The sequence below is a fragment of the Schistocerca piceifrons genome, chromosome 5 (genome assembly GCF_021461385.2).
Source record: "Schistocerca piceifrons isolate TAMUIC-IGC-003096 chromosome 5, iqSchPice1.1, whole genome shotgun sequence".
Lineage (NCBI taxonomy): Eukaryota > Metazoa > Arthropoda > Insecta > Orthoptera > Acrididae > Schistocerca > Schistocerca piceifrons.
This window is the reverse complement of record NC_060142.1, coordinates 69,978,158-70,050,246: the sequence shown is the minus strand read 5'-3', so window position 1 is coordinate 70,050,246 and position 72,089 is coordinate 69,978,158.

Genomic DNA, 72,089 nt, shown 5'->3' with positions numbered 1-72,089 from the left:
CATTCACCAACAGCGGTAATATGCATTGTTGGGTAACGGAAAATCCACGATGGCTGCGACAAGTGGAACATCAGCGGCCTTGGCGGGTTAATGTATGGTGCGGCATTATGGGAGGAAGATTAATTGGCAGCTATTTTATCGTTGGCAATCTAAATGGTGCAATGTATGCTGATTTCCTACGTAATGTTCTACCGATGTTACTACAAGATGTTTCACTGCATGACGGAATGGCGATGTACTCCAACGTGATGGATGTCCGACAGATAGCTCGCGTGCGGTTGAAGCGGTATTTAATTACATTCTTCATGACAAGTGGATTGGTCGTCTAAGCACCATACCATTGCCAGCACGTTCATCGGATCTGACGTCCCCGGATTTCTTTCTGTGGGGAAAGTTGAAGGATATTTGCCATCGTGATCCACCGACAACGCCTGACAACATGCGTCAGCGCATTGTCAAAGCATGTGCGAACATTACGGAAGGCGAATTACCCGTGGTCGAGAGGAATGTCGCTACACGTATTTGATGGCTGGGTGTTGTGTAATGTCCTTAGGTTAATTAGGTTTAAGTAGTTCTAAGTTCTAGGGGACTGATGACCATAGATGTTAAGTCCCATAGTGCTCAAAGCCATTTGAACCATTTTTTTGTTACACGTATTGTCAAATGCATTGAGGTTGACTAACATCATTTTGAGCATTTATTGCATTAATGTGGTATTTACCGGTAATCACGCTGTAACAGCATGCGTTCTCAGAAATGATCACAAAGGTACATGTATCACATTGGAACAATCGAAATAAAATGCTGAAACGTACCTACGTTCTGTATTTTAATTTTAAAAACCTACCCGTCACCAGCTGTTCGTCTAAAATTGGAAGTCATACGTTTGTGACTATTACAGCGCCATCTATCTCAAAGCGAAAAACGTGGTCCAACTAAAACATTCGTATTTCTTTACGTACTACACGAATATGTAACAAAAAAAAAAAACCCAGTTGATATGCGTTTGATCTATGGCAGCGCCATCTGGCGGGCCAACCAAAACGCCATCTGGTATCCTCCTTCCAGCTAGACAAGTTTCGTTCTTTGTACTTTTTTCGTTTGACGCTTATTTCGTGAGATATTTGGCCCAGTCACGATCAATGGACCACCATATATATACCACTGGTCATTAAAATTGCTACACCACGAAGATGTGCTACAGACGCGGAATTTAACCGACAGGAAGAAGATGCTGTGATATGCAAATGATTTGCTTTTCAAAGCATTCGTACAAGGTTGGCGCCGGAGGTTCTGACATTAGGAAAGTTTTCAATCGATTTTTCATACACAAACAGCAGCTGACCGGCGTTGGCTGGTGAAACGTTGTCGTGATGCCTCGTGCAAGGAGGAAAAATGCGTACCATCACGTTTCCGACTTTGATAAAGGTCGGATTGTAGCCTATTGCGACTTCGGTTTATCGTATCGCAACCTTGCTGCTCGCTTTGGTCGAGACCCAATGACTGGTAGCAGAATATGCAATCGGTAGGTTCAGGAGGATAATACGGAACGCCGTGATGGGTCCCAACGGCCTCGTATCACTAGCAGTCGAGATGAAAGGCATCTTATCCGCATAGCTGTAACGGATCGTGCAGCCACGTCTCGATCACTGAGTCAACAAATGGGGACGTTTGCCAGACAACAACCATCTGCATGAACGATTCGACGACATTTTCTGCAGCATGGACTATCAGCTAGACCATGGCTGTGGTTACCCTTGACGCTGCATCACAGACAGGATCGCCTGCGATGGTGTACTCAACGACGAATCTGGGTGCACGAATAGCGAAACGTCATTTTTTCGGATGAATCCAGGTTCTATTTACAGCATTATGGTGGTCGCATCCGTGTTTGGCGACATCGCGGCAAACGCACATTGGAAGCGTGTATTCGTCATCGCCATACTGGCGTATCACGCGGCGTGATGGTATGGGGTGCCATTGGTTACACGTCTCTGTCACCTCTCACCTCTTATTCGCATTAACGGCACTTTAAACAGAGGTCGTTACATTCAAGATGTGCTACGACACGTGGCTCTACCATTCATTCGATCCCTGCGAAACCCTACATTTCAGCAGGATAACGCATGACCGCATGTTGCAGGTCCTGTACGGGCGTTTCTGGATACAGAAATGTTCGACTGCTGCCCTGGCCAGCACATTCTCCACATCTCTCACCAATTGAAAACGTCTGGTCAACGGTGGCCGACCAACTGGCTTGTCGCAGTACGCCAGTCACTACTCTTACTGAACTGTGGTATCGTGTTGAAGCTGCATGGGCAGCTGTACCTGAACACGCCATCCAAGCTCTGTTTATTTATTTATTTATTTATTTTTCCGTGGGACCAAATTAAGGAGAAGTCTCCATGGTCATGGAACTAGTCAATACATGAAATTATAACGCGATAGTAGAAACAGATAAAATGAAATATAAGAAACGTATTCAGGCGACAATTCCTAAGTTTAAATAAAGAAAATCAACAATGTAACACTGGAATTTGCTTAATTTTTTCATCTCTTCCAGGAGCTCCACGACAGAATAGAAGTGGAGCCATGAGGAAACTCTTCAGTTTTGACTCAAAAGTGCTTGGGCTACTGCTAAGATTTTTAAGTTCTTTTGGTAGCTTATGGAAAAGGGATGCATCAGAATAGTGCACTCCTTTCTGCACAAGAGTCAAGGAAGTGCATTCCACATGCATATTTGATTTCTGCCTATTATTAACTGAGTGAAAGCTGCTAACTCTTGGGAATAAGCTAATATTGCTAACAACAAACGACATTAAAGAAAATATATACTGTGAGGGCAATGTCAGAATTCCCAGACTATTGAATAGGGGTCGACAAGAGGTTCTCGAACTTACACCACATATAGCTCGAACAGCCCGTTTTTGAGCCATAAATACCCTTTTTAATCAGAAGAATTACCCCAAAAAATAGTACCATATGACATAAGCGTATGAAAATATGCGAAGTAGACTACTTTTCGTGTTGAACTATCACTTATTTCAGATACTGTTCTAATGGTAAATAAAGCAGCATTTAGTTTCTGATCCTGAACATGGGCTTTCCACAACAGCTTACTATCAATTCGAACGCCTAGGAACTTGAACTGTTCCGTCTCGCTTATAATATGCCCATTCTGTATGATCAAAATATCGGTTCTTCTTGAATTGTGAGTTAGAAACTGTAAAAACTGAGTCTTACTGTTATTTAGCATCAAATCTGTTTGACTCAATGCCCAGGCGTATCTGTACCGTCCAGTAGTCACGTTGACCATACCGCCGGAACAGTGGTTTCTTCCAGAAGAAAAGATTACCTATATGTTATTTGAGAGTATAGGCTATCTTCATTCCAGTGTTTATCCAAATCCGTGCAGCCGCTTCACCGAGTAGGAGTAACAAACATACAACTTCGATAAAGAAATGAAACAAGCAATCTCTAGTTTGGTGCAACGCAAATTTTGTAATATTTACACATGCAACAAAATCATGTGCCCGTCACTAACATATGCACTCGCATATCATAATCAGCCGTCGCTCTGAGTCTTCAAGTGTCTCAGAAGCTGTAATATACGCCTGAGTATCAGAGGCTAAAAGGCAACCGGCTTGTACGGAAGTATGGATTAAACACTTCGAGGACTTATAAATGTTGTATTCATTACGTCTAATCTTATAATGTGGTACATATTAAACAACACAGTTTAGAAGTGAAAGAGTAAACAGCATTTTCTAAGAGTGATTATTCCTCCACTTCTCGTGTTATACTCTTCAAATAAATAAATATCTTACATTCCATACTAATAAAAGGAGCTATATATTAATTCAGGGTCTAAGCCAATTCTATTCCAAATTTCTTCCATTTCAGTCCAGCCGTTTCAGCGTGACGGAGTAATAAACATACAAAGTTTCACATTCGTAATATAAAGGGTGTCCCAAAACAATGTATACAATCTTTGGAACTGAATACCTCTTTAATTTGAAGGAAAGAGAAACACAATTTTTGCGGGTAATAATTCAGAAGGCGGTGAAAAACATAACTTTTTTTCATTATTGAAGCAAAAATGGCGTAATTGTTGGCTCAACGGAAGTGGGTGCCAAAATGTTACTGGAAAACAGAGAATGTGAGTGAGGTACGACAACGTTGGACGTTTGAAATAGGAACACCACCTCCAACAGGGTGACAATTACAAGAATCCGAGATAAGATTGACATAGAGGGAACTTTTTTTTTTGTGTTTTGGTTTTAAGGGCGCAAAACTGCTATGGTCATTAGCGCCCGGTCCGTGACTTAGAAAACAGTAAAAAACCGAAATTGAAAACCAGCAGCAATGGGAACGAAAGTCATAAAATTGGAGAAACGAAAAGCAGAAGGAAGGCTTAAAAATCCACTACAGAAAGGGGTTGGTGGTCCCCAAAAAAAAAAAAACTTCAAATGACTGACGTCATTTCACTGGCACTAATAAACTGGAGAACGCGGTCGGCTGAGCGCATGTCATCGGCTAAAATCGACGATAGATCAAGCGATAGCTGTAGACGGGAGCGTAACGGATTAAAATAGGGGCATTCAATTAAAAGGTGTCTTACCGTCCACAGCTGAGAGCAGTGGGGACAGAGTGGGGGAGGATCGCCGCTTAAAAGATGTCGATGGCTAAAAAGACAGTGCCCTATCCGGAGTCTAGTTAAAATTACCTCCTCCCGACGACGCGTTCGGGAGGAAGAGGTCCAAGCGCAAGGAAGAGCTTTCACTTCCCGCAATTTATTATGGGGAAGTGTTGACCAATGCGCGTGCCATAAATGAACAACACGACGACATAAAACGCTCCGTAGATCGCCGAAAGGAATCGATGGAATAGCTGGCCGAAGAAGAGAGACTGCAGCCTTGGCTGCAATATCGGCCGCCTCATTTCCACAGATACCAACGTGTCCCGGGAGCCAGAGGAACGCCACCGAGACGCCCCCCAGGTGGAGCAAGCGCAGACAGTCCTGAATCCGGTGGACCAGAGGGTGCACAGGATAAAGAGCTTGGAGACTGAGGAGAGAGCTGAGAGAATCTGAGCAGATAACGTACTGTATCCGCTGATGGCGGCGGATGTAGTGAACAGCCTGGAGAACAGCGTAAAGCTCCGCAGTATAAACCGGACACTGGTCGGGAAGCCGAAAGTGATTTGGGGTGTCGCCAACAATATAGGCACTCCCTACACCTAACGATGTTTTCGAGCCGTCGGTGTAAATAAATGTGGCGTCCGTCATTTGTGCACATAGAGCAGCAAATGCCCGACGATAAACAAGTGTAGGGGTACCATCCTTGGGGAATCGGTCACGGAGAAGGCAGATCCGGGGGCGGAGCCAAGGCGGTGCTGTACCCCAAGTTGTCAAGAAGGTTTTAGGAAAGCGGAAGGAAAGAGAATGGAGCAGTTGACGGAAGCGGACTCCCGGGGGTAGTAGAGAGGAGGAGCGGCTTGCATACCCTACATCAAAGGAGGCGTCGAAAAAAAGGTCATGGGCTGGATTAGCAGGCATGGAAGACAGATGGCTAGCATAACGACTCAGAAGGACTGCTCGCCGATTGGACAGCGGAGGTTCAGCAGTCTCAGCATAAAGGCTTTCCACAAGGCTGGTGTAAAAAGCTCCAGACACTAAACGTAATCCACGGTGGTGGATAGAGTCGAGACGCCGAAGAATAGACGGCCGAGCAGAGGAGTAGACTATGCTTCCATAATCCAATTTCGAGCGCACTAAGGCGCGATAGAGGCGGAGAAGGACCACTCGGTCCGCTCCCCAGGAGGTACCATTCAGGACACGGAGGGTGTTAAGCGATCGCAGACAGCGAGCCGAAAGATAGGAAACGTGGGAGGACCAGCACAGTTTTCTGTCGAACATAAGACCCAAGAATTTAGCGATGTCTGAAAACGGAAGGTTGACAGGACCTAGATGTAAGGAGGGCGGAAGAAACTCCTTACGTCGCCAAAAATTAACACAAACGGTCTTACTGGGAGAGATACGGAAGCCGGTTTCGATGCTCCAAGAGTGGAGGCGATCGAGACATCCTTGAAGACGTCATTCAAGAAGACTGGTCCGTTGAGAGCTGTAGTAGATCGCAAAATCGTCCACAAAGAGGGAGCCCGAGACATCAGGAAGGAGACAATCCATAATTGGATTTATGGCGATGGCAAACAGTACAACACTCAGCACGGAGCCCTGGGGTACCCCGTTTTCTTGGGAGAAAGTACGGGAGAGAGTAGTGTTCACCCGCACCCTAAATGTGCGCTCTGCCATAAATTCGCGAAGAAAATGGGGCAGCCGGCCTCGAGAGCCCCAAGAGAACAGTGTGCGGAGGATGCCTGTCCTCCAACAGGTATCGTATGCTCTCTCCAGATCAAAAAATATTGCTACCGTTTGGCGTTTCCGGAGAAAATTGTTCATGATATAAGTGGAGAGAGTAACAAGATGGTCAACTGCAGAACGATGCTTTCGGAATCCGCATTGGGCAGGTGTTAGAAGACTGCGGGATTCCAGCCACCAAGCTAAACGGTAATTCACCATACGCTCCAAAACCTTACAGACACTACTTGTGAGAGAAATGGGGCGATAGTTAGAGGGGAGATGTTTGTCCTTTCCAGGTTTCGGAACGGGAACGACGATAGCTTCCCGCCATCGTCTGGGAAAAGTACTGTCGGTCCAAATTCGATTATAAAGGCGAAGGAGGTAACGCAGACTATGGGGTGATAAATGTAGCAACATTTGGACATGGATACCATCCGGTGCTGGGGCGGAGGAGCGAGAAGAAGAGAGGCCATGTTGGAGTTCCCGCATGGAGAAAACAGTATTGTAGCTTCCGTGATTTTGAGAGGAGAAAGCAAGATGTCGCACTTCCGCTGCACGTTTCTTCGGGAGAAACGCCGGCGGGTAATTTGAAGAGCTCGAAATATCAGCAAAGTGCTGACCCAATGAGTTAGAAATTGCGACGGGGTCCACTAAGGTATCACGCGCGACAGTGAGCCCAGGGACCGGGGAGAAATTAGGCGCGCCTGAGAACCGTCGAAGCCGACTCCAAACTTCCGAGGAGGGAGTGAAGGTGTTAAATGAGCTAGTAAAGAATTTCCAGCTTGCCTTCTTGCTATCGCGGATGACGCGACGGCATCGCGCACGGAGCTGCTTATAGCGGATACAGTTGGCCAAGGTAGGATGGTGACGGAAAATGCGAAGAGCACGTCGCCGCTCACATATTGCGTCACGGCATGCCTCGTTCCACCAAGGAACTGGGGGCCGCCGGGGCAATTCGGAGGTGCGTGGTATTGAACGTTCCGCAGCTGTAAGAATAACGTCGGTAATATGTGTGACCTCATCGTCGACGCTGGGAAAGCGACGGTCATCGAATGTCGCTAGAGACGAAAAAAGTGTCCAATCGGCTTGGGCAAACTTCCAGCGTCGCGAGCGCATATATGGCAGTTGAGGCTGCAGTCTAAGGACACATGGAAAGTGGTCAGTCGAGTGTGTATCATCAAGGGCGAACCATTCGAAGCGCCGAGCTAGCGGAACAGTACCGACCGCAAGGTCCAAATAATTTGTCGTGGAGGCAGACAAAAATGTGGGGACCCCAGTGTTGAGGCAAACCAGATCCGCTTGGTGGAAGACGTCTAGCAATAGTGAGCCACGTGGACAAGGATGTGGAGATCCCCAAAGCGGGTGGTGGGCATTGAAGTCCCCAACCAGCAAATAGGGGGTTGGAAGCTGACCAAGAAGATGAAGATCAGCTCGTGCCATTGGTGTGGACGATGTAATGTATACAGTACATAGAGAGAAGGTATATCCAGAAAGGGAAAGACGGACGGCGACAGCTTGGAAGGAACTGTTTAAGGGGATTGGGTGATAATGGAGAGTATCATGGAGAAGAATCATGAGTCCTCCATGGGCTGGAGTGCCTTCAACAGATGGGAGGTCATATCGGATGGACTGAAAATGAGGGAGAACAAAGCGGTCATGGGGACGCAGCTTTGTTTCCTGAAAACAGAAGATGACTGGCAAGTAGGATCGTAAGAGGATCGACAATTCATCCCGATTGGCTCGAATGCCGCGGATATTCCAGTGGACAATGGACATAGGGTTAACAGAAAATGGAGGAATGTGTCCAAGGGTGCTGTCAACTCAACGACTGCTCAGAGCTTGCGACCGACAGCATGGAATGGCATTCAGCCGAAGGCAGAAGATCCTGACCCATTGGTTGGTCAGGAGCAGCACCTGCCCCCAGCGATCGGCCGGTTGACCAGCCACCAGCAGTGCGCCTCGGCGACACAGAAGACGGCCGAGGGCGATTTCCGCCAGGTGGTGCTGTAGATGGGACACGCCTTGGCGGAGAAGGAGAGGAACTGGGTTTCTTTGTAGCCTTCTTGGAAGTATGATGTTTAGATGAAGGAGGGACCGATGGTTGTGAAGTTGCGGTACGTAAAAACTCTTCACGAGTATGCTCTTTTTTCGAAGACTTGGGGTCTGACTTTTAGGCTCGAGATTTAGCAGAACCCGACGAAGGGTGAGCCATAGAGTTGGCAGGCGAAAGTGGTGAGGTCGAACGGGCGATCTTTGCGCTGGCCGATCTGACGACCGTGGCACTAAAGGTGAGGTCGCAAGTCTGCGTGGCCGCCTCCTTTGTTGCCCGAGGAGAAGCTAGGACAGTGCTGTATTTTCCTGTTTGAGGCACGGTGGGCTGTCGACTGGCGAATAATTTTCGAGCAGCAAAGGTCGACACCTTTTCCTTCACTCTTATTTCCTTGATGAGCTTTTCAAAAACAGGGCAATCTCGAGAGGAAGCAGCGTGGTCACCCATACAGTTGATGCAGCGAGGGGATGGAGGTGGACAAGCACCCTCATGGGCATCCTTGCCACACGTAACACATTTGGCCGGATTGGAACAGGACTGGCTGGTGCGATTGAACCGCTGACATCGATAGCAACGCGTAGGGTTTGGGACGTAAGGGCGAACGGAAATTATCTCATAGCCTGCTTTGATTTTCGATGGGAGTTGAACTTTCTCAAATGTCAAGAAGACAGAGCGGGTTGGAATGATGTTCGTGTCAACCCTTTTCATAACTCTATGAACAGCCGTTACGCCCTGGTCAGACAGGTAGTGCTGAATTTCTTCGTCAGACAATCCATCGAGGGAGCGTGTATAAACGACTCCACGCGAGGAATTTAGAGTGCGGTGTGCTTCAACCCGGACAGGGAAGGTGTGGAGCAGTGAAGTATGCAGCAATTTTTTGTGCCTGGAGGGCACTGACTGTTTCTGACAACAAGGTGCCATTCTGTAATCTGGAACAAGACTTTACAGGACCTGCAGTTGCGTCGACACCTTTCTGAATAATGAAAAGGTTGACCGTGGAGAAGTCGTGACCTTCGTCAGACCGAGAAACAACATGGAACTGTGGCAACGATGGAAGAACTGTCTGCGGCTGAGACTCAGTGAACTTACGTTTGTGAGCAGACATAGTGGAAGGTGAGGAAACCATTGCGGAAGAATCCCCCATGATTACCGGCGTCTCCAATGGCGCGCTCCACCCTTGTGGGGGCCCTCTCTGAGGGCACTCCCGCCTTAGGTGATTGTCCACACCTCAGGTCACACCTCCCGACAAACGGACGGAGGGACCAATCGGCACTTTCGGAAGGTATCAGCTCGGGTAATCACCCCTCCCTGGGCCTGGCCATTACCGGGGGGTACGTACGTGTCCTACCTGTCTACCCGGGGCGGAGAATTACGCGTTACCCCGTCACCGGCTACGCATGGAAGTGCGTGGGTCGGCCTTCAGACACGCACAGGGAGGAAAAAAGAGAAAGGGAAAGGAAAGAAGAGGGGTCTCAAACGCCGCAGCGGAGAAAAGAGCAAAGAGAATAGGGAAGGAAAAGAGAAGGACAGAGGAAGGACGAAGACTTGCAAGTATAGAAAGCAAGGAATTTGGAACAGTTTCGAGCGTCCGTCTCCGGACGTAGGCACAAACCATACTCCCAGAGGGGGAGAAAGGGAAGGAAAGAGCCAGAGGTGAGGGAGGGGGGGCGAAGATGGGGGACGGGGAAGGATGCGGAAAGGGAAGGTATGCAGCCCGGAAAGGAAGGAGGGCCACATTAGCTCCGGGTCCTGTGCTTGCTACGCACGTGTCCACAAAAGAGTTGTGGACCCCCTGGGGGGACATTGAGGGAACGATGCAGGTTATGAAGAAGGGGTGTTGTGGAAAAAGGACAGGTTCAATAGACAATGAAAGTGTTAATGGAGTGATCCAGTAATACACACAATCCCCAAAGATATCTGTGAGGCAATGTTCTCGTGAGACGGATCTACAGAAGCAGTGTTCACAAAATCTTGCGGGCTCAGAAATTTAAACCCCACATTCCAAGACTCTTCCATACTCTTAAAGAGAGGTTGATCCCGATAGGTGAAGCGAATTTTGTGTTTCTTTAACAGATGTCAATAAGAGCAACGTTTCCAAGATCTAATTCTTAGGTCGTGTGAAGCGATCTTTGAACTAAACAAAACAAAGAACCGCCATAATTGCCTGTACTGAGCCAGAGAGAGTCCATACATAACCGAAGAAAGGCGTATCAGTCTGTAGGTGTTTGTCTTCTAGAGGGTTAAGCGGACCTTACTAAATGTAGCGTCATAATTCCTCATCTTAACAACCTTCCAAATGGTTCTAATGGCTCTGAGCACTATGGGACTTAACTTCTGAGGTCATCAGACCCCTATAACTTAGAACTACTTAAACCTAACTAACCTAAGGACATCACAGACATGCATGCCCGAGGCAGGATTCGAACCTGCGAGCGTAGCGGTCGCGCGGTTCCAGCCTGTAGCGCCTAGAACCACTCGGCCACTTCGGCCGGCAACAACTTTTCTAAAATGAAGATTATTACTTAAACAAGATGAGTGTTCACCTCACTTTCACTTTGATGTGAGGGCATTTCTTAATCGCGGATTTCCTGCCAAATAGATAAGACGAAGAGGGAGTTTGCACCTGATTTAACTCCTCTAGATTTCTATCGGTGGGATACTCTCAGTAACACACTTCACACTGAAAGACCACAAACACTGGATGATCTTAAAGAGCAAATTGCGCAAGATATCGATGCTATTCCATTAGGGACAATACAGTTGTCGTTTTCTTTGTAAGTCACTGCATTGCGTATTATGGTGAAAGAGGACATTTTGAATGTTTACCGCATTTAGTTTGACCTTAAGGTACCGTACGCCACAAAAATTGTACTGTATTTCTATCTCCATTAATTTAAGAGATATTCAGTTTAAAAGCAATGGTGTGGTGGCCAACTGGAATAATAATTCCAGTAAGTACGTCTGTGAGAAACTGTGCAGTTAAATGGAGAAAGTAAGTTTAATTTGCGTATAGGCTTTTCTTTCTTCCGCCAGTCGTTTCGCGGCTGCCGCCCAGTTACACAGATCCACAGAACAACTGGCCCGGCTTTCTTTGGCTTGGCTTGGCTTGTGCTTTAGCATAACGAGGTTATCGCAATTCTTGCGCAATTTCCAATGCTAATTTAATAGTCGCCGGTAAATTGATCCGCCCCGGGCGAAGAGATTCTCCCCGCAAAGTGGGGCTTCTTAAGCAGCAGAGACTGGGCCGCAACACGGCTCCACAGGACCGCACCGCGCCGTTCCCGTCCCAAGACTTCGTCTCCGTCCTAATTACCGCGGACGTGCGGTGTGCAGCAGTCGCACACACGCTGACAATTCACAGTGTTACACCATGAAGCACCAAGAGAACGTTCATCGCAATTGCGGAAATGTTCATCAAACAACGTATATTAAGTGACCAGACTGAAAAGTGCTCCCGTCATGGCAGAGTTAGGGACCTAAAAGAAGGGAACTAGCTTCACGACTTATCTGGCAGCTTCAAAGACACCTGAATCAAAACATCTTGACATATTCGTGCTTTTTAACTAGTGAGAATTAGTACCCGTGTTATGCTGTGTACTGTAACGCACCGTGCCAAGTAAAGTAACAGTATACATGACGCCATACCGTATAACACGAAAACGACATCATGCTATTTGACATGGCATTTGTCATGTTGTGCAGTCTGACACAACGTATCATCAGAGATCAAAGGTTAGGTTGCATAAATTGTAAGATACATGTTTGTCAACACCTCGCAGCTAAGAAAGCTCCCTGTGCTAGGATACAGAGTTAACGCGTAAAAAAGTGCGGTTGTGTCGACACCTTTGGATTTAAATGTCTGAAGCTGCCAGCTAAGTCAAAAAGCTGGTTCCTTTCTTTTACATCTCTAACTCCGAGCAGGGTTTATTCGCCTATGCTAAAAACATTTTTCATTCTTGTTCCCAGCTTTTACCCTGCTGTAGTATTGACGTTAGAGCGCCATAGCTTGGCAACCGATGAAGATTTGTGTTGACTCGGACGACGACTGATAAGGAAAAATATTTCTTTGTGTCTTTACAACTAAGTTGCTTACACTGCAGTAACGAATAAAGCTTTCACAAAACAGCAGAACAACCATTAATTAAATGTATTTGTGTACTTGTAACGTCTCCCTTCCCTTCTATCGACAGTGTTAGAAATATATGACCGCGTAAGCATGTTCCTAAACAACTGGAATAAAATTTTGATAAGGCTACCGTTCCGAAGATTCAATATAAAGTCGATAAATGAGGGGGAGGTTAGCAAAAAGATGCCTTCTAGAACAACGTATTCCGCCTACTAAGTTACCATACTTAGTTACTGTAAAATTTAGTATGGTTGTTCGAAAGGTTTGTGCTATCATTCACGTACTGTGCCAACAGGAAGGGCTACCACGTGGATCAGAACAGAATAATAAGAGTTACTGAAATAGTTATAGCTAAAAGAAATACGGTCGCCAGCCCAATTGGGCAAAATTTCTGTCAGTGTCAAGAATTACTCGAACACGCGCGGCAACAGACGGCTGCACGCACGTTAGCAAAAACAACTGAAACATTTACGTAATAAAGCGAGAAAGAAAATAGTTTGCACTCGAAATATCATTAACTAATAGAGCTTAAAATTTGAAAACATACAAGATAACACTTAGATTAATGGTTACTTACTCTTGTAAGTAACAATGGTACTACCTCACAATAACGCCTACTATTTTCATATGAATATTGGAAAATGGCAAAAAATAATTAATAGAAACTCTATTGACTTCTGAACAGGGAAGTAGAAATTGATAATTACTTTATCAAAAGGTAATTATTATACTTTAGCACGACGGCAAGTCAAAATGTGAACCAGAACTTTACTAACAACAAATTACAATAATCACTGATATTTGCACTCACTCATTAATTCTAGTTATTGCCTTTGTTCATAGTGCTAGGAATCATTTTAATTTGATTAGTTGATTTACTATTTGCAACAATTAGATCTTAAAATAGTAAAGGAGTTCTATTTGGGGAGCAAAGTAACTGATGATGCTCGAAGTGGAGATGATATAAAATGTAGACTGGCAATGGGAAGGAAAGCGTTTCTGAAGAAGAGAATTTTGTTAACATTGAGTATAGATTTAAATGTCAGGAAGTCGTTTCTGAAAGTATTTGTATGGAGTGTAGCCATGTATGGAAGTGAAACATGGACGATAAATAGTTTAGACAAAAAGAGAATAGAAGCTTTCGAAATGTGGTGCTACAGAGGAATGCTGAAGATTAGATGGGTAGATCACATAACTAATGAGGAGGTATTGAGTAGAATTGGGGAGAAGCGGAGCTTGTGGCACAACTTGACTAGAAGAAGGGATCGGTTGGTAGGACATGTTATGAAACATCGAGGGATCACCAATTTAGTATTGGAGGGCAGCGTGGAGGGTAAAAATCGTAGAGGGAGACCAAGAGATGAATACGCTAAGCAGACTCAGAAGGATGTAGGTTGCAGTAGGTACTGGGAGATGATGAAGCTTGCACAGGATAGAGTAGCATGGAGAGCCGCGTCAAACCAGTCACAGGACTGAAGACCACAACAACAACAGATCGCCTCAGATTAAAGTTCTAATTTAAAGTTAGTGAGACTGAAATTACTGAATGCCTTAAGTTCAAATCTTTAATCTAACTGAATCATTTAGTTCATAAGCAAAATTAACTGGCACCGCAATTTTCATTTTTCATAAACGGTACTCGGATTATTGTAACAATAGGACAGGACAGGAACCTACTTGGTCAATGATTTTAGGAGAATCACGGGTAAACAGTTTTGATTAAACTACGGTAATTATTCACTCGCGAAACACCACAAAGCTGAGTATCGCCGTTACAAAACTAGTTGACAATAAGCTGTGATGCAGCAGTCTTACTTCAGTCCATTCTCGCCGTGACGAAGTTGCTGACGACGATACTGCTGTTGGCTCCTTTCCATGATAATTAGCGAGCTCGGTAGATATTGGCAATGATATTGGCGTGGCGGGTTCTTGATGTTGCTGCAGCCAATATTTCCACCGCCCACGCTCAACACTTGCCACGTGCCGCTAAACAATCACTCCTCCATTACAGTGCACGCCATCCATGTGTCCGCACTTTACCAAGTCTCACACTAGAGTGCTCTCTCTCTGTGTCGCGCGCGTTCTGACGTAACATCCTCCCGCGTCCAGAGATGCCGCTACTCCAACGATATTCGTTGACAAAAACCTAACGTTTCCCTAAAATTCCCTCAGTGATTATTCAGCGATATTTACATAATATACATAAGTGATTATACAGCAAAGTAAACAAATTAATTCATACATCATGTACATATAAATTTATATAAAGATAAAAGCAAGTATATATACGCTAATAAATGGTCAAAGAGCAGATCGGCATGAAAGTGTTACATACTCTGGTTCAAAAATTTGGCTCGATTCGCAGAAGTTTGAAACACAGAAGAGGCGCGCGTACAAAGACTCACAAAAAAACGTTTTCCATTTCTTTGACTTTTATTGCACGTAAAACCCGAATCAAGCTAGATTTTAAAAATCGAGTTATCAGTTTTGTCGCAAGAATGCATTTTAAATTTGATTCACTTTAGACCGTTGAATTCGCGTACGGTCGAATTTTAGGTACTTTATTTAGCCAGACTTACAACAATCGTGTTTCGACAAGGAATAAAGATTACTGGAAAATTTTTTTGTTTTGACTTTATTAATTTACTTACCTTCGTACAAAGCTTGAACCGATTTGTGCAACTATAGAAGAGGCGCAGTTCAAAAACTTCCCAGAACAAAGTGTTTTTTGCATGTAGAACCCACTTAGACCAAGGTGCGATACACCAGTGGACCAAATTTCAAAGAATCAGTCTCTTTCCAGTCCGGAGTTATTTAAAGGTGACTTTTTTTTTTACAGGAAATTCGAACGAGTGTGACTGGTTTAGCATATAACATCCGAATAGTGCACATCTATATAGTACCACTAGGTAATCTTTAATGTGAGCCCAATTGAAATCTTTTGTAAAAGGAATTAATCTACTCACACGATTTGCATCGGCGCCAGCTCTGGATTGTCGTTCAAACTTTGCTTAATGTACTGTATCATTGCTGCAGAAAGACATATGTTCGAATGGCTATATAAATGACCACTGTTCCTATCTAAAACAAAAACTTTTTGCCACATGTTCCTAACTCAGATAGGCACCGAGTAACAATATATCCGCAAAGCGCAGCGTGGTTCTTCGCGTGGTCTCTTTATACGTATCATACTGCTCATAACTGTTAGAGCGCTTCCACACTGTAACGGTTATACGTTCGTTGCATTCGAATCTGATGTCCATGATTTACATCTTCACAAGATGTGACCCTCACTGATGCGAAAATGTCGTTTGATTTGTTGTAGCGTGGGAAAATGACTCTTGAGGAATTTCTTGCCAAGCCTGAATCACATGCTGTATGAGCTACTGGAGATCGCTGGAAGCTGTTATGAAAGTATATGTCATCCCACCACATCGCAGCAATACTCTACAGGTGACAAATATGGAGACCAGGGAGGTTGGCCGAGGATTCGTACATCCCTCAAGGTGTTGTTGCATTAACTGAAATGTGATTATTTGTATTTCCCAATTGTAATATGCCATTTCCTACGCTCGCCATGTAGGATATGACACCTTATGCCGGCAAAGAGTCATTCTCCCTTCAACAACTAGCACATCAGACTTTTGGTCATGTCCAGCAGCTCCCCACATTACGAATCTAGAAGTTGAAGAGACACGGATTCCGAAAATCGCTGCTTCCTGTGAACTCCTGACCTTTCAGCAGGTCTTCTATGGACAGTTTGGCTTCGATCTGACTGCCATAAACAGAAGCGAAACCCTCAGTTGAACATCACAGTTGTCGCTGAATGTTCCAGTTGTCTCTGGCCCTACACCATGCACGTCTCTGTTTTGTGTGGTATGGCTTCAGCGGCAAACACCTCATGGTACCTGAGGTCTTAGCTTCCAGCAATCTGGTCCCGACCGTTCGTGCTGACACTCTGCCTGTAACCCCTTTCCGGATGCGAACTGGGACATGCTTTAAGGTGGCCTCCAGTTGAAGACACAAACTAGCGTGGGTCCCACTCAGAAGAGATACTCCCACCATTCATCATCTGACAGAATTGCTTTTTTCTGCAGAGAAAAGACTTCCACATAAGGTTGAAATTTTAATCAACACATCGCACAGGCGTAGAAATACTGAAATATCAGTTTGGTAGAGTTTGATCAAGATATTATTGGTTTACCGTTTCCCATTACCCACAGAGCAAATGCGACGTTGGAAGATAGGTGGTAGTTCTCTGACTTCAGTCACCTTCTACGTTTAACTGTGACATGTATATGTGGTTCAAATGGCTCTGAGCACTATGGGACTTCACTTCTGAGGTCATCAGTCCCCAAGAACTTAGAACTACTTAAACCTAATTCACCTAAGGACATCACACACATCCACGCCCGAGGCAGGATTCGAACCTGTGACCGTAGCGGTCGCGCGCTTCTAGAGTGAAGCGCCTAGAACCGCTCGGCCTCCCAGGCCGGCTATATGTGGTGATTGAGGGAGGGGGGGGGGGGGGGACAGGGAAGAAGTAGTAGATGCTCCGTTGATGTACACTCATGCTCATAAATTAAGGATAATGCTGACTGATACATGGTGAAACAATGCTCTGGTGGGCGGCTTGCGGGTTTAAATCACCTCGGGGTATCGCCATGCGGTGCATTTAACCTACGGTCGTCGCACGGTGGCGCTGGCAGCAGTCCACATAAACAGAGGTGTGTTGGTGCATGTTAGAGTACGGTGCAGTGAATAGATGTGCAGACGTTTTCAGACGTGATAATGGTGACTGTGTGTTGAAAATGGCTCAAAGAACACATATTGATGACGTTATGAGGGATAGAATAATAGGGCGATTGGAGGACACTCAAACATAGCAGGTAGTAGCACGGGCCCTCTGTGTGCCACAAAGTGTGATCTTAACATTATGGCAACGATTCCAGCAGACAGGAAACATGTCCAGGCGCTACAGTACGGGACGTCCACAGTGTACAACACCACAAAAAGACCGATATCTCACCATTAGGGCCCGCAGACGGCCACTGAGTATTGCAGGTAGCCTTGTTCGGGACCTTACCACAGCCACTGGAACAGCTGTCTTTGTCTCCAGACATACAGTCTACAGACGACTGAACAGACATGGTTTATTCGCCCGAAGACCTGCAAGGTGCATTCCACTGACTCCTGGTCAGAGGAGAGCCCGTAGAGCCTGGTGTCAAGAACACAGTAGATGGTCATTGGAACAGTGGTCCCAGTTTATGTCACGAACGAGTCCAGGTTTAGTCTGAACAGTGATTCTCGCCGGGTTTTCACCTGGTGTGAAACAGGAACACTTATTGCCCTTGAAAGGGAGATGTATGGAGGTCGTGGTTTGATGGTGTGGGGTGGGATTATGATTGGTGTACATACACCCCTGCATTTCTTCGACAGAGGAACCGTAACAGTCCAGGTGTATCGAGACGTCATTTTGCACCAGTATGTCTGCCTTTTCAGGGGTGCAGTGGGTCCCACCTTCCTCCTAATGGATGATAACACACGGCTCCACCGAGCTGCCATCGTGGAGGAGTACCTTGAAACGGTTTTCTAAACTTTTCACTAATACCGTGGACTTACAGATCTGTGTCGTATGTATTCCCTATGTGCCTATCCTATTAGCACCAGTTTTGTGTAGTGCTACGTTGTGTGGCACCACTTCCTGCAGTTATCCTCAATTTATGAGCATGAGTGTAGCAGTCGATGCCAATGTTTGTAAAAGCTCTCGTTGTTAACATACATACAAAGTATGCAATACATATGATCACATATAAGAAACTGTTTCATTCAGTACATCTCGTAACTAAGAAAAGTTTTTCTTTTGAGCTATATTCAAGAGTAACAGTTATGTTTAACACATAGTAACAAAAGTTTCTCTTGTATAATTTATTTTAAAGTAAAGGAAGTAATAAAAACAAAGGGAGAACGAACCATCCAAATAACACTTTATATTTCTTTTATACTGTATGTGTATTAAATACGTAATATGTAATCAATATGTTCCACAAATTATCGAAAATTTATGAAAGATATTTTATATTGAATTTTATTATTCAGTATTTATTTATCAGTTCCCTGATAGCAACAGTGTAGTAACTTTAACTAAAAGCGTTTTATTCAAAGAAATACCAAGAAATTACGACACCAACAAAGCTTGTATTAGCTAAAATTTTTACACAGAGCGGCGGTCCGCCTGGGAGGTACACGCAAACACCTTCTTCCGACTGCCACTCTGCCTTTCTTACAGATAATCAGAAAAATCCTGGCAGCAGAGGTTGCCAGTGTGTTGACCTCTAACTTTCTTCCAAATAACCAGAAAAATCCTGGTAGAAGAGGCCGGCAGTGTTAGTGGTCTACCTATTGGGCTGTACATGTGAAAAGGTGTTCTTACATTGCTGGATCCAAGTAACAGCTTCCCAGTCGTGGCCACTCAAGAATTATATCGTCTGAGCCTAGTGTGGGTTACAACAAAAGGTGCGTAACACATATTTTCAGTCTGAGCGCAATGTTCAGATATGCTTCTGTAACTAACAACATATGAAACTGCGAGTTGTAGAATAGTTTCGTCACTGCGACCAAGCTAGCTATTTGTTTGTAGTCTTAGATACTACACAGTTTTCAAGGAATAAAATGTTCACCAATAATTCACGTAATCAATTTCAGGTCCAAATAATACCGTTCAACTAATAAAACTTGAAAGATCAGAGTGCGGTATTATCACTCAAGAAATTCACTTCTACCAGGTTCAAATCTATTAACCTTCAAAGCACAGATTCTAGAACAAAATTATTTATATATATATTGTTCCATAAAATACTAAAGGCTGTGTGCCATAGTCTCTGACAAAGGTTTAGCTCAGTATTAAACACAGTCAGCATTAAATAAATACCTTGGCCTGGCTCATGAGTCGTACAAGAGTACAGTACAAAGACAGTAGAACTGACAATACTTCTCAAGTTTTTCATTACAGAGAAATGTTGCTTAAGCTTTTTTTTTAATGTTGTGATTGTAGCCCTTCTTTCGTTGATCGCACATCTTGATGCCAGATGTCACAATGTTTCATACCTTGTATAATAGTTTATACGAACATTAGCATTCCCCTACTAGTAGTTCACTTGTTCGCTCCACAGTGGTCATAGATAAAATTGTTCCTCTGAAGATCGCACCAGGCGAACCGTCACAAAATTTATTTCTATTATTCTTGACTTAACTAAACTGAAATCTTTTCTCCACATTTGAAAGAACGAATTTCGTTAGCAAAAGTAATTAATTTAACAACTTACTGACAGTAAAAACTTTCTTGTTCTGGAACAAACTATTGTTAAAATGAATAAGATCTGAATAACCAATAATATATTCTTAAAATGGTTATCAAGAGGCAAAATGTATACTGTCGACAGGCTTAATGTGCTGATAAAAAAGCTGTTGAAACTGAAAACTTTCTGTAATGAGAAAATCGTCATGGGAAATGCGGGATATAAATACGGGTATTGCGCCAGTTCTGCGAGTCTGTGTTTAGCTTTTGACAGGTAAAGATGTTACGCCAATCACTTTCTGTTGAACATACTACCTGACAGGTACTATCACACGTGTCCGAAGATGTTTGTCGTTTTTTGTCATTTCTCGGCAGACGTTGTGCTACTTCCAACTGATGTTAATAAATGAGGAAAAAGGCGAAGAAATGTGTTTCAGTCATCACATAGCAAACCCAACTTTAGAAAATGAGAACGAAGCAAGACAGAAAGCTAAGTAATACGTATTACGATTGTAGTTCTTTCCTCTCATTGATAATTAAGTAGTGCAAGAATAGTATACTCGTATATGTAAAATGCATTTACTTTCTAGGATGTTTATTGTGGTGTCACCGCCAGACACCACACTTGCTAGGTGGTAGCCTTTAAATCGGCCGCGGTCCGTTAGTATACGTCGGACACTCGTGTCGCCTCTATCAGTGATTGCAGACCGAGCGCCGCCACACGCCAGGTCTGGAGAGACTTCCTAGCACTCGCCCCAGTTGTACAGCCGACTTTGCTAGCGATGGTTCACTGACAAATTACGCTTTCATTTGCCGAGACGATAGTTAGCATAGCCTTCAGCTACGTCATTTGCTACGATCTAGCAAGGCGCCATTATCATTTGCTATTTATCTTGTGATGCATGTACCGTCAGACCGATGTTCAATTATGGATTAAACTTAAGTATTCCAGAAGCTACGTACTTTTTTTTATTAGACTCAACTCCTTTAACTGTTCCAGACCTCACGCCAGCCTGCGTGAGCTTAAACGCGTGCCCTTCGGCCTCCCGTCCTAGTGGATTGGCTGTCTTGCCAGTCCACAACATTTATCTTTACTGCATGCTGACTGGCCTGGAGTATTATTACATACATCATATTATACGCACAGGAATGCTTTCCTTCGTTTTGAGCATGTTTAGGGCACACAGTTTCTACTACTTCTTTGCTTGAGCTTTTATCTTGCGCCCAGTATTTCCGCATTTATTCCCTGTGGTCTTCCTCCCTTTCTTCAATCCATATCTTGCATGTTTTTAACTTGGATTTTGTTGGAACAACTGTAAGTTTCAATTTGTTCTTGCTAACGTTACGTTCTCGAATGGCTTCATCCCGTACGATACGATCTTGAAGAGCCAGTTGCACCTCAGTAAACCAGGGCCCTTCGGCCATTTTGTCAAGAAATGTACGTGACAGTCGGCTTAGTCAGCATACTTGAACTTGATACATCCATGCGCACATAGCCGAAATAAACGAGTTTCCCCCATCAGCCAACCATCAGTCTGACTCGCCACTTCTATTCTGAATGTCATAGTAAGAACTTCAGTCTGAGTCCTCACTTTTATTCTGTTCACCTGACATATGCCTCACCCTTTCATGCAATTTGGGTTTTAGCCATTTTCAGCAGAATATTGTGTCGAGCGACATTTCTACAAGAACTCCATCGCTAAGCAGCCTTCCTCCATCGCTATCTACAGTTCTGGGGTTATTAGTTACAATCTTGCTGATTTTTCAAAAAATAGAAACTTTCTGACTTTGTAAATATGTAACTAAAACAAATAATTACGTTCAAACAATTGACGGGGTACTATGGTTTAGGAAATTGATACATAGATTAGCTGTGTACTGCTGTGGCGGCACGAACAGCAGGCATCAGTAGCTACCAGCACAAGATATAAGTTATATGATATAACATATAACTTATATAACACGTTGGCAGCAGAACCGCGGCCCGTACGCCGACAGATTTTAGGCAGTGGCAACGCGAACCGACGAGACGCACCGAGAGACCAAATGTTCAAATGTGTGTGAAATCTTATGGGACTTAACTGCTAAGGTCATCAGTCCCTAAGATTACACACTACTTAACCTAAATTATCCTAAGGACAAACACACACACACCCATGCCCGAGGGAGGACTCGAACCTCCGCCAGGACCAGCGGCACAGTCCATGACGCACCTAAAGACCAACAGAGAGCAGGCTGCACCAGCGGCCGAGTCAGCACACCGCCGAGACACTCGCGCAACTGTATCGGCGTGCGCAGGTCGAGCTACACTGCCGGATTGCATAAGAAAAGGTTAATATACCTGGAAAGATGACGTCGATTTTGATCCGATGCAGCAGGTGGCATCTTGCGGAAACAGATGTACTGATAATGGCTTCAAAGTAATCCGCTAACTGATAGCGCAGTGGCACTGCTATTTTTTTTTCCTTTATTGTAATTTTCATCACCTGATACAGGCGGGCTGGCAGCAGCTTAATACGCTGTTCTTCAGCCTTATGGGGTACAATAATATGATATAGGTGACATAGACAATACAAAAAATGGCGGGCAAAGAAAGTAGTTACAAAAAACAAAAAACAAGAAGCCGTTCACGTTGGACGATAAAAACACTAACACTTGGTGACACGGCGCACAAAACACGGAGAACGGCGACGGCACATGTGAACAGTTGAGTTGAAACTGCACAAAACACAAAACGAAGCACACACACTAAACACTGATGGCGACGATCTCCGGCGCGCGAATGTTCACTATGCGTGTGCGAGTCCGGGGACCTGCCAAGAGAGGAGGAGGAGGAAGGGGAGTGGGAGAGGGAGAGGGGAGAGCAGAGATGCCACGGGCAGGGGAGAAAAAGGGGAGGGAGGAAGTGGGAGGGGAAGCCCGGGGGGAAGAGGGGTGGAGGGAGGGGATGGGGGAAAAGGAAAGAGAGGGGACGGGAAGGGAAGAGAGGGAGGGAGGGTGCCTAAAGGAAAGGACACCGGAAGTGGGGGGTGGGGCAGGGTCAAAGTTGATAGGAGGGGTAGATGGAGGGGAGGAGGACATCATCAGGAAGGGGGAGCTGGCGGAAGCCACCTTGGGAGAGGAGAAAGAGGGTGGAGAGATGGAGACCAGGTGGGACATGGGAATACAGGCGCGGCAGCGGGCGGGGGTGGGAGAGGATCGGGGAGACTAGTGGGTGAGGAGGATCGAGCTTACAGGAGGTGTACAGGATCCATATCCTTTCAAGGAAAAGGAGGAGGTGAGGGAAGGGGATGAGATCGTACAGGATCCACGTAGGGGAGGGGAGACGGATGCGATAGGCGAGGCGGAGAGCATGGCGTTCAAGGATTTGGAGGGATTTGTAAAAGGAAGGGGGGGGCGGAGATCCAAGCCGGATGGGCATAACAAAGGATAGGGCAGATGAGGGATTTATAAGTGTGGAGGATGGTGGAGGGGTCCAGACCCCACGTGCGGCCGGAGAGGAGCTTGAGGAGGCTGAGTCGGGTGCGTGCCTTGGCTTGGATTGTCCGGAGGTGGGGAGTCCAGGAGAGGCGACGGTCGAGGGTGACGCCAAGGTACTTAAGGGTGGGAGTGAGGGCGATAGGACGGCCATAGATGGTGATGTAGAAATCAAGGAGGCGAAAGGAAGGGGTGGTTTTGCCTACAATGATCGCCTGGGTTTTGGAGGGATTGACCTTGAGCAACCACTGGTTGCACCAAGCGGTGAACCGGTCAAGACGGGATTGGAGAAGGTGTTGGGAGCGCTGTAGGGTGGGGGCAAGGGCAAGGAAGGCGGTGTCATCGGCAAACTGGAGAAGGTGGACGGGGGCTGACGGCGGCGGCATGTCCGCCGTGTACAAAAGGTACAGAAGGGGGGAGAGGACGGAGCCTTGGGGCACACCGGCAGAGGGGAAAAAGGTGTAGGAATCTGTGTTATGGACGGTGACATAGGAAGGACGGCGGGAGAGAAAGGAGCCGATCAGACGGACGTAGTTAACGGGAAGGGCGAAGGTTTGGAGCTTGAAGAGGAGACCGGAATGCCATACGCGGTCATAGGCACGTTCGAGGTCCAGGGAGAGGAAGATTGCAGAGCGACGGGAATTAAGCTGTTCGGAAAGGAGATGAGTGAGGTGAAGGAGAAGGTCGTCGGAAGAGAAGGACGGCCGAAAGCCACACTGGGTAACGGGAAGGAGGCGGTGCTGGCGGAGTTGCTGGTGGATGCGGCGGGTGAGGATAGATTCCAGGACCTTGCTGAAGACGGCACTGCTATCAGAACGCCGCCTTTTTCTATCCTTTAACAGGGAATGTTCATAGCCAGAAGGCAGTGTAGTGAAAATGTGTGAAGCAAGCAGGCGACCATGCCATGGAGAAGCACTCCCGCTTTCTACAGCCAACCGTGCGAGTTTGAAAGGGGTGAAATTGTGGTCTTCCGTGTGTGTGAGGGTCCTTTCTAGAATTACCACACAGGTTGGACGTGCTGCGTCAACTGCGCAACTTCGTTAGTACCAGTCATAGCCACCACGTGCACATGCAGTAGCCTTTGATACTGGCTAAATTCTAACTGAAGTTGTTATACAGTACAGAATAGGAGTATAGAAAAGAAAGCTTTATCGTCTAAATGCCAAGCCGATCTCTGTCCCCATCCCATTGCATGCTAGTATTGAATATCTGCACTAGGTGCAAGTTTGAGCTCTTGTCTATCCTGTCCTATGTGTTTTAATATTTAAGTTGCGCCGGCCGGAGTAGCCGTGCGGTTCTAGGCGCTACAGTCTGGAACTGAGCGACCGCTACGGTCGCAGGTTCGAATCCTGCCGCGGGCAAGGATGTGTATGATGTCCTTAGGTTACTTAGGTTTAATTAGTTCTAAGTTATAGGGGACTGATGACCTCAGAAGTTGAGTCGCATAGTGCTCAGAGCCATTTGAACCATTTAAGTAGCGGGAAAATTACTAGTGGCTGATGAGATGCAATCCCATCTGTTAAGAATTCCACCTTTCCCAGAATTAGCGTTGTGTAAAATAATAAGAGGCTTCACCTTCACCTAACATTATATTAAATTAGGACAAACATCTATGAAAGAAATAAAGCAAAGTTATTCAGAATAACTTCAGTATGCTATGCTTGAACAAACCCTATACTCCTTTAACAATTATAAATATTAATGGCACAGACTGCCAATAGGTATGCTGCGTTCTATGACGGAAAACTCCTTCAGTGACCCATCCAAAAGAATCCGTTGCGCATTATTACCAATCAGGACGCACTATTACCAATCAGGTCCTAAATATCGTTAGACAGTGCCATAATTGCCGGCAGTCTTGTCGGTTTCTACTGGCCGTGGACCAGCGTGTGTAATATCCACACCCATAGAGGGCTGTAATACAGATGAAGGATGTTTCTGAGAACCTATGACAGAAAAGCAGTGTAAACTAATTGCAAAATTCTTGCTTATCGTTAAAGAAAGTAAAATATCCCTAAGCATACCCATAACTAAGAATAGATATTTTCCCCACAAACAGATAACTTTTAATGAGCCCGTGAAACTCAGCGTGCTCTACAAGACGTGCAGCAACTTCTTTGGCCAGCACGGTCATCGGACTTGTCGCCAATCGAGCACGTGGGAGTATGATGGGATTGAGAAGTGAATCGTGCGACTCAGCAGCCAACAATGCTTACAAAAGTACGTGAACAGATTAGAAGGAATAACATACCCCAGGACCGTGTTTGCCATCTGTATGATCGACTGGATGCCAGAGTTGGCGGCTGCATTGATACCTGTGGAGGCTACACCATGTACTAAATATGGGTGTTCAGCGTGGGTCGATACCTGGTACCTCAGAACCGTTTGCGTTATTGATCCGTAAATGTAATCATTTCATGTATTCCATATGCACTGACGTAAAAACAAATCTTGAGTGAACAGGGAACCTCTAAATGGGGGTACTAATTTTTTTTCCGGCAGGGTATTTCCCACTTCTGTGGAAATCGACTGGAACTGTTTAGGATCGCGCTCCCATTCCGGCTCCATAAATCAGTTCCAGCGTAGTGGGCAACCTCAGAAAGGCTTTGCCAGGACATCACTCACTACAACGCGCACGCTTCTCCACCCTACACGAGAGACCGGTCTTCGTCAATGTAATGGTGTCATGCCGGGCATGTCGCGGCTTTGACAGTTAATGACTTAGTGCTAGTAGTTTTTGCACAAACTTAGACAATTTCTGTGGTTCTCCTGTCGGGACTTCGTCAGCGAAGTTCGTCCCCAAGAAATTCCAAGTGTTGTGGTTCCGTTACAACTTTTTATACTTTAGGGTCTGCCTATTATTCTGAAATCTGACTCCAGGTTTCTGCTTCAGAACTTCAACTATTCAAGTAATTGTGATAGTTTATACTTCAGACTTTAATTTCGTTAAAATTATGAAATTTTTAACTTTGTGGAACTCTCGGTTGTTTTTGTTGTCAATCACTCACAGACTTGAGTTTGTGGCTTTGGAAGTTGACTGTGTTATGACTGAGCCACTGCCATTACCTGTGTAACATACTCTTAGTTTACAATGAAATTTTTAATGGTGCGTGTAACATATTTTCGTGTGATATTTCCGTTGGGACGAGATACATCATACACCAATTAGGTGCTTAGGTGCTAGAAAAGAACGTCCCACATACACCTCTGAGGTCGCCTGAAAGGTTTTTGACTTTACTGTGTACTCTTAAGAACTGATGGAAATCAGGTACTTTTCTATAGGAACATTACATACAAAACGTATCATTGTTACCACTAGAATAGGGTTGGAGGAGGAGGCATCCACTGTTTAACGAGTGCTTCATTACATGATATACATCAGCACTATGGTTCACTGCAGGTTAGTAATTGTGTGAAGTTTTTATTATGATGACCAGCGTCCTCAACGGCAAATGCCAAACACACTTCTGATGTCTGTGGCAGAGTAAGCTGATGCAGCACAGACTATCAACGTTTTCCACTGGAGCAGATAGCTCTTCGCCCCCAGCTGATGCTCATCAGCAAGATAAGCCTCTTGTCTGCGCTGCCCGCCAGGACCGTCACAAAAGTCCTCGGACAGTGCTTCAACCTGAAGCTGCTGCAGCGCGCCCCCATCTACTGACTCGGCTGTCTATGATGTGACTAGAGCCGCACCAGTTACCGTCGCCTTCTGCGATCCCGAGTTAATACCTCGACACGTCACTGCTTCCATCCAGATATGCTCTCCCGCACTTAGGGAGACTAGCAGATTTGTTACTGCTCTTTAAAAAAGAAAAAAGGCGAAATTAATTATTGGAGTGAACTTGCCAGACTTCTAGCGATGTGTTTCCTGTATTCTGATCAAAAGTATCCGGAAAGCTACTATTAAAGCTACCAGAATTGTAACGATCAGGGGCGCAGCATATCCCTCATGTCAGCCATCATGAGCATTCTAGCAGGTGTTTCGTCAGAGATGTCTCATTCGTAGCTGCAATGAGCGCAGCCAGATACTGCTCATCGCGTCTCTGTTGTGACAGAAACCGCTGCTTTGTTTGCTGCTATGAATAAAATGATTTTACAGGGTTATTCGATATCACCCCCCAATGAACAATGGACCTTGCCGTTGGTGGGGAGGCTTGCGTGCCTCAGTGATACAGATAGCCGTACCATAGGTGCAACCACAACGGAGGGGTAGAGAGGCCAGACAAACGTGTGGTTCCCGAAGATGGGCAGCAGCCTTTTCAGTAGTTTCAGGGGCAACAGTCTGGATGATTGACTGATCTGACCTTGTAACTCTAACCAAAACGGCCTTGCTGTGCTGGTACTGCGAACGGCTGAAAGCAAGGGGAAACTACAGCCGTCATTTTTCCCGAAGGCATGCAGCTTTACTGTATGGTTAAATGATGATGGCGTCCTCTTGGGTAAAATATTCCGGAGGTAAAATAGTCCACCATTCGGGACTACTCAGGAGGACGTCGCTATGAGGAGAAAGAAAACTGGCGTTCTACGGATCGGAGCGTGGAATGTCAGATCCCTTAATCGGGTAGGTAGGTTAGAAAATTTAAAAAGGGAAATGGATAGGTTGAAGTTAGATATAGTGGGAATTAGTGAAGTTCGGTGGCAGGAGGAACAAGACTTCTGGTCAGGTGAATACAGGGTTATAAATACAAAATCAAATACAGGTAATGCAGGAGTATGTTTAATAATAAATAAAAAATAGGAGTGCGGGTAAGCTGCTACAAACAGCATAGTGAACGCATTATTGTTGCCGAGATAGATACGAAGCCCACGCCTACCACAGTAGCACAAGTTTATATGCCGACTAGCTCGGCAGACGACGAAGAGATTGATGAACTTGCGACGGATTTTTTACGTGCGTGCATGCGATGCTCCAATTGCGACGGATTATACGTTGATGCTGCAATGCAATTTCTTTTATAATTTTTGTTCACTTACCTCTTTACAGCGGTAGATCTTCGCACGTAAACTTCTGACTGCAGCTACTTACGAGATCACAGATAAGCAGTGTTGAGGAAACTGTAACCTCATAGCTACACGCCGGAGGCCGCTATAAGTAAAATTTGCTGAAAATTGTCTATGTACTTTAAAGAAATGATTCCGAAAGGGGATGTCACTCGTACCTTAAACATGAAGTTCAAATTTAAACCTTCAATAGATCTTTATTGCCGTTAAGCAAGATCATCAGCCCACATTTACGAAAATTACTAAAGTTTCTACTCACAGTTATCACCATACCTAAAACAGCCAGAACTTTTACTTTCCCAAATTCCGAAACCAGTTACTTGTAACACAGTCAATGATCGGCCAATTACTTGTGCACACGATATTCAGTGGTTGTCTTTAGTTAAAGTTTATGCTCGCCATAAAATACTCAGAAAGAATATACTCAGTACCGCCACGCTATATAATTCAAAGTTCACTCGCAATTTTCGTCGGAACGAATTATCTCAACACTTTATTCATAAACAGTTTCTGGTCACTACCAGATACCATTAACACTGGACCATAACGCGGAAGTCATCCCAAGACTTCATCTTACACATAGTGCGAAAAGTCACATCCAGCATAACCGCCTCCAATCAAAGCTAGCTCGCGACTCTTCTCTCACTCTCTCACACTCAAAACTATATCTCCTCGCTAGGCGGCCAACCGTCTCGCTTCTCATTGGCTGTCAGCACTTATGACCAATGAGAACTCACTTCTAGGGCGCGGCTCGCGCCAGAATCTAGCAAGCACCAACCACTTCTCTTGGCTCATTGACGTCATCAAATTAAGTAACACAAAACTCTCTAATTAAATAAACAAAACTAAATGAACTATAAGGTTTACTCTACATCTGGAAATTTATTATGTAGTCACGAATGTTCTGGCTGTCTTACACATGAGCACACATACTTGGACATCCGACATTCACTAGTAGGGGAACCACTAGTGGACTCGTTCTCACGTTACAGAGTTGTAACACTTGCCTGTTCCTGTAGAGAATTACATGAATGATTTTTAATAATGCCGAACGTCCCACATACTCTCACGCACGCATTCTCTTTCACACGCACCCTAACACACAATACACATATTTACTTAGAATTCTTGAAATTCAAATGGTTCAATTGGCTTTGAGCACTATGGGACTTAACATCTATGGTCATCAGTCCCCTAGAACTTAGAACTACTTAAACCTAACTAACCTAAGGACATCACACAACACCCAGTCATCACAAGGCAGAGAAATCTTGAAATTATTATTGTAGAAAAGTCACAGAGGTTTACTGAAACTAAAAACTTTCCAAATTTATATATGAACACTGAAAGTGTTACCAAATCATCGTACATAGTCACTGAAGGTGAACTATTACATCACTGTATTTATTTAAATTCTTGACTGTTGGAAAATTACGATTTTTATAGAATTTTACTAACTTCAATAATACAACTATTTTTGATCTCAGACTTTGACATATTGTTTGTTTTCACAACAGAAGGATGAGCATCAAATTGACGTTCCTCAGATTATTCCTTTATTAGTTATTAATATTTTTAATTTCATATAATGTAAGTGGCCTGCCAGCGCTACTCCACTGCTTCCACACGCGCAGCTGCAGCAGATGGTCGTGACGTCAGTCTGCAGGACACAACTCGTCCGTTACTGACCGTATAATAGTCTACCGGCTTACATTGCAGCTCACATACATTCTGAAGCAAAGCTTTTAATAAACAAATGGGCGATCACGCACTAGTTGCGACGCCACAAACTGTATGATGAGATAAAAGAAATTATTCAGACAGTGAAGAAAATTTAATAGTCATGGGTGACTGGAATTCGATAGTAGGAAGAGAAGAAACATAGTAGATGAATACGGAGTGGGGGTAAGGAATGAAAGAGGAAGCCGCCTGGTAGAATTTTGCACAGAACATAACTTAATCATAGCTAATACTTGGTTCAAGAATCATAAAAGAAGGTTATATATATGGAAGAAGCCTGGAGATACTGATAGGTTTCAGGTAGATTATATAGTGGCAAGACAGAGATTTAGGAACCAGGTTTTAAATTGTAAGACAGTCCCAGGGTTGGTTGTGGACTCTGACCACAATCTATTGGTTATGAAACGTAGATTAAAACTGAAGAAACTGCAAAAACGTGGGAATTTAAGGAGATGGGATCTGGATAAACTGACAGAACCAGAGGTTGTACAGAGATTCAGGGAGAGCATTAGGGAATGATCGACAAGAATGGGGGAATGAAATACAGTAGTATAAGAATGGGTAGCTTTGAGAGATGATATAGTGAAGGTAGCAGAGGATCAAGTAGGTAAAAAGACGAGGGCTAACAGAAATCCTTGGGTAACAGAAGAGATACTGAATTTAATTGATGAAGGGAGAAAATACAAAAATGCAGTAAGTGAAGCAGGCAAAAAGGAATACAAACGTCTCAAAAATGAGATCGACAGGAAGTGCAAAACGGCTAAGCAGGGATTGGCTACAGGACAAATGTAAGGATGTAGAGGCTTATCTCACTAGGGGTAAGATAGATACTGCCTACAGGAAAATTAAAGAGACCTTTGGAGAAAAGAGAACCACTTGCATGAATATCAAGAGCTCAGATGGAAACCCAGTTCTGAGCAAGGAGGGAAAGCAGAAAGGTTGAAGGAGTATATAGAGGGTCTATACTAGGGCGATGTTCTTGAGGACAGTATTACGGAAATGGAAGAGGATGTAGATGAAATGGGAGATATGATAATGCGTGAAGAGTTTGACGGAGCACTGAAAGACCTAAGTCAAAACGGCCTCGGGCGTAGACAACATTCCATTAGAACTACTGACAGACTCGGGAAAGCCAGCGCTGACAAAACTCAACCATCTCGTGAGTAAGATGTTTGAGGCAGGCTAAATACCCTCTGAGTTCAAGAAGAATATAATAATTCCAATCCCAAAGGAAGAAGGTGTTGACAGATGTGAAAATTACCGAACTATCAGTTTAATAAGCCACGGCTGCAAAATTCTTGCACGAATTCTTTACAGACGAATGGAAAAACTGGTAGAAGCCGACCTCGGGGAAGATCAGTTTGGATTCCGTAGAAATGTTGGAACACGTGAGGCAACACTGACCCTACGACTTATTTTAGAAAATAGATTAAGAAAAGGCAAGAATATAATAATCTCAATCCCAAAGAAAGCAGAAAACGAACGGAATACGAGCGAACAAAACAAAACCACTATGAACTCATGCACCAAACTAATAAAATCATACTGATATCCTATCAGGCCCAGTGACCTTTTCCTTGTTGAACTAAAACAGTTGATTACGTATCCAGTTGTCTTTTACTTTTGTATCTGTCATTCTTACGTTCAAATTGAGGAATGGGAGTAGGAACCAGCCAAGTAAAACTGTTTTGGAGAAAGAACTTTAGCATTTCGGTCTTCTCTCTGGCATATTACGTTTCGGTGTGTTATGATCGCAGGGGCTCTGGAAAGATCGCTTGGAAAACTTACAGATTTAACGAACGAGGAAAACATATTACGATTTTCTGTAAGGCCGCCTTCTTTCCAGCAAGGATTCCCATCTAAGTTCATTTAGCATTTCTGCAATAGTCTAGTGGTGGAGCAACCGACCAGCAACGCATCTGGCAATACACCCACTGATTACTTCGATGTTTTCGTTTAATATCATATGGTAGAGGTAGCTAACATTGGAGCAGTACCCTATAATAGGCGGTTTCCTTTACGCAGACCCTACACCACTTTCACATACCTCTGACTCTAAGCTGTAGTTGGGCATTTCGCTTTCGTACACTGACCACACATCATATTTAAACTGCCTGTCGTAACGTAGCTTTATAGCTAGACACAGAACAGATGCGAATGAGCCAAGAAACACAACGTTAGTAATGTATCCGAACATTAAAGGAACGTTTCTCCTCCATATCTACGTCAGCTTAGGCATTTCCAGACATTATGCGTCGTAAACAAACAGATATACCGTCCGAGTCTTCCTGTATCACATACAGCCACCCAGCGACCAAGCATTTCCGGAAGAAAGAGCATTATTAGCAAGTATTTTTCGTTGTTGTTGTTAACTAAACTGAACTAGTTTCCCAGTCTTAACTTCGTGCGTGTCTGTATTGAGTGTGAACGTGAACAATGCAAATGTTCTGATTACATAAACGCTAATAATGTGTCCCCAAAACTATCTGAAACTGTATAACTGTATCTGAATTAACTTTTAGAAACTGTATCCTACAGAATATGTGCTGTGAAATTCTGTATTTCACTGCAGTGTACATCACTAGAGTACACGGAAGTAACAGAACAAAAAAATTCTGTATAAAATGACACAACGAATCTTGAAAGAATAAATGTCCAAAATGCTCATATAGAAATGCCTGCAGCTTAATGTATGCAGGCTACTAAATAAAATTCCAAACATTTAATGATATACATGCAAATGTGACACTTCCCTGTAAGAATAGGACTATCTGTGTGAGAAATAAGATCTTGGCCTAACTTTACCTAAATTAAGCCTGATAATAATTTCGAAATGTGGAGCTTCACTGTGAATTATTCATCTGTGTCCTGACTGTAATGCAAAACTAGGAAGAAAAATTCTTCATGAGATACCTGCGGCATCGGAAACTCGGTACTGATAGAAAGTGATGAAAATACAAATGCAAAGCAGCAGCAAACTAACTAAAGAAGGGAAAGCCTTGCGCAGTGCAATTTAAGGATATGCAACTACTGTAAGCACGTTAAGCTCTTCTGTATAACTGTGATCTGCCTTGTGCAATGCGCCGACTCACATGCAGAAAATGGAAATTTCCGTGAAGAGTCGATGGAGGATATTGCGTTTACTGAGAGATGCAGAAGAGACTAGCATTCAAAAACTGTACTGAAACTCCGATTTATTAACAACTGCAATCATCTATACAAAAATCACTAATACAAAACTACTCTACCATGATACTACGGACTGTAAAAAGCAATCTTTACAAAACAATATTTCCAAAATTCAACATCTGCTGCATTTGCATCTCTATGTCCTGCTAGTTATTTCCAGACTACTCAGCAGCTTAACCAACATCCGGCTCCATCGTCTGCTTCTCACAGAACGTTACTGGCAACGAAAATGCTACTGACAACCAAAGATCACATTGCTTGCTACGTATTTTACTGTGTTCTCAAGGAAGCTGGTTATCTGCTTTTTTTTTTTTTTTGTGTGTGTGTGTGTGTGTGTAAGAGATCAGGCAGCCACTAAATCTTCTGTTTTCGTAGTCCCTATTGTACTTGTATTGGCATCATTATTTGTGAAGGGCATAGTCACTCATTTAGGTTTCTTGTGTGAAAGTAAATTGAGACTATATTAGTGGGGTTTCAGAGCTGTTTTTATGGTTAGAATTCCAAAATTTTATTCAAAGTTACCACATTCTACATCTAAATCTACACGAATGTTACGCAAACCAGGATAAGGTGCGTGGTTTAGAGTACCTTCTATGATTAGTAATTATTTCATTTCCAGTCATGCGTGCTGTCTTATTTTCTCAATAGTGTTTCGCCAAAAGAACATCGTTTTTCTTGCTACCGTTCCCATTTGAGTTCGCGAACCATCTCCGTAATGCTCGCGAGCTGACAGAACCTACCGGTAACAAACCTCTGAATTGCTTCGATGTCTTATTTAAACCGCCCTGCTGGGAGTTCGAAACACTGGACCAGACACAACAATGGTTAGTAGTAGTGTTCTGTACGCGATCTCGTTTGCAGATCCAAACAGCGCTGATGTTAGCACATTCCAGTGATAAGATAAGGACATTCAGTGTCTGGTTACACACTTATGCTCCTTGTTTACGACACCCAGCTCCCTCCGGGAACCACGGCGAATTGATCAAGGTCACACAGGGGGATCACCCAGGCAACTGTGTCATGCGACATAAAAATGGCAGTAACATCCTCCGGAACAATCTACATCTACACAGACACTCCAAAAGCCAGCATACGGTGCGTGGCAGAGGGTACATTGTACCACTTCTAGTGTTTTCCTTTCTTGTTCCATTCGCAAAGAGAGCGAGGGAAAACGAACTGTCTAACTGCCTCCATATGAGCCCTAATTTCTCGTATCTTATCTTCGTGGTCCTCACGCAATGTATGTTGGCAGCAGCAGAATAGTTCGGCAGTCACTTTCAAATGCCGGTTCCCTAAATTTTCTCAATATTGTTTCTCGAAAAGAACGTCGCCTTCCCTCCAGGGAAATCTATCAGCCCGCCTCTAAATTGCTTTGCTGACTTTCTTCAATCCGACCTGGTACGTTTACCAAACACCCGAGCAGTACTCAAGAACAGGTCGCACCAGCGTCCTACGCTCCTGGAAATGGAAAAAAGAACACATTGACACCGGTGTGTCAGACCCACCACACTTGCTCCGGACACTGCGAGAGGGCTGTACAAGCAATGATCACACGCACGGCACAGCGGACACACCAGGAACCGCGGTGTTGGCCGTCGAATGGCGCTAGCTGCGCAGCATTTGTGCACCGCCGCCGTCAGTGTCAGCCAGTTTGCCGTGGCATACGGAGCTCCATCGTAGTCTTTAACACTGGTAGCATGCCGCGACAGCGTGGACGTGAACCGTATGTGCAGTTGACGGACTTTGAGCGAGGGCGTATAGTGGGCATGCGGGAGGCCGGGTGGACGTACCGCCGAATTGCTCAACACGTGGGGCGTGAGGTCTCCACAGTACATCAATGTTGTCGCCAGTGGTCGGCGGAAGGTGCACGTGCCCGTCGACCTGGGACCGGACCGCAGCGACGCACGGATGCACGGCAAGACCGTAGGATCCTACGCAGTGCCGTAGGGGACCGCACCGCCACTTCCCAGCAAATTAGGGACACTGTTGCTCCTGGGGTATCGGCGAGGACCATCCGCAACCGTCTCCATGAAGCTGGGCTACGGTCCCGCACACCGTTAGGCCGTCTTCCGCTCACGCCCCAACATCTTGCAGCCCGCCTCCAGTGGTGTCGCGATAGGCGTGAATGGAGGGACGAATGGAGGGACGAATGGAGACGTGTCGTCTTCAGCGATGAGAGTCGCTTCTGCCTTGGTGCCAATGATGGGCGTATGCGTGTTTGGCGCCGTGCAGGTGAGCGCCACAATCAGAACTGCATACGACTGAGGCACACAGGGCCAACACCCGGCATCATGGTGTGGGGAGCGATCTCCTACACTGGCCGTACACCACTGGTGATCGTCGAGGGGACACTGAATAGTGCACGGTACATCCAAACCGTCATCGAACCCATCGTTCTACCATTCCTAGACCGGCAAGGGAACTTGCTGTTCCAACAGGACAATGCACGTCCGCATGTATCCCGTGCCACCCAACGTGCTCTAGAAGGTGTAAGTCAACTACCCTGGCCAGCAAGATCTCCGGATCTGTCCCCCATTGAGCATGTTTGGGACTGGATGAAGCGTCGTCTCACGCGGTCTGCACGTCCAGCACGAACGCTGGTCCAACTGAGGCGCCAGGTGGAAATGGCATGGCAAGCCGTTCCACAGGACTACATCCAGCATCTCTACGATCGTCTCCATGGGAGAATAGCAGCCTGCATTGCTGCGAAAGGTGGATATACACTGTACTAGTGCCGACATTGTGCATGCTCTGTTGCCTGTGTCTATGTGCCTGTGGTTCTGTCAGTGTGATCATGTGATGTATCTGACCCCAGGAATGTGTCAATAAAGTCCCCCTTCCTGGGACAATGAATTCACGGTGTTCTTATTTCAATTTCCAGGAGTGTATATGTAGTCTCCTTTACGAGTGAACCACTCTTTCCTAAAATTCTCCCAATACACCGATGTCGACGATTCGCCTTCCCTATCACAGGTCTCACATACTCGTTCCAATTCATATACTCCCAGATATGTAAACGACTTGACTGTGTCAGGCAGGGTACTGGAAATACTGTATCCGAACATTACGGGTCTGATATTACTACTCATCCGCGTTAACTTCATTTTTCCACATATAGGACTAGCTGCCATTTATCGGACCAAGTGGAAATTTTGTCTAAGTCGTCTTGTATCTTCCTACAGTCACTCAACTTCGACACCTTACCGCACACCACGGCATCATCAGCAAACAACCGCAGATTTCTGCCCGCCCTGTCCGCCAAATCATTTATGTAAATCTAGAACAACAGCGGTCCGCCACGTTTCCCTAGAGGACTCCTGATGATATCCTTGGCTCTGATGAACATATGCCGCGCTGTACAACATACTAGATTCTATTATTTAAGAAGTCTTCGAGCCACTCGCATATCTGTAAACTTATTCCATATGATCGTACCTTCATTAACAGCTTGCAATGGGGCACTGTGTCAAATGCTTTCCGGAAATCTAGAAATATGCCGTCTATCTGTTGCCCTTCAGCCATAGTATCATGTGAGAAAAGAGCACGGTGAGTTTCGCACGAAAAAAGCTTTGTAAAACCATGCTGATTCGTGAACATAAGCTTCTCAGTCTCAAGAAATTTTGTTATATTCGAACTGTGAATATGTCGAAGGATTCTGTAGCAAACTGAAGTTAGAGATATTGCTCTGCAACTTTGCAGGTCCGTTCTTTTACCCTTTTTATATACAGGAATTACCTGCGCTTTCTTTCCAGTCGCTTGAGACTTTGTGTTGGACGAGAGATCCAAAAATGAGGATGGAGCTGCCCCTTCCCTCCCTTTATGACAGCGTGATCCAGGAGCCTGAGCCCCACTGTCATTTGAGGTGTGAACTTTATAGTGCAAGGATGTTCAAGCGGCAGTGGCATCATCAAGGGCGAACCAGCGCCCCCGGCGAAAGAGGAATAAGACTGATGGTACGCACCTAGTATAATTATTACTATCGTTATTAATAAAAATAGATATTCATATATGTACTTATGCCTTCTTATTGTTGCACCATCACAACGCGCCCGTGAACCAGTTGTAACGGAACTGTTGCAGGAGACTACACTAGTTACCGCATTGCTGCAGCAGACCGCAGATGGACTTCCGGATTATCGGGTCTGAACTATACTGTACAGTTGGCTTCGTTCGACTATACTCTGAAGCAGCAACTCGCAGAACCGCAGACGTATTCCACAGCAAGTGTTGTACCGTTTGCAAACACATATACCGTCGTATAGGTAAGAAACGAGGTTCGTTACACTTTTAGCTACTTAGTTTCAGCTAGTTTTCAAGATCGCACAACTACCCACCTCCCATACGCGCAGGTTATTGCATATAAGAGACTTATTCGGATTTTTTGCAAGGTAGCGAATAACAACAAATATTCTTGTGCAAAAACTTTTGTTAATTATACATATACATTTGTACACAGAAAACCACTTTTTATTTATTTTTGTTTAGCGTAGTTTTATAACATACAGCTTAATTTTTAAATTATAACTTAAATATACTTCTGAAGCACCTGTTTCTTTCTCCAGCCAATAATTTGACAAATAAATAGAATGTATATCCGAATTCTAACGGTTCTGTAGTAGATGTAAGCACCTTTAAATTCATTTTGCTAAGGTATAATTTATGTTTCCAGTGCCAGTAGCTAGGTTGTCCTGATTCTCTTGTAATAACCACAAACCACAGCGTTCGTCTGTTGGCCTTGTCTTCCTTCCTACTAGCTGCGTGATGTTTAACATTTTTGAGGAATCCATATTGGCACTTTTAACTGTCACAGAAGACTCATCTGTTGTGGCTATGAAGTCTCCTTTTATACTCTAAATATCAAAGATGGCGGCACTTCCGGTCACGTGATTTTCAGGTCACGTATTTTAAATTTGTTTGTAATTGCGATCCAATTGAAAACTCCTAGCTCAGTTGCGATATTTTGAGTGCAAGGTGTGCGTGGGAGGGACGGAGAATGCTCCTCGCGGGTGTCACCCTATACCGCGTCGCATAATCCCGCCATCACGCTCGGGTACAGCTCTGCAGTATTCTGTCCAGCTACTGTGCTGTACCACGCCGCCTGAAAGAGTGCCCGCGTATAGCACTATACTCTAGGGTACGAATACTCCGCCGGAAACCGCATTCGGATACAGCCCTATACTCTACTGCGCATATATTGCCGTGTACTATCATGTTCAAAAATCGTCCAAGTACATAGCTGTACTATAGTCCGTGAGACGAGTGATTGGTACTGACAGTTCCGGCGGACAGACGGCGCTGTTGCCGAACGTGGCTCACAGCACGCGGCGCCCTGTCTGCTACACTCATTCTCTAGCAGCAGAAATAAAAGCGAGACAAAATACAAGTCGTATTGGTACGCGTGAATTTATTTAAAGTTGATGCTTGAAATATATTAACTCGAAAACTGATAAGAGCTATTTAGTACAAGTATCTAAGATGCTGAAACATAATAAAGTTATTTGTTAAACTTCACAACTGAAATGAAAACTATTTTCGCAAGTTGTTGAACATTAGCAGTTTTGGTTTCCACTGTTAAGTATTAGCATTATTAATTTGTTCTACTACAAGCTACAGAATAATTGGTCAGTGTATTAAGAGTTATAATCTGAAGAAAGTACTCACAATATGATGATCTGGTTGTAGATCGATAACAAACTCCCTCCTTACATTCCTGAATACGTTGTAGTTACTGTAATGGAAAAACACCACTCACATCACTGTCAGAATATGATTTGACATTGTCTTCCTCAGCACTACTCGAACTATCACTGCTCTCTCCCAAATGTATAATTAAATTTTCCATGCATTCTTCCACAACCCCTTCGGTTTTGGCCGCCTCTCTGATGGCACTTGCAGTGCTGTTTACAATTTTAGCCCACGTCTCGCTTGTCACTTTATTGATAGCTGCTGGAAGGAGAGTTTCCACTCCAGAGATCGTGAATTTTTTATTGTTTGCAGCAATATAATTTTTTATCAGCGCCCACACTCCTTCAATTGCATTGAAGTGACAGTGGTATGGAGGAAGCCGAACGATTTCATGCCCGTGCGTTTTAGCAATCTCGTCAATTACATATGTTGGAAATTGGGGTTTCTTTTGTGCCACAATTTCGAGCAGTTCCGCCTTCCTTAAATCTTCTCTGAAATCTACTTTTCGCCGTTTCAACCACTGAATGATATCGTCTTTTTTTGTTGCCAAGGTTGGTGCCTTATCGTGAACAACGGAATGATAAGGCGCATTGTCCATAACAATCACTGATGGACTTGTCAGATTCGTCATAAGCTATGTCTCGAACCATTCTTCAAATACTACACTGTTCATTTCTTCATGGTAATCTCCCGTCTTTTTTGACCGAAACATTTTCAAGCAGTTTGGCACAAAACCTTTCGATGTTCCTGCATGTAAGACAATAATACGCCCTCCTTTGCCAACAGGCACTGCCATTGTCCCCTCGGGCGTTCCATCATTCCAGCCTCTACGTAAAGAATGGCTGGCACTGACCCAAGTTTCATCTAACCACACTATACTTTCGAATTCCACACCCATGATCCTGCGCAGAAATCTGCACCGCCATGCAACTACATCTGTCCTTTCCATTAATATTTTGCGTCCGTTAAACAGTGAATAGCTGAAGCCTATGTCTTTCAACACTGTACGCAATGAAAATTTGCTCCCTTTAAAAAGATCGTCTTTCTGAAGCGACACCAGTAATTTAGATAGAGTGGGATGTTCCCTTCTCTTATAATAGCGGTATATATGACGACGAATAGCGTCTTTCTGAAAATCGTCGAAAGCTGTCACCTGCTTATTTCTCGGTCGCTTCTTTCCTGGTGTGTGCAGCTTTGTTGTGCCACTCTCGTCACAATCTACACTATAACTGTTCTTTCCCTATCTTTGCAACAGTGTTCTTACTTATTTTCAATGCTGCTGCAGTTCTCTTCACAACCCGAACAACAGGAATTAAGGGCCCACCTTTGTCCTTTTCTTTCTCAAAGTAATCCCTCACAGAGCACACGAATTCACGGGCCTGGGTGTGTAGCACACTTTTCTTCCTCCGTTTCACTTCTTGTGTTGGGCTGGTACTACCCGCCGCACTAGACATTGTTAACAACGAAACATAAACAAAGAAACACTAAAAACAACAAAAACGAAATAAACTGCGAATTCAACTTCAGACAAACGACGAACGACCGCACCGCCTGCACGCGACACACTGGTAAGTTTCATAAGCGCGCGCGACCGGGTTTCAGGGCGGCAACGTGGCCCTTGCTACCCGCTCAAAGGCAGGCCGTCATTGGCTGCCTGCCTGCGGTCGCTAGGCAACGCAAAGACGCTACCGAGCTGTCAATACCAAAGACTCGTCTCCCAGACTATATACATCCCTGTTAATGCGCTGGTACTATCGCGTTCATAAGGATGACGCCTGCGAGGGCGTTCTCCCTCCCTTCCATGAACAGCCAGCACACAAAACAGCGCAACTGGACTAGGCGTTTACTTTCATTTTGCAACTACAACCAAATTCAGAATGTATCACCTGAAGATCACGTGACTGAAAATGCCGCCGTTTTGAATCTTTATAGTATTAAAGAAGGCTCGATAGGCACGACCGATTAGTCTTCTGTGATAGTTGGAAGTGTGAACACGGATTTCTGAAAAGTGTTAAACATCGCTCAGCTATTAGGGAGAAAGACAAGACTAACAGAGGAACGCTTTGGTTTCTACTGGAGAACCTGGACAATCTCGCTACGGAGATTGGCAATATACATTACACCGAAAATGATATAGCCGTTAGCAAGAAAAATTTAAACATCCTTACATCCTTTAAAAAACCGTTTTGAGACAATATTACGGTAGTTAAAGTCTGTGATCTAGTGGACCGTCAAAAACAATTAGGAAAGGGGCGGTCTGTAATGGTAAAGAACTAGATCTGTGGATCATTTAACTATTACCTGTGTCGTAAATTTTCCAAGTTCGTCTCTGTGAGACATGTTGCCAAGACAAAGCTGCCATTTCTCCTACATGGTAACGACAATATGACAGCAAGAGGAATATTAGGAAAAATCGGAAGGGAGCACTGGAAACCATTTCGATGAAATACAAAAATCCTGTGACTATACCTTATAAAATGGAATTAGCTGACGTTAAAATGGAAGTTCTAATCTAAGAGCTGCCCCGAATATTGTAACAGCTACGTATAGACGAATATTACCTTTTGGATTTGGACATAACGCAAGATTTTGTTGGGATTTTTAACAAAATGGAGATGCGCAATTATCTAATATCAGATCACGGCTTCTGCATGGACGGACACTGCCACTGAATGATTGTGGTCAATGATAAGACAGTTTAAGCTATAGGTGTAGAGAAAATATACATAAAAACTGATACGAGAGTTCACAAGCCGGGTGTGAAGCAACCACCATACAAATTTTTTAAAGTGTCCAAAGATGCAACTAGGAGAAATGAGTACGTCTTCTTCAGCTAATGAACATGATATTACCAGGCTGGAGGCTTATTATACAGCTATGGAATTAATCATGTGTTTGACTCTGTGCAAGACTCTTCAAGCATATTAGACACCAACAAAGAGCGTTTAGAATGTTCTCCACTGTGTTTCGTACCAATTGCTTCCGTGTAGCGTCAATTAACAGATAACTTATAGAACAAATGCCGTATGTGTTTAACAATGTTCTGCAATTCGTGTACTGAAGTAATAATAATAATAATAATAATACCCAAAAATTGACTAATGTAAAGTAATTTTCCAGATACTCAAGACCGAGAACAGCTTATCAGCTACGTTCCGTCTGCATACAGTTTTCATTATGTGCCTGTGCCCCACGTGGAGAATCATGACACTGACTCCAATAAAGACGATACAAGTATTGCAAAAAGTGGTTCAAATGGCTCTGAGCACTATGGGACTTAACATCTGAGGTCATCAGTCCCCTAGAACTTAGAACTACTTAAACCTAACTAACCTAAGGACAGCACACACATCCATGCCCGAGGCAGGATTCGAACCTGCGACTGTAGCGGTCGCGCGGTTCCAGACTGAAGCGCCTAGAACCGCTCGGCCAGACTGGCCGGCACAAGTATTGCACACAAATGTTATATTAAAGCAGAAGAAACTTATTGTTCTCAGTATAGGATACTGTTGTCCACAATACTGCCAAATACAGATATTGCAGGATTAGGACGGGTTGACACAAACAATTTGATACCACAAGTAAGAACTAAAGAAAAAGAACTAATGTGTCAAACAGAGTTAAGCCATTCCCTGTGAAAGAAATCACCCCTTTAAGTGCAGTAAATGCGTTATGCACAAGCAAAAGGAAACTGGAAATGGAGAACATCGACGTCAAAATACGGAAACGAGTACATATCGAAGACAATTGCCACAAGGGAAGAATATAAATTGCCGTTAGAAAAGAAGAAACTATTGCAAGTGTTCCAGGAAGATTTACATATCATTTTAAACACAGATCATGGAGAAGTCTGGCTACCAGTGGGAAATATGAAGTATCTCCTTTTGCAGTGAACAGCAATCGAGAATGGTCACGTGTTGGAGTACAGGCCGAAATAATTTGGATTGAGAACGTATACTACATTAACGAATACACAAAAAATCTGTTTTTAAAGCTCCAATTGTATAGGCTTAAAACGTGTCTAAATTCTTCATAAATGTACAAGACTGTCCATTGTTAGCCTAGCAACAGAACAGCCATTTTTATAGATTAAAACTGACGGAATAACTACATTTGAAGGAAAATCGTTTGCAAAAGTCGTAAATGTAGTGTTCTACGCAGATATTTCGCAAGAATGTGGAGAAAAAGAGGTGTCGGTATACATACAGGAAGATATGGAACGCTCTAACAGTTACGCCATGTATAAGATAGGAGATAAAATTTAAATCACCCAATGTTCTCGGCAGAAGAATCGCAAAAAGGAACAGAATTGTTTAACCTGTAAAATATATTTTTAAACGAAGAAAATTAGATGTGTACGACTCGTATTCGGAAAATAAGGTCCGATTTGGCGCGAAAAGGAACTTTGCACAGATGTGTTGGGCAGTGGCTTTAGTGTGCCTGTCCATCGCTTCGAGTCGCTCTTTTCATTTCAGAGCGCAAAGTATTTACGTAGGAATGCCTAAAGCCACAGTGTCTTCCGCCAAGTATGTGGATCCGGTGAGAGATTTCACCTGAAGCCATGCAACCCAAATAAGATAAATGTCATACGTTTCTTTCTTCACGACAATTCTCAGCCGCATTCTGCAGGGGCAATGAAAACGCTCCTGCAGCGTTTCTGTGGGAAGTGTTTGATCACAATACAGCCCTTAATTGGCTCCCTTCGATGTTCATCTCTGCTCGCATAAACTACAAGCTACGAAGACAACATTTTGGCACAACCAACGACAGGCAGACCACGCAGACAAGTCGCGGGAAGCACAGGCTGCTGCTTTCTGTGACGACGATACTGGAAAGTTTGTACAGGCTGCGACAAATGTCTTAAGTCGGAGCGGCTACTATTTAGAGTGGTAGCTGGAAGGTGTGACTAACTGTTGCGAATAAAACAATTTTGATATTCACTATGGTTTCCATTCGCGACAGATCGGACCTTACTTTCCGAACAGCTCTCGTATTTGAATTCGCGAATACACATTCTCTACACTTGTCAGATTATCGTCTGGAGAAAGAAATAGGTGAGTCAGATGTACATTTAAGTATTAAATTAAAAATTAAACTCTGTAAGGATCACAAACTTGGACGCAGCCATTACGAGTGCGGTGTCAGTCTACACCGGCCGCAGAGCGTCCCACGCACGCAGTAGCGGGGTCGGGTCCATGGCCGTCTGCACGGGTGGATCTGTTTCCAACGCGGGTGGCTGCGATGCGCAATTTATATCTTTTATGTTCGCAAAGGAGTTTTGACAAATCAGTATTTGTTCGTGGTAGGACGTCAGACACAGTAATGACGAGGTGACGTTGCGAGGACGTTATTACAAATACGAGTATCTTTATACACACACCAAAAAAAGCTTTGCATCACACCGGTTCCGAGAGTTCCGGAACCTGAACAGAAAACTGGAATAGAAATCAACAAAACCATCATTTCTGGCCGTTTTACTGCTCGTGAAAACCACGCTTTACATGTTGTACCACCATACAGCGAGACCTTCAGAACCGCGCGACTGCTACGGTCGCAGGTTCGAATCCTGCCTCGGGCATGGATGTGTGTGATGTCCTTAGGTTAGTTAGGTTTAAGTAGTTCTAAGTTCTAGGGGACTGATGACCACAGCAGTTGAGTCCCATAGTGCTCAGAGCCATTTGAACCATTTTTTTGAGACCTTCACAAACGGTGGTCCAGATTGCTGTGCACACCGGTACATCTAATACCCAGTAGCAAGCCCTCTTGCATTGATGCATGCCTGTATTCCACAAGTTCATCAGGGCACTTTTGGTCCAGATTGGCCCACTCCTCAACGGCGATTCGGCGTAGACTCCTCAGCGTAGTTGGTGGGTCATGTCGTCCATATACACTCGTTTTCAATCTATCCCAGGCATCTTTGATAGGGTTCATATCTGGAGAAGATGCTGGCCCCTCAAGTCGAGCGATGTCGTTATCCTGAAGGAAGTCATCCACAACATGCTGAAACGTCCCCTTAGAAAAATTATGAATTACTGTGCTGGAAAACCTCTTACGTTATTTGATTTTCAAACAGCTGAGCAAAACCGAACGTACTCAGACATTTCTCTCGTTAATTATTCTGATCATCACTAAACTGACACAATAATTTTGGCGCAACGTAATCTGACTTTCAATAATCCCCACAAAAGAATGGCCCTGGCTAACAATGACCTATACCTTTCATGAATCACCTCACAAAAATCTTTGTTACTCGAACTACTGCAATACAGCGAGTGCCAATACTGTCAGCTAAATAAAAGATTCTAACTACTGAAGGCACTGACTACTGACAGGCGTAGTTAGCAAATGAAACATTTTGATAGAGAACAAACAATGTATTTACCTTAATAGTGTTCAAAAGTCTATATATATATATATACCAGTTCATGACATCCAGTCTTACAAATTTACTGTCTCTGATGGACACACGTCCAGATCATCCGCTCTCAAAACTCCGCCATCTCACTCCCCACATCCGCCACTGCTGGCGGCTCACCTCCAACTGCGCAACGCTACGCACTGTTCACCTCCAACCGCCCAACACTACACAATCGAATATTCCAACAATGAGTCCAACCAGCCACAGACTGCACACAGCACAGTCAGCGATTTTCATACAGAGCGCTACGTGGCGTTACTAATAGAAAAACCTAAACAGCCTTCTTACAATGTACACGGTGGGGGCGCCAATTGTCGTCTATGAAAACGAATGCTTCGCCAGTATGCTGTCGATAGGGTTGCACTATCGTTCGGAGGATGACATTCACGTATCGCACAGTCGTTACGGCGCCTTCAATGACCACCGGTGGCGTGGGTCGGCCCCACATAATGCTACCCCAAAACAGCAGTGAACCTCCTCCATGCTGCACTCTCTGGACAGTGTGTCTAAGGCATTCAGCCTGACTGGATTGCCTCCAAACAAGTCTCCGACGACTGTCTGGTTGAAGGCATTTGCGACACCCATCGGTGAATAGAACTTCGATGCCAATCCTGAGCGGTCATTCGCCATGATGTTCGGCCCATCTTTACCGCGCTGAATGGTGTCGTGGTTGCAGAGATGGACCTCTCCATGGACGTCGGAAGTGAAGTTGCGCATCATGCAGCCTATTGCGCACAGTTTGAGTCCTAACACGACGTCCTGTGGCTCCATGTAAAGCATTATTCAACATGGTGGCGTTGCTGTCAGTGTTCCTCCGAGCCACAAATCGTAGTTAGCGGCCCTCCACTGCAGTATTAGCCTTTGCGCGGCCTGAGCAATGCGTATCATCGACAGATCCTGTCCCTCAGTATCTCCTCCATGTCCGATCAACGTCGCCTTGGTTCACTCCGAGACGCCTGAACACTTCCCTTGTTGAGAGACCTTCCTGACAGAGAGTAACAATGCTGACGCGATCGAACTGCTGTGTTGTGCGTCTGTGCATGGTTGAACCACATACAACACGAGCCGTGTACCTCCTTCCTGGAACTGATCGGCTGCCGGGCCCCCTCCGTCTAATAGGCCCTGCTCATGCATGGTTAAATTCAAATGGCTCTGAGCACTATGGGACTTAACATCTAAGGTCATCAGTCCCATAGAACTTAGAACTACTTAAACCTAACTAACCTGAGGACATCACACAACACCCAGTCATCACGAGGCAGAGAAAATCCCTGACGCCGCCGGGAATCAAACCCGGGAACCCGGGCGTGGGAAGCGAAAACGCTACCGCATGACCACGAGCTGCGGACCCTTGCTTGATTATTTACATCTTTGGGAGTGTTTAGTGACATACCTGAAAAGTCAAAGGAACTGTGTCTGTGATACAATATCCACAGCCAATGTCTATCTTCAGGAGTTCTGGGAAACGCGGTGATGCAAAACTTTTTTTTAATGTGTGTAGAAATAAAGAGGTAATGGTTTATAACTCGTAGTTGGCGTATTTCTACACCTAATGCACCCAATTCCCGCAATAATCCTGACAAATTCAAACGAAGGCCCCCAGCCGAAGACACAAACCTCATAACCACCGAATACCTGGGTATTATTAAAACACCAAAAAGTACAAATAAAGAACAAGTTGTCTTCTGTGTGTAAATGTATATGTAAAATTGATAAAAGTTAAGTACGAGAATACTTATTATTCGTTGCCTTGCCAAATATCCAAATAAGTCGGCTATATACAACGGTCTACAAGGATGTATTTTAAATAGGGGAAGTGGGTAGATGCGTGACTTTGAAAGGTAGTTGAAATTAGATACTTGGAAGCGTAGCGAAGTCCGTTTCTTACCAAAGTGAGTAACTCAAACCATGGAGAATGTCAGAGAGAACCGTGAAGATCATTCAGTTAACCGTTGGGACAGGCGTTATGGCGCAAGAGATTACGTAGCGAGGCCAAATTTCAAACGGACCACAATTCCCAAATAAGGACTAGTCGCTGTGGAGATGAGAAAGGTTTCAATGCAGTTGGCGAAACCTGTCTATATCGGTATGTGTGTTCTCAACCTCTCCCAACTCCACATGTAACGCTTTCACTATGATTTTGCTAAGCCAAAATTCACCGATCCCAGACTACTTTACACGAAAACAGACAGTTCTATCTACTGGGTGAAAGGCTGCGATCCCTATGAATCACGGATAATTCGAAATGTCCTATAATACGGCCTATAATCGTTTTGGGACAACATCTGCCGCGCAGGATTAGCCGCGCGGTCTGAAAGCGCTGCAGTCATGGACTATGCGGCTGATCCTGGCGGAGGTTCGAGTCCTCCCTCGGGCATGGGTGTGTGTGTTTGTCCTTAGGATAATTTAGGATAAGTAGTGTGTGCGCTTAGGGACTGATGACCTTAGCAGTTAAGTCCCATAAGATTTCACACACATTCAAACGTTTTTTTTTTTTTTTGTTTTTTTTTTGACATCTTAGAACAAAAAAGTTACCGAACTGATGAGAGACGAGGCGAATGGTTCACAGGTTGTGGAGTCCGTAGGGATCGTATCAAAAACGGACGCCTGCCGTACAGTTGCGGGTGCCACACGGAGGCGTGCATCGTGTGGCTTCAAAGGCTATCACGATCGACGATTACAAGAGATCTCTTCTCGATGGCGTTCGCGCAGCTCCACACACGGTGCGGCAGGTAATCTGTTTCCTGAGATCATGAGGTCCATACTGCACTGTAACTGAAAGTAGGACTGTCCCGTCACGACGACAAATGGTTCGCCTTGGGTGGGAGGGTCGGAACCATTTCGTACTTCCGCTGTTCCCTAGAGTGACTGAGTGTGCGACTATGTGTAAATAGTTGGTGTGCGTATGTGCGCAATAGTTCGATGAGATGTGTGCGTGATATAAATTGCAAGAAATGTATATAGAGTAAATAGAATGGTAAGAAAATATTTAAATATACAAGTATTTGAGTTCTTATACCTGCTCGTTGTAAGTACTCAGAGGAAAACTGAAATTCGTTGTGTATAAGTAAAGAAGTAACTTTGTGAAGCAAATAGGAAAACTTGTTAAAATTGTTTGTAACTAAAAAAATACGTGTGCACATAATAAAAAATTTAATATCAAACGATTGCAGATAAACAATTGTAAGTAAAAGAAAAAAAATTGAACGAAAAAGATTATAAATAATGCCAAAGTTATTTTTATATCATTGTTATTATTTACAAACCCTTTCACTATAGAGAATAACTGACCTATATAGAGAAAATTACTGCTGTTGCTTATAACAAGCTGCGCCTCCCCCCTCCCCCCCATGAAGCTCAGACCTCGAATGAAGACACCCAAGCACAGTTGAGCTGGTATGAGTGGTATGAGAGGGGATGGCGGATGAAAGGGTGAGGGAGAGAGGGGGCTCCCTTCATTTTTATGTCGTGTGACAGAATTGCCTGAATGACTGCCCAGGGTGACCTTGATCAGTTCCCGGCCGTTTCCCGGGAGAGAGACAGTGGGGGAAGCAAGAAGCACGAGTGTGTAATACGACATCGGATGTCCTTATAAGTTCACCTTTATTCCTGTTCGCCGCCCAAGTGCGTATGGTGTAATACATATGTGCATTCCCTACACGTGTTTAAGCCAAGTATTGTGCATATTTATGCGATCGGGAATGCTCAGTAGCAGCCAGGCTACATGTACATTTAACAATTAGGTGTCAGCAAGGAGCATTAGTGATGAAATCATAGGAGGCAATGTTGTGCAACCTTAGTAGGGACTGGATCCGACTATTCGGGAGTAGGATCTTACAATCTGAGACAGTGTTCCGAGATAAACTTCCATCACAGTGTCCGCAAACGTGACGTCGGATCCGCCTAGCAACAGCGATCTGAACGGCCATTGGCTGAAGGTTTGGATATGAAACGAGAGAAGTGTCCTCATTGGCTGAGAGAGAAAGGTGGGGTGGTCTCTCTTCTCCTTGGGGAAGACAGGGCGAGTCAGTCGCGAAATGCATGCTCGAGTAACCGGGGCGGCTCTAAAAGAACGGTCACGAGTGCATATTTCAGATGTTAAGCAAGATATAAAGTGATGTTATTAGTTATGAAAACGCCACGTGTCGTGGGCAGTGTCTATCATTTAAAGTCAGAAAACAGGATTAATGTGTGTAAAGGGTCGAATATAATGGCGTAGTCCAGAGCCACCATATTGCAAATGCTGATTCTGTGACGTGTGTGACAAAGCAATTTCTGTATTAAAAGAAGTATGGTACAAACGTTGTTGACAATTAACAACTGGCATCCCTAAACACTCCACTTCATCAGAATCACCACCCACATGGAACATGGCGACTGAGCGCTACTTCTGTGCTACGAGGGACTTAACCAAAGCAACAAGACACCGGGTTAGTGATACCACCCAGAGAAGCACTTCCTTCTCGCTACAATGCCAATGAGGGTGTTGTAATGGATCTGGAAAGAAGGTTTGTGTATGTAAAAATGTGTTTTATATATTTTGTATGTTTTTTACAATAATGTTCTAGATAAATGGCTCGTTGGAGGCCAAACGGAGACCTACGCACGAAGTAGCAGCGAGACAGCCACTGGTCGTCGAACAAACCAGAGATGTAATATGAAACGTCCCCTTTTGAACAATTATACAAGACTGTGCTTAAACTGACACAATATTTTTAGCGCAACGCAATCTGACTTTCAAAAATCCCTACAAAAAAATGGCCCTGACTAACATTAACCTATGCGTTTCACAAATCGCTTACCTCACAAAAATCTTGGTTACTCGAACTACTGCAATACAGCAAGCGCCACTGCTGCCAGCTAAATAAAAGATTCAAACTATGGAAGGCGCTAACTACTGATAGGGATAGTTAGCAAATGAAAGATATTAATAGAGAACAAACAATGTATTTGCCTTAATATCATCAAAAGTCATAATATATATAGGAGTTCATAACATCCATTCTTACAAATATCAAAACTCCGCCATTTCTCTCTCCACATCCACCACTGCTGGCGGCTCACCTCCAACTGCGCAACGCTACGCGCTGTTCACATCCAGCTGCCGCTGCCCAACACTACAATGGCAGACAACAATGCAAACTAGCCACAGACTGCACACAGCACACCTAGTGATTTTCATACAGAGCGCTATGTAACGTTGCCAATAAGAAAACATAAACAGCCTACTTACATAAAATATGAAATGTCCCCTTTGAAAAACTATACAGGACTGTGCTTAAACTGATACACAATACTTTTAGCGCAACGTAATCTGAATTTCAAAAATCCCTACAAAAGAATGGCCCTGACTAACATTAACCTATACGTTTCACAAATCGCTTACCTCGCAAAAATCTTGGTTACTCGAACTACTGCAATACAGCGAGCGCCACTACTGCCAGCTAAATAAAAGATTCAAACTACGGAAGGCACTAACTACTGATAGGCATAGTTAGCAAATGAAAGACTTTAATAGAGAACAAACAATGTATTTACCTTAATAGTCATAATATATATAGCAGTTCATGACAAATGACAAAACTCCGCCATCTCTCTCCCCACATCCACCACTGCTAGCGGCTCACCTCCAACTGTGCAACGCTACGCGCCGTTCACATCCAGCTGCCACTGCCCAACACTACAATGGCAGACAACAATGCAAACTAGCCACAGACTGCACACAGCACAGCCAGTGATTTTCATACAGAGCGCTACGTAACATTGCCAATAAGAAAACATAGTGCAGTCTGTGGCTAGTTTGCATTGTTGTCTGCCATTGTAGTGTTGGGCAGCGGCAGCCGGATGTGAACAGCGCGTAGCGTTGCGCAGTTAGAGGTGAGCCGCCAGCAGTGGTGGATGTGGAGAAAGAAATGGCGGAGTTTTGATATTTGTAAGAATGGATGTTATGAACTCCTATATATATTATGACTTTTGATGATATTAAGGTAAATACATTGTTTGTTCTCTATTAATATCTTTCATTTGCTAACTATCCCTATCAGTAGTTAGTGCCTTCCATAGTTTGAATCTTTTATTTAGCTGGCAGTAGTGGCGCTTGCTGTATTGCAGTAGTTCGAGTAACCAAGATTTTTGTGAGGTAAGCGATTTGTGAAACGCATAGGTTAATGTTAGTCAGGGCCATTTTTTTGTAGGGATTTTTGAAAGTCAGATTGCGTTGCGCTAAAAATATTGTGTCAGTTTAAGCACAGTTTTGTATAATTATTCAAAAGGGGACGTTTCAAATAGCACTGCGGAGTTGCTGGCCACCACTCGAGCTCGTCGAAGACCGGTAATAATAATGAAATCATTGTCAGAGGTCGAGGTGGAGCTACGTGTTTGTTCGCAACGACAGTTCCAGACGACTTTTACTTTAGAAAGATGGGTAGTACACGTATGAGCTCCTTTAGTGTAAGTTTGTCAAAGGACGACGGGTCATAGGCTATCTTGGTTCAGGTATCATGTGTGATCTCTTGGGACCAGACTTCCTGATAAGCAGACTTACGGGTTCGGTAAGTCTAGAATTGTGAAGAGACTACCGCTAAATGTTGTGGCTGCAAGACTGTTTCCTTTCAAGGTCGATTTATGACCGATTTTGTTCGAGTAGCGCCCGCATCTCGTGGTCGTGCGGTAGCGTTCTCGCTTCCCACGCCCGGGTTCCCGGGTTCGATTCCCGGCGGGGTCAGGGATTTTCTCTCTGCCTCGAGATGGCTGGGTGTTGTGTGATGTCCTTAGGTTAGTTAGGTTTAAGTAGTTCTAAGTTCTAGGGGACTGATGACCAAAGATGTTAAGCCCCATAGTGCTCAGAGCCATTTGAACCATTTGTTCGAGTAGCTTCCAATGATAATATTCGCTCCAATGAATAATTTAGTACTGACGACAGAGACCTTTATTGACTGATAGTATTTATCGGAAGGAAGTAATGAGTAACCATTTGCGTGTAACGTGGAATGACCTGTATTAGCCAAGTCTTCGTTTTGATAGCAGTCACTGGTGTAATTGACTGTATCGGAAATTATCCGAATTCTGTCCGTGTCACCCTGCTCGTTGTCTGAAACCACTCCCAGAGGTAATTGTGTAGTTGCTCGCGTTTTGTGGAGAACTAGGTGATTTTGTGTGGTGCCTCGAGCGAGGTACTGATTCGAGTGCGTGTTGTTGGATATATAGACGCTAGCAGATTACGACCGGTTTTGCTTTGCTTGTTAATGTTGGCATTACCCACAATAATTTGAGTTGATCCTGCCATTAACCGTTGATTGAAATAAATGCAGTAAAGAGGAACCATCGAACATACGGCACTTAGCAGAACTGTGACTTGACTGGCTATTAAAGACGAATGGCCAGATTTCATCCTAGGAACTGTAATATCTCGCGAATCAGCAACGCCTGAAGATGAAGAGCTTTGTTGAATTGTATAAGTTTCAGGCACCAAAGAGGCTTTGGCACGTAAGATTTTTGTTTCTTTTCTATGTTTCCTTACCGTTTGTAGTGGGAATTACTTGTTTTTCTATAGGCACTCACTTACAATGTACGCTTAACTGTATGAAATATCTGAAGTTCAAATAATGAGAGCTACAGGAATTGCAGAAGAGTAAACTAAAATAATGAATTTGTTTCAATTGTTCAATTCGGCAGGTAGTAAAATTTCTGGTCTCTGATAGAAATAGTTTGATACTGTGTGTTAGGTAGACTTAATTTTACTAAGAGAAAAAGACATTTATAAATTTCACTTTAGTTTATGAAAGCTAATGTCACCATAGTTGGTGTGTTAATGTAGCTCACAGTGGAGAAAACTGGAAGGTAACACTAGAATTGGTTAATGCCAAGTAAAGAGTATTCGTATATTTGGCCAGTGGAAAGGCAGTTGGTCGTATATTTACCTTTATCATAATTAAAGCACGAAAGAAAAAAATATAACGTGCTAATGACCAATTAAAATATTTTTAATGAAAAAGAGATCATTTGTACTTTTACCATAAAAAGAGAAAAATATTCTACACCAAATTAAATCACCAATAGTCAGAGCAACTGAGTATTATCTCCGTGCAAACGCTCAAAGATATCATTTATTTGCCGTAATCGAAGTTACTGCTAACAACAAAAGAGAGAAATTTTCTTTAGGAAGAGTTTTTCCGACGTGTTTGCTTGTATGGTAGTAAGTAAATGTTCACTCATAGAGGCGTTACCTCTTAACATTAATCAGAGCTGGGGCGATCTGTTGATCGTTCGTTAGTGTCGAGCAGAACCGGTGATAAATAAGGTGTTGGCCTAAGTATTTTAAGACTGCGTTGCAGATTGTAAAATATAACATATTTATATGTTCTTTTGAGCATAAGCTTCCTTTCATTACAAGAAACAATGTGTCTATAGACATTAAATGAGAGTAGGATTGTGTAATAGGGTTTTACATTTTTGTTTTTATTAACAAATTGTTAGGGCTCTCAACAATCCTGAAATATAAAGTGAAAAGTCAAGCATAACGATTTGCGAAACCTTCTGTTATAACCAATGTACATATTGCGATGGGGCTCCATGTCAACCGCTTTCCGGAAATCTAGCAATGTGAAATCTGCCTGTTGCTCTTCCATAGTTCACAGGATAGTGTTTGATAAAAGTCCAAACTGTGTTTAACACGTAAAATCCTTTCTAAACCCGTACTGATTTGTGGACGGACGCTTTACCGTCTCAAGGTAATTTGATAGTTGCTATAAAAATGCTGTACTTTCCATGGTAACAGCAACCTTGTTCTCGAACGTATCTCCATAATTATCGTTCCACATATCAATAAGACATTTGTGATCCCAGCGGAAGCCAATAGTACCTTTGTACAAACGGTATCAATTTCGTAGTTTTTCTGGGGCGTTAAATAGAATCAAAAAGAGATAATTAGAGGCGTACTCTGCACGAATGGTTTAATATGATATGAATCGAAAAACTGCGAGGCATGAGTTTGGATTCCAAAGAAATGTAAGAACACACCGGGTAATAAAGACCCCACGACTTCTCATAGAAGATAGGTTAAGGAAAGTCAATCCCACGTTTATAGCATTTGCTGCCTTAGAGAAAGCTTTTGACAATGTTGAGTACAATACTCTCTTTCAAATTCTAAATGTAGCAGTGGTAAAATACAGGGAGCGAAACGCTGTTTGCGCTTTGTACAGACACCAGATGGCAGTTATAAGAGTCGAGGGGCATGAAGGGGAAGCAGTGGTTGAGAAGGGATTGAGACGGTGTTTTAGACTGTCGCCGATGTTATTCAATCTGTGTACTGAGCAAGCAGTAAACGAAACAAAAGAAAAATTTGGGGTAGGAATTAAAATCCAAGGAGAAGCAATAAAACTTTGAGGTTTGCCGATGACTTTGTATTTCTGTCAGATACAGCAAAGGGCTTTGAAGAGCAACTGAACGGAATGAAAGGATGATATAAGATGAACATCAGCAAAAGAAAAATGAGTATAATGGAATGTAGTTGAAAATAAGGCGATGCTAAGGAAATTAGATTTGGAAATGAAACACTTAAAATAGTAGAAGAATTTTACTATTTGCGCAGCAAAATAAATGATGGCCAAAGTAGAGAGGATATAAAATATAGACTGGCAATGGCAAGATAAGCGTTTCTGAAGAAGAGAAATTTGTTAACGTCGAGTATATATTCTACTGTCAGGAGGTCTTTTCTGAAGGTATTTGTATGGGGGCGGGGGGGGGGGGGGGGGGAGGAACGAAATTTGTGGCACAATCTGACTAAAATAAGGGGTCAGTCGGTAGGGCACATTCTGAGACATCAAGGGATCCTAATTTTAGTATTGGAAGGAAGGGTGGGGGCAAAACTCGAAGAGATTGACCAAGAGATGAATGCAGTAAGCAGATTCAGAAGGGTGTAGGTTACAGCAGTTACTCGAAGACAACCAAAACAACAGAGTGTTTCTGTTAGCAGCGTAGAGCAATTTCTCACATCCAAGTTTTTTAACTAATTACTGGTCTTTGCTATGAATAACGAAAGTTTTGGACTCCTAACAAACTTTCAAGTCCACACAATATTTGTCGTTATCGAGAAAAACGCTGATTTCGTAGTCAAACAGATTTGTATCCGCTACTGAATGTGTTATCCAAACAGTATGTACACTGTAACACCACCCTGCATTAGGCTATGAAGAAGATACTGGATTTCTACCGTGGAAGACCGGTGCTTAAAACTATTTCGAGTAATCTGAGTTTACTTTTTCCACGGTTTTCTAAATGCCTACCGTAAATGGTTTTCTTTTACTAGCTGTATCGATGTTAATACTCTCTGCTATTCATGTCTAATTGGCTCAGCGTAATATCTTTAATTACGTCAACGGAAACCTCATGCAAACACTAAGCTTTCTTCCGTGAATTTTGCAACAAATCTACCTTACAGTCTTGAGCATGGCTGACATTCACCAACAGTATTTAAGTTAATAAATGATAACATAAAATGGTAATTAATTGAAACCCTCAGCTGCCGCAGGTATTGTTGATATACTTCGATGGGGACAGCTGAAAATGTGTTCCCCGACCGGAACTCGAACCCGGGATCTCCTGCTTACAGGGCAGACGCTCTATCCATCTTTTTTTGTTTTATTTCACTTTGTTCGGTATTGTTCTTTGCGTTTGGTCTGGGAGGACGTCACAAGACATCCGTTCAAGTTAATCGTTGATTCCTTTACTCAGATCCCTCTGAGCCACCGAGGACACAGATGAATAGCGCAACTGCAGGTACGTATCCCTTGCACGCTTCCCGTGAGACCTACATTCCCAACTGTCCACTATCTACATACGTAATGTTCCTAATAGATACTTGCCCATCCACTCATTACCCGCTCCAACTAAGGTGACGATTCCCGTAAGAGTTCGGGCAACCTGTGCGCACTCGCACAGACGAAGGTCAATGGCAGGCTAGCCTTTAACTATACATGAAGATGAAACGTCCCCTTAGAAAAATTATACATGACTGTGCTTAAACTGACACAATATTTTTTAGCGCAACGCAATCTGACTTTCAATAATCCCTAAAAAAGAATGGCCCTGACTAACATTAACCTACACCTTTCACAAATCACTTACCTCACAAAAATCTTCGTTACTCGAACTACTGCAATACAGCGAGCGGCACTACTGCCAGCTAAATAAAAGATTCAAACTACTGAAGGCATCAACTACTGATAGGCATAGTCAGCAAATGAAAGATTTTGATAGAGAACAGACAACGTATTTACCTTAATAGTGTTCAAAAGTCATAATATATATAGCAGTTCATGACATCCAGTCTTACAAATGTACTGTCTCTGATGGACACACGTCCAGATCATCCGCTCTCAAAATTCCGCCATCTCTCTCTCCACATCCACCACTGCTGGCGGCTCACCTCCAACTGCGCAACGCTACGCGCTGTTAACAGCCAACTGCCCAACACTACAATAGCCAACAACAATGTAAACCAGCCACAGACTGCACACCGCACAGCCAGTGATTTTCGTACAGAGCGCTACGTGGCGTTACCAATATAAAACCTAAACAGCCTACTTACAAAGATAGTAACTGTTCTCGAAAGAACAGATACCATTGATGACCGTGCAGCTTCTCTAGAATAAATGATAATTAATTGAAACCCTCAGCTACCGACAGGTGTGTCCTCCCTGGCTCAGATAGAGAGTCTGCCATGTAAGCAGGAAATTCCGGGTTCGAGTCCCGGTTGGAGCACACATTTTCAGCTGTCCCCATCGAAGTATATCAACAACACCTGTCGGCAGCTGAGGGTTTCAATTAATTATCATTTATTGTAGAGAAGCTGCACGGTCATCAATGGTATCTGTTCTTTCGAGAACAGTTACTATCTTCATATATAAAATAAAATCCTTACTAAGGATATAGACAGTGTTGGATGTAGATATAGATTATCCCATACAGAACGTGAAACCATACGTCCATTCCAACATGCATATGTTCGAATATTTCTCGCCTTACTTGTATACTGAAAGAACAATACATACAACCATACATCATTATTTTAAGCGTCCTCTTTTTCGGGTCAGAAGCGGAAAATTTCGAATAAAAAGTACACATTGCAATGGAAATAAAAAGTACATATTGCAATGGCTTTATTTTAACCAAAGGTGAGAAGCACAGATATGTCGATTTCAGAAGAGTTAGCGATTCTGTTTATAACAAGAGCGGCAGGTTTTAATATAAACACCGTATTGGCAGAGTGAATGGGATGAATCAGAGAACGGTAACGCACGTAACGCATGACGCGGCTGTACACTGGATTGCTTTTGTGTTGGCGCTTGCCTGTTAGAGGATTTAATTAAATACCGTGGACCGCCGGCTGAATGAAGGTCGGGTAATGAAATTCTGTTGCGCACTAGCTTCTTCTGAAAATCAAATTATCCTTTGTGGTATGGAAAGTATGCAGCATTAGACTTTAAACACGAATACGTCGATGAACATATATGTTGAATATTTCTGCCTTTGGAGTACGTTTCTTGAATGCCAGTCAGGTCAGCGTTAAACAGACGAATTTCAGATGAAGGACTCGCAGAATATCATATCTCATGTCGAATAACTGAAATATTTATTGGATCCAATGCTCAGAGTCTCACATCCTCAAAATTACATGTTGTACACACCTAAAGTAAGATCACTAGCCTACATCATGACATTAAGCCTAAAATAATTCGTTTTTCATTATACTAAATGCCTATTATTTTTGTACCATATTTGATTTGCGTCAATTGGACCTTCTTTCATATATTCTTTATCGTGGACTTTGTTGCACAGTCAATAAAAAGTTGTCGTAAAATCAATTTACAATTTTAATTAAGCAATAGCGTTATATTAATTTTAGAGACAACAGAAAATTTGTCGCTGCAGCCTTATCTGGTGTCCTATTCAGTTATTAGCTAGTTACTTAAAAAATATAAATTTTGAGAAATAATTTGCTACCTACTTTTTTTACTTCCTTATTTCCGAAATTGTGTTTACTTTAATGAGAAAGTTCTTAATGAAAGAGGATTTGCCATATAACTGTTGATTCGTGAGATAAGTCCGTTCAAACTTTCCAAAGTTTTACCCATTTAGAGCTCAGATAATACTTGTTTTCGAGGTGCTTAGTAGCAGCACTTTATGAACGTAAAATAAGTTGCTCCACATGCATTTTGTGTAGCACTTTCCACTTTTAACAGTGTAAATTACTGTTTCCAGTCAGTTCTGATAGTGTAAGCCATCTCAGTGAATAGGCATGGACTAAAAGCATAAATTTCGTTACCACTGGAGGTGTCAGCTACATACAATAGGTTGCTCTTCCAGAAAGTCTATGACGAACTCAGAGATTACCATTTTGTTAAGAGTGTTGAGTCTCTCTTACAAAGCAGATAATTTTGCGTCGTTTGCGACGGGGAGAAAAGCAGATCTGGCCCCCTTCCTTTTTAAGAGATACACTGAGGATCAGACAATACCTAATCATACTAAGCATTCTCGATATGCAGAAGACCTGGTAATAACACTAGTGGTGAAGCGCAGAAGCTGGAAAAAACACTCATTCTCAGAATGTATTCAAACATATCTCCCTTAATCTGGATCCTTCGAAGAATGAAGTAAGAGCTCTCCGCTTTCGGTATCGGCTAGGAAAGCGAAAACTCAATTTTTCCTTGAATGATACCAAATTGGAACACACATATAAACTAACTTATCTGAGTGTCACGTTGGACTGATCCCTTACGTATGGACGCCACTGTGGAAAGATCCGCCAGAATGTGGTCTCCAGAAATATTTTGCAGAAAGTCGTTAACAACGAATGGGTAGCGAAACCTACTATTCTGAGAGCCACCGCACAAGCAGAAATGCTTCTCTACAGTAGAATATGCCAGCCCGGTAAGGACTACATGAAATCACGCGAAGTAAGTTGACATAAGCGTTAATGAAACACGTCGAATTACAACGGAGTGAATGAAACCCACGCCCCTACCAAAGGTTTACAGAGGTGCTGGTCTTTTGAGTCCCAGCTCCCGAAGAACATCGCACGAATTCATTGAGAGCCTCAGACGAACCATCGACGATCAGCACCCTCTCTTTGCCAGAACCTGGACGACTGATATCCCAAAAATGGCTCCTGAACACGGCTACTGAAGAACCACCATCTAACTATCCACCAGCACGGGTGGTGCCCGACAGTTCCACAACAAACTAGAAAGCGTGGAGAACAGGGACGGCCACAGTGAAAACATACATGATCGGCTGGGATCATGGTAACGTGGATGACGACAAGCGCGGATGTACTGCTATGCAGGACATGGAACACATCCTGACCTGTCCAATCTGTCCCTACAGATGCATCCTCAATGATCTGTGATTGGATAAAAAAGAATTCCTGGACGTTGCCCAATACTGGGGTAAAATAGTACCATTGAATTCTGAACACGAAATAGCAAAGTAAGACAGCTACCCTGGCGAAACAAACGTCAACTCTGGAACATACTCTGCAGATGTCACAGTACATACTGGACCCAAAGTTTTAGATTGTTCTGAATTAATACAAGGAAGTCTATTCTCATTAACGATTTGATAATGATGTTAAAGGGAAAATATCGTAATGAACAATGTAATCTGGTTGCTGTCCTTTACTTATCTGATGTGAAAGTTAAATCGTAAGCACAGGGTTATTTCGTGAAGGAAATGAACAGAGAATTTGATAAATCCGAGTTTAGGTAACATTTGACGGAGTTTTGTTATATTGTGCGCCAATGATTTTACAATACAATACATTGCAGCTGTATTGGACGGAATACCCACTGTTTTCAACAGTTCTGTTGTATATTTACATGTATGCTCTTAGGTTTACACTGTCATAGTCAGATTCCAATATAATGTTCTCGGATGCGAACCATGTCGTATTGTAAAATTAATACCCAATGTTTTGGCCACTAATGTACGGTTGTTGTCGCCAACCTGTAGAAAACTACTTAGATGTCATATGCCCCAGAGGAAAAATTAAGCGATTTGTTGGAAGTGGTAACGAGAAATCATTAGATAATTTTCTGGGTGAAAAGTTCGCAGCAACGTGAAGTCAATGATGATCATTTTTATTCGACCATCGGGGAATACTGCATACGGTGTTTGCTCCACATGTCAGACTGTCAAGTGGCAGGTTTACTGCGAGAATTTGAGACAACTGAGGGAAAACATTCGGCGCAAACGGCTGGAATTTGGAAAAAGAAAGACTGGTTGGTGTACCACAACAACGCATCCGCGCACACCACGCTCTTTGTGAAGCAATTCCTGGCCAGAAACAATATGGCAACGGTCCCCCACCATCACTACTCACCAGGTGTAGCCCCGTGTAGCTTCTACCTGTTCCCGAAGATGAAAACTGCGTTGAAAGGGCGACGTTTTAACTCGAATGAAGACACCCAAATAGAAACACAACGGGTCTTGAGTACCCTTCCACCTGCGCACTTCCAGGACTGCTTCCAAAAATGGGAGCAACTCTCGGATTGTTGCATTTATGCCCGACGTGACAATTTTAAGGTGACGGAGGATATTAGAATGTAAATGCGGTTTTCTGATTTGTACAATGAAATTCGTATTTCACACACATTTAACATATTCCACGCTTATATTTACACGTATTTCACCTGTTGCTGTAGCGAATTTCGTCCCGCAGTTTCTTTTTCACGCAGCTCAGTCTCTATGACGACATATCTCCAGAATAATGTGTCGTACAATGATACAATTTTTTTAGTACATCCAGCAGCATGTGAGAATACGATATGCGAAACGTGCTGCGAATAGCAGAGTAGCAGAGAAGTAATACAATTAGCATCATGCATCATCCGACAGTTTTTCCCGTATCTCAGTGTTTACAACGTAGTATCCCCTCAACTACGAGTCGTACAATAATATAATTTTCCAGATCCATTCAGTGGAGTACATGGATACTCTCTTAGAATTTAGTTGTGAATAGTTTTAGTAGAAAAGAAGTAATACCTTAAAACGTCATACAAAATGTGGCAGTTTTCCACTCATCTCATCTCCTGAACTATGTGTCGTCCAATCAAATAATTTTACAGGTGCATTCAGTGGTAAATGCGAATACTTTCTGGAAAATATGTCTTCGATACACTTAGCAGTAAAGCAGTAATAAATGAAAATGTAATGCTTCATGCAGCAGTTCCACTGGATGAACAGTGAAAATGTAGTGAGCGATAAATTTTTTTTCTTTTATCATTTTGTGCGGCTTGTCACGGAGAAAATGTTTCGTAAAGGTTTGAAATTATGTATAGACTTCATTGGAAGTCACTAAGTGCTCTCAACTTTAAACAGTGGATGAGTAATATCTGCATAGGTGGTTCTTATCCACACAGTGATTCTCTGCAGACAGTAAGTGGCATGTGTATCAGGTTCGGTTGAAATCGATACGTTGGTTTAGGAAGAGATGTGGAACGTACATACATTCATATATGCATATACGCGCTGCCCGATGTGGCGGAGCGGTTCTAGGCGCTTCAGTCTGGAACCGCTCGACCGCTACGGTCGCAGGTTCGAATCTTGCTTCGGGCGTTGGTGTGTGTGATGTTCTTAGGTTAGTTAGGTTGAAGTAGTTCTAAGTTCTAGGGGACTGATGACCTCAGATGTTAAGTCCCATTTTTTTGCATACACGCACACATAAATACATAGCTACATCTACAGGCAGTTGAATAAATATATCCATTTTATTATATGTATGGATTCGATTCACTTCCTCTTGCTTAGTTATTCGATTTATCCATCTAACGTGCTGCAGCACCACGCTTCTAAAACATCTATTCTCCTCTTTTCTGAAATGCTTAGTGTCTACGTTTCACTTGCGTACGAGGCTTCACTCCAGACTAACACCATTAGAAAATATTTCCTAACATTTAAATTTGTATTAGATGTTAAGAAATTTCTCTTTTTGAAAAATGAATTTCTTGCTGTTGCCTGTCTGCATTTTATATCCTCTGTGTTTTGGGGCATCATCTGTTATTTAGATTCCCAAGTAGAAAATACCCACAAATTTCAGTGTCTCATTCCCGGATGTAATTCCGTTAGCATCGCTTCATTTAATTCGAGTATGTTCTAGTACATTCGTCTTGTTTCACTTTTTTATTTTCAGCTTATAATCTCTTTTATAGGCACCATCCATTCCACTGAACTGCTACTCCAAGTCCTTGTCCGTCTCCGAGAGTACTGTTTTTATTTCTTCTCCATGAATTTCGATCCGCGTTCCACATTTTTTCGTCGGTTCCCTTCACAGCCTGCTGAACGTACAGTTTGGATAATATACAGGACAAGTTACAAACCTGTCCAATTTCCTTCTCAACGACGGCCTGCTATACCGCACTTAAAGATACGTTGCTCAGTATCTGTATTCAAGCGCATTCACGAGTTGAGCTTTACAGTCGTTCCTTTTTTGCTGCGTATTTATCCATTCATCTGGTCTTCCTACAACAGCGCACTACTGAACAGCTAAACACAAAACAAAATAATAAATGAATATAATTAAAAAAGGACTCGTGAAGTTCTACCCACGGCAATTTATGAAGTGATCTGCACCCATAGCGATAAGTTCATCATCTGCAGAAAAGGCGCTACAATATTATGAAATTTGAAATATACCGCTTACGAGGGGAGTTATTTAAATCTGGTTCTCCGCTGCCGATATTCGGTGCTACATAGGAAAAAGGAAAAGAGAGGGGGTACTTTTGGCTTTTCCTAAGGTGAAACAATCCCTTTTATTAAAATGCTGCAGCGTGTACAGTTAAAAGTAATTACGCGAAATCCGGAGAGCCGGCAGGTTGGAGCGAGATTTGCCGTGTTTCATCTTTGGTATCGCTTTACCCACAAGAAAATGAAACCAGTGCTCCTGCCTTTCTTTCTCTAATTCTCGTTCTCTCTCTCTATCCCTCTCTCGCTTTGCCTTCCTGATACATCAGTTAGCTACGTGCGGGAACACTCGTTTTATTAATTCCGCCACGAAAACCCACTGCGGACTGGGTTCGTACAAAACCTGCTCGCTAATTAGGCTGGAAAACTCTGTCTGAGGCAGCGCGGAAGATTCGCCGACCAGTTGGCGATGCTTTAACGCACGCCACGCTGGGAAACCGGAGAGGGTTTGCTTCCCGTCGTAATTTGGTGATTTCTAATGGTGGAGTCAATCTTTACACAAAAAGGGGTGGGGTGTCCACCGAAACGGTAACCCGTGTTGTAATCTATCTGACGAGTCTTTGCCGTTGAACTATGAGACGTCCGGTGATGTTAATGTAGAAATGATGGGACCGTTGAGAATGGGCACTGTGGATATTAGCCGGAAAGGCGAACTGGTTACCTAGACAGGGTGGCGTGATTACACGTGTTTATGCCCTAGAAAATGGTTCAAATGGCTCTGAGCACTATGGGACTTAACATCTGAGGTCATCAGTCCCCTAGAACTTAGAACTACTTAAACCTAACGAACCTAGGGACATCACACACATCCATGCCCGAGGCAGGATTCGAACCTGCGACCGTAGCGGTCGCGCGGTTCCAGACGGGAGCGCCTAGAACAGCTCGGCCACAGCGGCCGGCGTTTATGCCCTAGACGCAGGGAGGGGAGACTGTGACTGCAGACACTCCAGTGCCCTCACAAGTAGTGCACTGGACGTGCCACACATCAGCAAACGCTAGTGAATGAAGCCCCATTTAGCAGAGAAATACTATGCTCTGTACATCTCATATTGCCTTCTCATGATGCTCCGCTGTCCGTATCCACACAACTATCTTCCCTAGTGATGTCACTAGTTTCCACGGATGTGTATGTTGATCCGCAGTGTGCTTTTTCAGTAACGGATGATTATAAATAATAATTTATTCGAGTTTCACATCCAAATCCATACGAGGTAATTACTATTACAAAAAAATTTAAGAAGGAATTGGCAAGGTAAACTACTCTTGATCAAAATGTTGCAACATAAATTGCAGCACTGTCGAGAACAGAAGACGCGAATTACACGTGTAAGTAGGCTTTTTAGGTTTTCTTATTGGTAACGCCACGTAGCGCTCTGTATGAAAATCACTGGCTGTGCTGTGTGCAGTCGGTGGCTGGTTTGCATTGTTGTCTGCCATTGTAGTGTTGGGCAGCTGGATGTGAGCAGCGCGTAGCGTTGCGCAGTTGGAGGTGAGTCGCCAGCAGTGGAGGATGTGGGAAGAGAGATGGCGGAGTTTTGAGAGCGGATGATCTGGACAGAGACAATAAATTTGTAAGACTGGATGTCATGAACTGATGTATATATATTACGACTTTTGAACACTATTAAGATCTATTAAATAATAATTTTATGATCCACATTCTTCGAAAAAGGAGCACTTGGAAAGGAAAGAACAACAAGAAGGGACTAATAACAGTAACTGCATATATAATTTTCTTTTCAAGTACTTGGTAATTTTTTGTAGAATAAGTTTTTGTGCTGCACCACTTTAATTACATAGACATTAAGATGTGAATAGACATTTCCCTTATCTGCATTGTTGTCTTTAGTGTACTATTTTTTCTGCTTGTGGGTTTGCCATGTTTAGATATAAGTTATTACATTTGCTGCTGCTGTTTGCCAGGCATAGTGCTACTAAATTTCACTTTGTATTACTCTGTTAAGCCAGTTTTACTACTAATTTATTTTTCTTGTTTGCTGCACAGTGCCTTATATTAACTGTAATATTGCAATTGCTTTGCTAATTTAGATTTATTGCTGCTTGCTTTGCTAATTTGCATTTTTTTGTCATTGCTGTTTGTGTTAATTTGCTGCATTGCCTCGTCCCTTAGTTTAGCATCTGAGCTCAGTAGATTTAAGTTAGCTTAAGATGGGGTAGGCTATATAAGACAACGAGTTGTGATGAATTGGAAGAAATGCATTGAGAAGCTATAAGAAAATGGTTTGGCCAAAAAAGTACTTTGAAAGAGGATATGAACAAAAAAGTAGGGTTTAGGGACAACATGCTTAGGTAGGATATTTTTGGAAATAAAGGATGAGGTAAGATAATGGGAAATAAATAATGAGGTAAGAAATATGTGAACATATAAATACAGAAAGCATGCTTGGATAGGATTTTTTTTTGGTGGAAACAAATGTTGAAATAAGACAAAAGATCTATGGAATGAAGTTTTGGGTTGGACTGCAGTTTCAAATACTACACTGAAAACAAACCCTGTCCTTTCCTCCTGTGTTATTCTAGTATGTGTTTGTGTACTCTTGTGTATTTGTGTTTTTCCTGACTCTATGTGTTTAGCTAATAAGATTTATGTTCTAGAATTTTTCTAGTACTAAGCTACATTCACTATGATGAGGAATACTGTTATCCTCAAATAAAATTTGCATTAATAATATGTTATTTACTTTGTAAAGATGTTTAGATATTATTAATTCTGTTGTGTTTCAATGCTCATGTGTGAAATTAATTTTTCGAAAACTATTCTCATTATTTTATATATTTACTTATGTCATAATTCCTGTAGCACTGATTTATATGTTTATTTCTATTCTTTTGTAAAGCCTGTGTTACTACAAATGTTATCTGCGCTGTTATGTTCTTTAATGGTGTATGTTGTACCTTTGTTATTGTATTCTCATGTTATAAAATTGTAATTGACACCAGTTCATCAAATTAAGTAACTTGTAAGCATTCATTTCACTGCACACGTTTCTGTTGGTTATAGTATATGGACAATATGTGAGAAGTAGAGACTGTTAGTGTTTGCACGTGTGTTAATAATTCAGCAAGGGTCTGATTAACAGCACTGCTGGTTCTAAGGACAATTCCAAAAACTTTGCGTGTGCACAAGTGGTGGTTTATGGACTTGCTATATTCTCCGCAAGACTCTTCGATGGTGATTGTGAACCTGCACAGTCGCAACAGATGGCTGCTGGCCGTCTCTACAAGGACTACAGTGGGTCTGCATCTTTGATGGCTCACCAATACGATTATTTCTACAAGGACTGCACTGGGTCTGCACCTCTGGTGGCCCACCAATATCGTAATCTCTACCAGGACTACAGTGGGTCTACTCTGTGATGACCTACCTACCAATATTCTTCAAAACTTCGACTGACTCTGCGGTGGGTTTGCTCTGTTGTGGCCCATTACCTGTCTGCATGTCAAGAGTCAGCACCGTCTTTCCGTTGGAAGGACAGCACTACTTCTTCAAGACTGCATGAAAATCCGCTACTTCCATGTGCATTTTCTTTTACTGCTCAGACTTTGAAAAAAAATAAAAACACTGCATTTTTACTGTGATGAATGATCAGGACTGTGAGAAAATTTTAGATTTTGACCAACATTGTATCCATAAGTGTGTGCATTTGATTTCTTTGTTATTGTAATTGTGAAAAAAATTTTAACAAATATGTATTGGCCAGTGCCCAAAACAATTTGTAAAATTTTTTGTCGGGTGCATGGGGGCTATGTAAGTAGGCTGTTTATGTTTTTTTATTGGTAACCCCACGTAGCGCTCTGTATGAAAATCAATGGCTGTGCTGTGTGAAGTCTGTGGCTGGGTGGCATTGTTGGAATTTGCTATTGTAGTGTTGGGCAGTTGGCTGTTAACAGCGCGTAGCGTTGCGCAGTTGGAGGTGAGCTGCCAGCAGTGGTGGGTGTGGGGAGTGAGATGGCGGTGTTTTATATATATATATATATATATATATATATATATATATATATATATATATATATATATATATATAATGACTTTTGAACACTATTTAGGTAAATACATTGTTTGTTCTCTATCAAAATTTTTCATTTGCTAACTATGCCTGTCAATAGTTAGTGCCTTCAGCAGTTAGAATCTTTTATTTAGCTGGCAGTATTGGCGCTCGCTGTATTGCAGTAGTTTGAGTAACGAAGATTTTTGTGAGGTATGTGATTCATGAAAGGTATAGGTTAATGTTAGTCAGGACCATTCTTTTGTAGGAATTATTAAAACTCAGACTGCGTTGCGCTAAAAATATTGTGTGTTAGTGTTGATCAGAATAGGTAAAGAGCGAAATGTCTGAGTACGTTCAGTTCTGCTCAGCTGTTTGAAAATCAAATAATGTAAGAGGTTTATCAGCACAGTAATTGATTAATATTTCTTAGGGGGCGTTTCACACGACCTTTTCGTAGACATCTAATGCGACATACCTTCACAAACTTACCAGCAAACTGTCGAATCCCTGGTTCGCAGAGTCAGTGGTGTGTTTCACTCCAAAGAGGGACCAGCAAGCTATTAAGCAGGTGGTCATAATTTTTTGACTCGTCAGGGTAAAAGCAAAATATCTGATGCCCACGCCACCGACGTAGTGTTTGAGTTGATAGCGTCGCAAATGGCTATGTGACAATGGACCTTTGTTTATTACCAGAAAAAGCATCAGCCGTAATATGACGGAATGAGGAAGGGATCCACTTTGTCACTGGAATAAAGAGGAGAAGTAAGGGGCTTCTTAATTAGTGCCTACCATTCGGCTTCACTTTACGTAATTCTAATTTTCTTCTCTCCATTACTACATAATAGTCGACGTTTTCTTTTTATACGCGTAGATGAGAAGTGGATACGACACGAAACTCAGAATTTACAGCAATGTTGACCGACACACTTCTCCGATGATAGTCTTCGAACACTGTCACTTTCTCATATTCATTCACAGTGTGGTGTGTACGGATCCAGTACCTGTCTAAGTAAATCACCGTCCCAGTAGCTGTGCTGCAACATGTAAAAATGTAATGTAGTATTCCCTTTTTACAACTATGATTTTCCGTCCGCACGTTATGACTTATTCACACTGGTATGTTTTAAAATCAAATTCCATATGTGGAAGAGATTTCTTTTCAGATGTTCTTCGCTAACCTGAAATTCCAATTTCATGCAAAAAATCGCTGTGGAGTTTTGCAAAGACGCTGACTCCTTACATTTTCCGTAATACAGCTGCAGTTAATATCGCAGTTATTGATGCCAAAACCACACTTTACCTATATCGTCAACGAATATTCAATGTGTGCAGTTTACTTATTCTGCCTTGGGGTGGGTCTAGAATTCAGCTCCATTTGGCATCATACTTCTCCTTCTATAATTTTCACACCTTTTACCTACTTAACTTTTGTTTCTCGACATTCAGCTGTACCTTCCATCACCTTATCTGTCTCAATTCCCACACCTTTCCTAAGTTCAACAAAATTGATGATACTAACAATAAAGTATTGCAGTTTCCCCAGTAGGTATTTTCCGTTATTATTTTTCAAACTCATAATGCGAGATAACAGTGCGCGCTTCTTTCAGTGGGAACATTACTGAACCACATCAAGCGACCAAATTAATTTCCAGACCAGTTGGATAATCGCTACGAATTGGTTTGTAATACACCCTCTTCCAAATCATGGTTGATACTGTCTGAAATATCATCATAAGTCACACATTTTTGGATGTTGATAGTACAAATTCACATTAATTTGTACCTGATGGTTTGAGGACACCGAATCTGTTATCTTAAATATCATTTTGAACGAATAATTTATTTTGCCATGACTGGAATACCTTCTACCACCAATCTGTGACAAGAACAAGAATCTTCATAATAGTATACATCCTCATAGTAACCCATAACTGTACCACCTTTTTCTTTGGTACAGCCCAAATTCTCACCGAGGTGGTGACAGATGAAGACACATGTTTCTTTCATATTGTCTTTGTGCATCCCATGGTTCTGCGTATCATACAATGGGCACTCAAATGAACACGACACATGCAGAAAACAAGTTACGAGACAACAAGGCTAGTAACTTCAAGAAAACATGTTTGCGGTTGCCTCTGGGTTTGAGTTCATGTATGTACCTCTTCACTCGAATCAGGGTTACAAAAATACGGAAATCGCGCGGGGAGAGATTAGGAATGTTTGGATGATGTGTAAGGGCTTCCTAGCGAAACACCTACAGTAAACCCGAAACAACTTGTCAACAAAACGCCTGCCCACATGTTGGTAAAGACATCGATGTTCTTTGGACGAAGAGGTGCACCCCTGGATACGACCGTGGTTTCATCGGCATTTGAAAACATTTATCCACAAAGACATTGTATTAACCAGTATAGAGATTAGTTATGAAAGAATGAACAGTTCACTTAATTTTTTCCTATTCTTTCGTTTTGGTTTGACTGACCCTTACGCTGGGAGTATTCTAGCTAATAGGGGAGTTGTAAATATATGATAACAGAAACAAGAAGTTATCAGTGAAAATAGGTCGGCAAAACGAACTGTTTGCGAGATAACTGCGTTACTGAGGTTATCAATCCCTACTGATTTGGTTTTGGGAAAGGGTAACAATACTGTACAACGTGAAGAAAACTTATTGAGAGACACTCTTGTGGAAGTGCAACAGTAACGGGACTATACTCGTAGTTAAAGGAAACGTTTAGAGAGTCGTTCCTATACCCGGATTCAAGCCAGCACCAGTCGCTGCAATAAGTTTCGAAACCTATCAGACAGGCTTGCATCATTTCGAAATTCTTGGCAAGCACTGACAAGTCTGTGCTCTAGTTCTTCAACCGTGTTAACCAGAGTCCTTGTAGTATCGTGTAATTCCAATTCGATGTGTTTATGCCTTTACTTATGATACATAGTGTATAGTAGTGATGCAGGCAGTTTTATTGTAATATACAAAGGACAGCATTTCCTCAAGTAAGTAACAAGGGCGCAGCATATGATGTAAAAGCTTCTGTAAACAAAAATAAGTCATGTACGTTGTATTATACAGGATGTATCATAAAGAATCATACGGTTTGGCACGTCTGTATTTCTGAAACCAATGAACGCATACAACGAATATTGTTTCCGATTAACGGGAAAGTCAAGAAGTTTTTGTTCATACCTTTCCGTAGGAGTTCAATATGCCACCTTTGTACATATGGGCAGTATGTGGCATCAGCTTTACGGAAATTGCCAGAGTTAGAAAGAGCAAAGACAATGGCTTTGCTTAGTGAAGTGTTAATGAAACAGCATGTAACGCATCTGGAAAGTCAGCAGCCGACAGTAGGTATGAATGTGCAGAAGTGCGGCATTCAGATTGTTCCCACACTGCAGGGAGAATGTCTTGAATTACAGCTTCCACAGCTGCCGTCATGCAGTGTTGTTCATTGTGTTCATTGTTGTTGGTAACGGAGAAATAATCACATACAGTCACATACAGTCAGGTGACCTTGGAGGTAAGGCTAAATCGTTTGGTCCAGTGCGACCGATCCATCATTCAGTGCTCCCTTGATTTAAAAATTCCTGTACCTCCAGATGCCAGTGTGGACATACCCCAATCTGGTGGTAGGTGAAGTCATTCTAATCAGTCTCCAACCGTAGGAAAAGAGAGTCTCAAGCTTACTGAGATAAGTGCTTCCTGTAACAGTGTTGTCGGCAAAGAAAATGGACCATACACCTTTTCCTCATGAAACTGCACAAAACACATTACATTTTGGAGAGTCGCTTGCATGTTCTACAACTTCATGTGGTTGCTCCGTACCCCATATTCTCACATTATGACGGTTCACCTTTCCATTTAAATGAAAATTTGCCTCGTCACTAAATACTAAGTGCGGATGAAAACTGTCATCCTCTATCTCTCCAAGAACGAAATTGCAGAACTCCACACATTGATGTTTGTCGCCCTCACAAAGAACTTGCAGTAGCTGAATTTCAAGCCGCGCACACACTGCCACTGGAAACATGTTTGTGTTGGAAACATTGTTTTCTGCGATGTTTCCCAAATGTTTTCGACTTTGTTTCTGGTCTCATTTGTTGATCTGTGTTCACGCCGTCTGCAGTGCTCCTTGTTTTATTGTGTTCGTATCGTCTGCTGCTGCGTTATGTATGGTGTCGAAGAAACAATAATGATATGCGGAGCTGCATTATTAATACTAGAAGGTTTACACAAACAAAATGAAAGGCGTCCTCGTCGTTGGTGTAGAAAAACATTCTATAGAAGAACTGGCGAAAATAACCGTACGTGAGCTGAGTATGGCTTGGCTTCCGTAACTTCACACGGATGTCATCTACCGATTTTGAATAACTGGCAAATATGATATCACCATTTGTTTTAAAAAAAAGACACGAAATTCAGGAAAGTGATTTCAGTCAGCCAAAGGCTTGTAGTTACTCTTTCTTTTCTGGCAACAGGAGATTCAATTCAGAACCTTGCTTATTTATTTCACATTTCGAGGCAAGCAATATCTCAAATAGTAACTGAAGTATGTGGAGCTTTGGTGGAAGTACTGAAGGATTATATGAAGGTAACTAAATGAAAAACATCGTTAAATAAGCATATTTTCTAAATGTTATTATTTCTCAACTACATTACATATCTCATCCAACACAACTTCCTCAATTGTATTGTCACTGTCTTCATAACTCCTAAATGTAACAGGGGAATTATTACTTGATGATGATGATGGCCCTGCCACATTCATACCCACTGTCGGCTGCTGTCTTTCCAAATACGCTACATGCTGTTTCATTAACACTTCATTAAGCAAAGCCATTGTTTTTGCTCTTTATAGCTCTGGCAATTTCCGTAAAACTGATGCCACATACTGCCCATATGTACTACATTCATCGTTCTTGTTCTCTTCTTGTTTTTGCAGCACTTTAGTTAATTATTGAGACGCAATCTTGTAGGGTTGCTGCATATCTT